Source organism: Somniosus microcephalus, chromosome 11 (assembly GCF_052327205.1).
Source record: "Somniosus microcephalus isolate GS21.2 chromosome 11, FLI_Smic_1.0, whole genome shotgun sequence".
NCBI lineage: Eukaryota > Metazoa > Chordata > Chondrichthyes > Squaliformes > Somniosidae > Somniosus > Somniosus microcephalus.
In genome coordinates, this window is record NC_140997.1 from 22,409,329 (window position 1) to 22,481,417 (window position 72,089).

A 72,089-nucleotide genomic window follows, 5' to 3' on the forward strand; every position below is an offset into this window, starting at 1 on the left:
AAATCAAGGCGTTGCTCAACCGGGAGCTAATATAAGTCAGCGAGCACAGGGGTGATGGTGAAGAGGACATGGTGTGAGTTAGGATACGGGCAGCAGGGTTTTGGATCAACTCAAGTTTATGAAGGGTGGACGATGGGAGGCCGGCCAGGAGTGTGTTGGAATAGTCAAGTCTCGAGGCAACAAAGGCATGGATGAGTGTTTCAGCAGCAGATGAGCTGAGGAAGGGGTGGAGTTGGGCAAGTAGGTGGTCTTTGTGGAGGTGTGGATGTGGTCAGAAGCTCACCTTGGAGTCAACTATGACACCAAGCAAACATTCTGATTCAGCCTCAGATGGTTGCCTAGGCGAGGGATGGAGTTTGTGGTGGGGAATGAAGACACTGGCTTTAGCCTTGCCAATATTACATTTCTGCTCATTCAGTACTGGATGTCGGACAAGCAGTCTCCTCGCTAGCGACAAAAGGAGGCTCACGTTTCAGAACATTGCAGACAAAGATCAAAAACAAACTGAAATTAAAGAGATTATACTGCACCTGCAGCAATGAAAAATACAGGAAAGCAAGCATTGAAAGGATAAGGAAAGCAAGGAAGAGCTATGAAGAGAATCTCAAACATTAAAAACTAAAGTATTTCACAAATTGAATACTAAAAAGAAAATTCAAGAGGTGGAATCCCTTGGAGGAGAGGATAGTGAGTTAGAGAATGATATTGGGAAGGAGGTAAATCTGAATTGGTTCAAATTAAGACAGAGAAGTTAATTAAGCTAAAAGGAAAAATGCCAGAACCTTGTTGGATACACCGATGGATCCAGAGTTAAAAAAACTAATTTCAGGATTCTATTGAACAGACGTGTGTCAGAACAAGAATGGCCACCAATACCCATTTTCAAAGGGAAATGGAGCTACCCTGGGTAATTAAAGTCCACTTTGTTAAATATCTGGTGGGGAAAATTGGAATTGAAAGATTAAATTGCTAAACATTTAAATGTAGAAAAAAAAATTAGAAGCAGCCAATACAGACATGAGAAAGGATGATGGTGCTTGACAAACTGGATAAGAATTCTTGAAGCAGCTGACAGATGGGAAGAATGTAGTGAACATGGACCTTCTTAAAAAAAAAAACCTTTGACAAGGTACCACACAGGAAACTATTGGAGAAGATTAAGGGGTATGGAATTAGGTAGAGAGGGTAACCAGTTGGATTCAAAACAAGTTAGGAGCAGAGGAAAGACAGTAGGAGCGAAGGACAGTTTCTCCGTGGCTAGCAGTATTCGTGTTCTGTTGCGGGACTGCTTCTGTTCTCAATGATTTAGAATGCAGGGTTAGAATACAGCAGTGTCCAAATTTGCAGACAATACTGAACTAAGAGGCAATGAATACAGAGGACCAAAAGGAAGCTGGAATGAGATGGAGGATAGTGGAATGGGCACAAAAAGGTTCATTTTTTTTATATAAAGAATAAATTATACGGTGGGGGAGGAGGGAGACAGCCAAGTGAGGTGGTGGAGCAGAAGGGATTTGAGAGGTCAAGTTCACAAGACATCAAATGGATAAGGCTTTAAAAAAAGTTTTATGGCAAAAGGTGTAGAATATAAAATAAATCCAAATAGAAACAATGATGGGAAATAGATACAAGAGATTTAAGACAGAGCGACATTAAACCAAGCCCCATCAGGTGGACGTAAAAGACCCCATACCACTATCTGAAAGAGCAGGGGAGTTCTCCCCAGTGTCCAGGCCAATATTTATCTCAACCAACATCACAAACAAAATAATGGCCTGATCCGAGAGCTTGCTGTGCAAAAATTGGCTGCAGCGTTTCCTAGGTTACAACAGGGACAACTTTTCAAAAGTACTTAATTGGCTGTAAAAGGCTATGGGATGTCCTGAGGTTGTGAAAGACACCATAGAATTGAATGTTTATTTTTTCCACTTTAAATTGCTGGAATGAGGTATTACACAGGAAGGAGGAGGTGGGGGGCAGAATTGTCTGATTTGGCTACAATGTCAATGCTCTCCCACCTTCATAAATTTATGCTCATGCTTTTTTCAACTGTGACCAACACCCCTTAGAACTGAGCCCAGCATGGTCAGCAGCTTGAAGGAAAAGGCGAGAAATGGAAAGATTACACATGGTCAGAAGCCAGAAGCAAATTAAAACAGCATGCCAAGAGCTGTTGGGAGTACATGGTTGGACTAAATGGGGTAAAAATTGTAAAGTAAAGCACCTTCTCCATCACTGACTAAAAAGAGTATCTTGTGCTTCAGACTCTTGCATCAAGCTTTACTCCCAGCAATGCCAGTCAGTTCTGTTCACTGGCTTACAGGTAGCCAAGGAAAATAAAGTGCCTGCATCCATGGAGCCATTTTAAAATCAATAGATTTTAGTTGCAGTAATGAGGTTTGACCTTTTAAATATCACAAGAACTATTGAAACTAGTCTTGCACATAATTAAACTCAGGTATAATGGTGGATAGATCAGTTCAGCTGTAGCCAGTTGTGACATCAGATTTATTGATAGCTTTCCCCCCCCCCAGGTAGTACAAATAACAGGCCAGTAAACAAAAAGGAAGTTCTGCAAAAAAGTGTTTATTTCTGATAGATCAATTAAGTGTTGACTATAAATTATTGCACAGACAAGGAGACATTTAACAATTTTTCTGCACATTTGTTCAAAAGCTAAATTTCTCTCAGTAGAATGGACTTTAAATACAAGGTCTCCATTTGCTGCCTCGGAGCATGCTTGGAACTTCCTCCTGGAAATGAGAAGAACATGCTTCAGATGTTAATGGCTTGGTACATCTCCCTTTCACCACCCACTGCGCCCCCCCCCCCCCCCCCCCCGCAAACCCTAATCAAAATGAGCAGAAAAGCAGACCAGCCTCAAGATAGAGTGGACCACTCACCTCAAATTTTGTTCAAACAAAGTAGTGAAGTTTATTTACAAAAATGCTGGTAACAACCATTTTTCTCCCATTTACACCAAAAAAAAAACAAATCGATCCCCAATGAGCTGCACAAGCAACAGCAGTTGAAAGTATTGAGGATAAAGAAGACCTTAATTTACAGAAAAGACCTTAATTTAAAGTACTGGTCTTCCTTTACCAGCAGCTTTAGCAGGAATCTCACACTGGACCACAGGACCTCAATTTGTCAAACTACCATCACAAAAGTATATTTTGGTCTTTGAGTAAGAGTGAAACAGACAGCAGTCCCATCCCACTTCCAGTGGAAGTGTAAAAGGATGGTCATAGATACAAGTGTCATTATTCCTCAGAGCATTCATGGTTAACAGGCAAACACAGAAACCAGTGCAAGTTGGAAAATAAAAAAGCAAAACAGTAAGAATTTGGTAGCAACACAGCTTACTGCTAGAATATTCAGTCCAGTTACCTTATTATCTGTGCGTACCTTATCAAGGAAGTACTTCTCAATTAGCTTTAATGCTGCTCTGTACACCATGTTGTTTGAATGGAATTGAAGAGCCTCAATTTTCTCCAAGCCATTGAATTCCTCTATTATTAGACATAGTTTATCCGTCTCACCCAACTGTTCTGCAGCCTTTTATACACAAAAAAATTGATATGCAATTAGTTAATGGTTTGTCAAGTCAAGCAGAAAGTTGCTGCGAGCAATGAAAAGCATGTGTTTGAATCATAGGACCCCTTGTTTGGACTGATATCACAACTAACTTCTGAAGGAAGGCCAGAATTCAAACCTACTGTGACATTTACACCAACAAAAAGTAGGTAATTTGCAGAATACTTGGTATGCAGTGTTCATGACCAAGTTGCTCAGTGAATCCTTTACTAAATATATGAAATATGCATGTTGGTTTGTATTGGGGGTACTTGATCCAATAATGGAAGAATATTAAGTAATTAGAAGTTGGTTTCAAAAGCATGCAACAGTGCATGGTTTCACAGTTCTTGTCCCTGCTGAAACAATACTTTGTTGACAAAGTTGGTAGGCAAATTGCTGTCTGCCAAACAGAGGACACAGATTAGAAGTGTTAAGATGCAAGCCCTACATTAGCACATTTGTAGTGTTGTTTCTATAAAAAGAGCAATCCCTAACTCATGGTGGCCATTTGGCCCATTGTGCCTGCTCTTTCGTCGAGCTAGCCAATTTAGTGAACTTAGTGTTTCATCTGGGAATTTGAAGAGGGGGGGGGGGGAAGGAGTGGTTGCTCTTTACAGGGACTTGACAAACCACATTTGCAGTAATAGTGTGGAGGACAAATTCATGCAAGATAGTTTTCTAGATCAGTATGTTGAAGAATCAACTAGGGAACAGGCTATTTTAGATCTAGTACTGTGCAATGAGAAAGGGTTAATTAATAACCTTGCAGTGAAGGGGCCTTTAGGAAAGAGTGACCATGTGATAGAATTTTCTGTAGTTTGAAAGTGATTTAGTCAAATCCAAAACTAGGGTCATAAATCTAAAAGCAAACTACATAGTATGAGGGGCGAGTTGGCCAAAGTAGATTGGGAAACTACATTAAGATGTATGACAGTAGAGAAGCAATGCTAGCATTTAAAGAATTAATACATAATTTACAACAAACATCCATTCCTTTAAGGCACAAAAACCCCACAGGAAAAGTGGTCCAACTGTGGCTAAGAAAAGTTAGATAGTAATAGATCAAAGCAAGAGGCTTTTTATGTTACCAAAGATAGTAAAGCTCAAGGACTGGGAAGATTTTAGAATTCAGCAAAGGCAGAGCAAGAAATTGATAAAGAAAGGGAAAATAGAATAGGAGCATAAACTAGCAAGAGACAAAAACAGACTGAAAAGCTTCTATAGGTATGTAAAAAAATTAGCAAAAGTGTGGGTCCCTTACAGACCGAGACATGAGAAATTGAGGGGAAAAGGAAATTGCAGAGAAATTACACAAATACTATGTTTTCACGGAAGAGAACGCAAAAAAACTTCAGAAATAGTGGAGAACCAAGGGTCTAGTGAGAATGAGTAACTGAAAGATTAGTTTAAAAAAAAAAAGTTCTGCAGAAAGTAATGGGAGTGAAAGCCAATAAATCCCTTGGACCCGATTGCCTACATCCTAGGGTTTTAAAAGGAGGTGGCTAGAGATAGTGGATGCATTGGTTGTCATTTTCCAAAACTCCTTAGATTCTACAACAGTTCCCACAGATTGGAAGGTAGCAAATTTAACCAGTCAGTGCTGGGACCCCAACTCTTTACAATCTATATTAACGATTTGGAGGAAGGGACCGAGTGCAATGTATCCAAGTTTGCTGACGATACAAAGATGGGAGGGAAAGCAGTGAGTGAGGAGGACATAAACCTGCAAAAGGACATACAGGCTAAGTGAGTGGGCAGAGATTTGGCAGATGCAATATAATGTTGGAAAGTGTGAGGTTATGCACTTTGGCAGAAAAAAATCAAAGAGCAAGTTATTATCTAAATGGAGAGAAACTGCAAAGTGTTACAGTACAAAGGGATCTGGGGGTCCTGGTGCATGAAACACAAAAAGTTAGTATGCAGGTGATCAGGAAGGCCAATGGAATCTTGGCTTTTATTGCAAGGGGGATGGAGTCTAAAAACAGGGAAGTCTTGCTTCAGTTATACAGGGTATTGGTGAGGCCACACCTGGAATACTGCATGCAGTTTTGGTTTCCATATTTAAGATATACTTGCTCTCAAGGCGGTTCAGAGAAGGTTCACTCGGTTGATTCCAGAGATGAGGGGGTTGACGTATGAGGAAAGGTTGAGTAGGTTGGGCCTCTACTCATTGGAGTTCAGAAGAATGAGAGGCGATCTTATTGAAACATATAAGATTGTGAGGGGGCTTGATCGGGTGGATGCGGTGAGGATGTTTCCACTGATGGGTGAGACTAGAACTAGGGGGCATAATCTTAGAATAAGGGGCTGCCCTTTCAAAACTGAGATGAGGAGAAACTTCTTCACTCAGAGGGTAGTAAATCTATGGAATTTGCTACTCCAGAGAGCTGTGGAAGCTGCAACATTAACTAGATTTAAAACAGATAGACAGTTTCCTAGCAGATAAGGGAATTAGGGGTTACGGGGAGAAGGCCGGGAAGTGGACATGAGTCTAGATTCGGATCAGCCATGATCCTATTGAATGGCGGAGCAGGCCCAAGGGGCCTTATGGCCTACTCCTGCTTCTTATGTTCTTATTTGAGAAAGGAGGGAGAGAGAAAATAGGGAACAATAGACCAGTTAGCCAGACATCAGTAGTTGGGAAAATGCTAGAATCTATTAAGGGTGTAACAGGGCACTTGGAAAAATAATAGGATTAGGCAGAGTCAACAGATTTATGAAAGGGAAATCATGTTAGATGAATCAGTTAAGTGTTGAGGTTGTAACTAGCAGAATAGACAAGGGAAACCAGTGGATGTGGTCTATTTAGATTTTCAGAAGGCATTTGATGAGGTGCAACACAAGAGGTTATTAAACAAAATGAGGGCTCATGGGACAGAGGTAATATACTAGCATAGATTGAGGATTGGTTAACTGACAAAAAACAGTAGGAATAAACGAGTCATGGTAGGCTGCAACTAGTAGAGTACCGCAAGGATCAGTGCTTGGGCCTCAGCTAGTCACAATCTATCAATGATTTGGATGAGGGGACCAAATGTAATATTCAAGTTTGCTGATGATACAAAGCTGGGTGGGAATTTAAGTAATGAGGAGGATGCAAAGAGGCTTCACGGGGATATAGGCAGGCCAAGAAAATGGCAAATGGAATGTGGAGAAATGTGAAGTTATCCACTTTGGTAGGAAAAATAGAAAAGCAGAGTATTTTTTAAATGGCAAGAGATTGGGAAATGTTGGTGTTCAGAGGGACTTGGCTGCCCTTGTACACAAATCAGAGTTAACATACAGGTACAGCAAGTAATTAGGAAAGCAAATGGTATGTTGGCCTTTATTACAAGAGGATTTGAGTATAAGAGTAAAGACATCTTACTGCAATTATATAGGGCCCTGGTGAGACCACACCTGGAGTATTGTGTACAGTTTTGGTCTCCTTACCCAAGGAAGGATATACTTGAGAGAGAGAGAGAGAGAGAGAAAGAAAAGCCTACATTCTCTGGAGTTTAGAAGAATGAGAAGTGACCTCACTGAAACATACACAATTCTTACAGGACTTGACAGGGTAGATGCAGGGAGCACATTTCCCCTGGTTGGAGTCTAGAACCTGGAGGCATAAACTCAGAATAAGGGGTCGGCCATTTAGGACTGAAATGGAAATATTTTGTCACCGAGGGTGGTGAATCTTTGGAATTCTCTGCCCCAGAGGGCTGTGGAGGCTCAGTCAGTCAGTCATTGAGTATATTCAAGACAGAGCTCAAAAGATTTTTGGATACTAAGGGAATCAAGGGATATGGGGGATAGTGCAGGAGTGGAGTTAGATCAGCCATGATCTTATTGAATGGCAGAGCAGGCTCAAGGGGCTGTATGGCCTTCTGCTTCTTACGTTCTAGTCCTACTGCCCTCCTCTTTCCCCATAGCTCTGCAACTTCCCCCACCCCCCTGCATCCAAAAACACAGCGACAGTTTCCACATGTACACTGATGACTCAGCTCTAAGTCACCACCACTTCTGACCCCTCCACGCTCTCTAAATTGAGACACTGCTTGGCCAACATCCAGTTCTGAAGGATCAGAAATTTTCCCCAATTAAAATATTGGGAAGACTGAAGCCATTATTTTGTCCCTGCCACAAACTCCATCCCTTTCCCAAACATCTGTCTGAGGCTTGACCACACTGTACAACCTTGGTGTCATTTGACCCTGAAATGAGCTTTTGACCACAACTGCAGCATAACCAAGACCACCTATTTCCACCTCCATAACATCAGTAGTCTCCACCCTCGCTTCAGCTCATCTGCTGTTGAAACCCACATCCATGCCTTTGTTATCTCGACTTGACTATTCCACTGCACTCTTGGCTGGCCTCCCACATTCCACCCTACATAAACTTGGTCATCCAAAAACTCAGTTGCCCACATCCCAACTCACGTTCACCCATTACACCCCCCCATGCTTGCTGACCTACACTGGCTCTCAGTTAAGCAACGCCACAATTTCAAAGTTCACATCCTTGTTTTCAAATCCCTCCATGATGTTCCCCCCTGTGCTGTTGCCTAGGCCCCAAGCTCTGGACTTCCTCCCTAAACCTCTACAATTCTATCTTCCTTTAAGACACTCCTTAAAACCCACCTCTGGCTAAGCTTTTGCTCACCTGCCCCAATTTCTCCATGTGGCTTGTTGTCAAATGTGTCCAATACTCCTGTGAAGCAGCTTGGGAAGTTTTACGATGTTAAAAAGGTGCTATATAAAATACTAGAAATATTTATCCAATTCCCTTTTGAAAGGGACGCTTGAATCTGCTTCCACTACCCTCAGAGTGCATTGCAGATCAGAACACGCTCTGTAAAAATTCTCATTTCACCTCTGGTTCTTTTGCAACTAATCTTAAATCTGTATCCTCCTGCCACTGCAAACACTTTCTCTGGTTTTGATAGAGTAAATACATTCATAATTTTGAACAGCTTCTGTAGTGTCCGTGTGTAGATAAAGACACTGAAGACAGGAGTTGGTTCATAGGTATTTAATAAGCAAGTCTTTGTGGGGGGGGGGGGGGTTTCTAAAGGATATACACAATACACAGGCTTATATAGCCCAAGTGGCAATTACCGGCATTACGCACACCTGGGGCTCCTAAAGGCACATACACCACAATTCCTCCCCTTCTAGCTAACTAGTACATCATATTTTAAGTAATTATTAATTACATGTTATGCAAAATAATATGCATTGCTGTATTAATTAATTATAAGTTAGTCTCAGGAGGCTTCCTGACTCGGTCCGGATAACGCCTCGGGGGTGTAGTAGTTTCTGGTGGTGTAGTAGGTTCTTCTGGCAAGGCTGATTCGGCATGAAGGCCAGTGTCGGGTTCATCGGGCTCCAGTATCACCGGATCGGAGGTAGATATGGGTATCTCTACTTCATCGTTAGATGTATAGAGTGGTGGTGTAGGTTGTCCCTTTTCGGATGACTTGATGATTTGGTCAGCATGGCGCCTTATTATGCTGTCTCCGATGTCCACGGTATATATCAGTGGTCCTAATCGTGTGCAGATAGTTCCAGGCTGCCATTTCTCGGTAGTAGTCCTGGGCCAAAACCGGTTGGCCTTTCATTCATGCCCTGAAACTGCCGGTTCTCCACGTCCCTTCGGATGTTGGGCTTGACCAAATCCAGCCGGCATCTTAGGTTTCTATTGTAGAACATCATGGCGGGAGTTTGGTTAGTAACCATATGCGTTGCATTCCTATATGCAAATAAGAAGTTATCCACCTTGTGCTGAAGTTTTATGTCTTCATTACCCATGGCCTTGATGGCCTTCTTGAAGGTCTGGACAAACCTTTCAGCCAATCCATTGGTGGCGGGATGGTATGGGGCGGACGTGTAGTGCTTTACCCCATTGTTCTTTAAGAACTTTCTGAATTCTTCGGACACAAATTGCGGTCCATTATCAGAACATATCTGTTCCGGCAGCCCATTCCTAGCAAATATGGTCCTTAATACTGTAATGGTTTTTTCCGTGGTGGTGGAGGACATCTTTATTACCTCCGGCCACTTGGAGTGTGCATCAACTGCGATTAAGAACATGGAGTCCATAAATGGACCAGCAAAGTCGATGTGCACCCTTTGCCAGGGAGATGAGGGCCACTCCCATGGATGTAGAGGGGCCTGTGGCGGAGCATTTTGGACCTTCTGGCATCCTAGGCAGCTCTTGGTCATGTCTTCGATGTCTCCATCGATACCTGGCCACCATACAAACGCCCTAGCTAGGTTCTTCATTTTCACTCCACCCAGATGCCCCTCGTGAAGCTCCTTTAGCACTTTATCCTGGCGTTTGGGTGGAATCACCACTCTGGATCCACACATCAAGGTTCCTCGGCACACTGACAGCGGTTCTCTTCTTTGCGAGAATGCTGGCAACAGTGGTTCGCCATGTGCTGGCCATCCCTTCACTGTTAAATCGTAGACCCGTGAGAGAGTAGGGTCATTTCTTGTCTCCCTTTCAATGGCAGAATTTGTCACCGGTAGACATTCCACTATGGTAGAGTGGAATATCTCTACTGGGTCTACTGTAGGTGCCTCTTCTATCGTTGGCAACGGTAGGCGTGATAAACCGTCAGCATTCCCATGCTGTTTTGACCCTTTGTATTCAATGTTGTATTGGTGTGCCCCTAGAAAAAGGGACCACCTCTGTAGTCTTTGTGCCGTCATAATGGGGACACCTTTTTTAGGGTTGAATATGGAGATGAGGGGTTGATGGTCAGTCAGCAAGGTAAATTTTTGTCCGTGTAGGTAATGGTTGAATTTCTTCACTCCCCATACCAGGCTGAGTGCTTCCCTGTCTATCTGGGCATAGTTACGCTCAGCTGAGTTCAATGAGCGTGACGCAAAAGCTATCGGCCGTTCCGAGCCATCAGGGAATCTATGGGACAATACCGCTCCTATGCCGTAAGGGGACGCATCGCACGCCAGTCTGATTGGTAGTGATGGGTTGTAATGAGCCAAAATTTTCTCGGATGTGATTAAGTCTTTACATTTATGGAAGGCACGTTTACAGTCTTCGTTCCATTTCCAAATCACTCCTGTCTGTAGAAGATTAAGAGGGTGTAGAATAGTTGATAAGTTCGGTAAAAATTTATGATAGTAATTTATTAATCCCAGGAATGACCTTAATTGTGAAACACAGGTGCTGGGGCTTTTATAACTGCTTCAATTTTCTCAGGTGACTTATGCAACCCTTCCTTATTAATTACGTGGCCACAATAGGATATCTGATTTTGGAAAAATTCGCACTTGGGGCGATTTGCTCGTAGGCCCCGTTCTTTCAGCCTAGTGAGCACCTGCTCCAAATTGGCAAGGTGCTCGTTGTCGTTTTCTCCTGTTATAAGGATGTCGTCTAGGTAGCATTGAGTCCCCGGAATCCCTTGCAGGACTTGCTCCATAGCTCTTTGCCAGATAGCTGGAGCTGATGCTATTCCAAAAACCAGTCGATTGTACTGGTACAGGCCTTTGTGTGTGTTTATTGTGAGATACTTTTTAGAGGTCTCCTCAACCTCCATCTGTAGATATGCCTGTGCCAAGTCAATTTTTGTGAAACGTTTCCCTCTGGATAGTGAGGCAAAAATATCTATCCTCGGAAGAGGATACTGTACCGTGTGAAGGACTGGGTTTACAGTCACCTTAAAGTCTCCACAGATGCGAATTTTTTTCTGTTCCTCAGTTATTTTTCAATTTTTTTTTCATGACTGGGACGATGGGTGTTGCACATTCGCTCCAATCTATTTTGGATAATACCTGCCTTTTCCAAATTCTTCAGCTCTGCCTTGACTGCCGGACGTATTGCACCGGTCTTTCCTTAAAATTTTGGAATTGCTGTATCTTCCACTTTTATTGAGGCGGTGATGCCTTTCAAGGTTCCTAGTTTCTCTTGAAACACTTCTTTGGCGTTGGCCAAGATGTCTTTTAATCGTTCAGTTATGATGTCATCATTGTTTTTTTCCTTACTGGTCACCGTCAGTGCCTGAATGGAGTGCCAGTCTAAACGTATCTTCCTTATCCATTCACGTCCCAACAACGGTGGACCACCATCTTGTAGAATGTATAAATACAACTTTTGTATTTCTTTGCCGTTGTATACCACAGGCACCCTTATTTTTCCTTTGGGGTAGACTTTCTGCCCCGTATATGTTTTTAAGATAATGGATGTGTCTTTTAGAGGTATATGCGAAAATAGCCTCTCGTAATCTCGTCGATTTATTACGGTTAGAGCTGATCCTGTATCTAGCTCCATTTTAACTGGGGACCCTGCTATTGGGAGGGTAACCCAAATGGTTTGGTAATCCTCTTTGGCAAGTACATTATGTAATTTGAGACAGCTTAGTCTCTTGTTTCCGGAGTCGCTATCGCTATTCTGGTCTTCGGAGCTATTGTCAGTCATCATTTGTACCTTCCTGTACTTTTCCTTATTGATTTTTTGTTTTCTGTCAGTGGATTTATTTTGTCCAGATTGGCATACCCGTGCAATGTGTCCAATCTTACCACATTGCCTGCATGCTTTGCCCTTGAACCAGCAGTCCCTCTGGTTATGGGTGAATCTGCCGCAGCGATAACATCTGCCGAACTCGTGTCTCTTGTTGTATCTCTGCAGCTCCTTTTGCTGCTGCTTCGTATGATATAGCCATACTGAAAGCTTTGTCCAATGTTAAATCTTTTTCAGAAAGCAGTCTTTTTTGTGTTCCTTCACTTAAGAGACCGCAAACAAATTTGTCTCGAAGATAATCCGATAGTCCTGCTCCGAATTGGCAGTACTTCGATAGCTTTCTTAATTCGGTTAGGTAATCAGCGTTACTTTCATTCTTGTGTTGATTTCTCTTGAAGAGCTTGAATCGTTCCGCTATCAGCAGCGGTGTTGGGTTTAAATGCTCCTGCAGGGTATCAACAATTTCTTTAAAAGTCTTGTCCTTTGGTTTGGCTGGAGTGATTAAATTTCGTAACAGCCCGTATGTCTTCGCGCCCATTAAGTTCAGAAGTACTGAAGCTTTTTTTTTCATCTGTTATTCCATTTGCAGTGCAATAAACCTCTACTCTTTCCACGTATGTGGTCCAATCTTCTATTTCGCCATCAAAAGCCTCAATATTACCAGATTTAGGCATTTCAGAAAAGATATGGCGCTTCCCGCGCTTTTTTTTTCTCTCTGTAGCAACGATATGGCGCTTCCCGCGCTTTCCCACCGCTGCTACCGATAACGCTGTTTTACTGTGGTTTCCGTTTATTCACTGTTGGAGATTCGTTCCAGACGGAGGTCTGAACGCTGACCTGCTTGCCGCGCCGGCCGTCTCTCGAGTGCACCCTCCCAGTCCGTTATTGCGTGCCTCCGATTTCGCTGCCTGTCTCAGCTGTAGAGCCCTGGAGCTCCAGCCTGACGCCCAGGAAGGATTAGCGCAGTACCTGTCACCAGCTTGGCCAGCTGGTGAAACCACAGTTTCTCTTACTTCCTTGAGTCTTCTGGACGCTGGAGGAATCGATGTCCTTGAGGTGCTGCCGAATTGCAGGTAAGTCAGTTTCCACTTCATCGCCACTGTAGTGTCCGTGTAGATAAAGACACTGAAGACAGGAGTTGGTTCATAGGTATTTACTAAGCAAGTCTTTGGGGGGGGGGGGGGGGGGGGGGGGGGTTCTAAAGGATATACACAATACACAGGCTTATATAGCCCAAGTGGCAATTACCAGCATTACGCACACCTGGGGCTCTTAAAGGCACATACACCACAGCTTTATGATGAAGTCTCCCCTTAACCTTCTCTGCTTTCAGGAGAGCAACCCCAGCTTTTCTAGTCTCACATCCCTGGTACATTTCTAGTAAATCTCCTCTGCACCATCTCCAAGGCCATAACATTCTTCCTAGAGAGGTGCACAGAACTGGACACATACTTCAGATGGGCCTGACCAGTGATTTATAAAAGCTTCAGCAGTTTTTGTACTCATGCCTCTTCATAAAGCCAAGGATCCTGTATGCTTTAAACAGCCTACTCGATTTGTCCTGCCACCTTCAAGAGATTAGTGCGCGTACACCTAGATCTCGGTTCCTGCATCTCCTTTAAAATTGGACCATTTGGTTTATATTGCCTCGCCCTCATTTTTCCCACCAAAATGCATCACTTCATTAGGTCTCTGCATTAATGATCATCTGCCACATGGCTGCACATTTCACCAGTCTGCCTACATCCTTCTGAAGTCTGTTACTATCATTGTCCTGGGTTACTACATTTGAGCTCTTATCTGCAAACCTTGAAAATATGCTCTGTATATACAGTCTGAAAAAAGCCACTCACTACTACTCTGCTTTCAGTCCCTTAGTCAATTCCATATCCATGCTGCCCCTGCTCCTTTAAACCTTGAATTTTGCCAATAAGCCTACTCTATTAAATGCCTTTTGAAAGTTCACATACACATCAACTGCACGACCATCAATCCTGTGTTACTACTTCAAAGAAATCAAACACATTAGTCAAACACAATTTGCCTTTAACAAATCTGTACTAGCTTTCAGTTAGTAACCCATATTATTCCAAGTGCCAATTCGGTCAGCTTCTAATCTCACATTTACCCACTGATGTTCGGCTGACTGGCCTTCAGTTGCTGGGTTCATCCCTCTTCCCCTTTCTTGAACAGGGGTTTAACATCTGCAATCCTCTAGCAAGGCTACAAAAACCAAGTGGATTGGAAGGTTGTGGGCAGAACCTCTGCAATTCCCACCCTTGCTTCTTTCAGCAATCTAAGATGCTTCCCATCCAGCCTGGGCAACTTATCCACTTGGAGTGCCGCCAACATTAAATGCAGCCTCTTCATCTATTTTTATCCTATCAAATATCCCCTCCTTTACTATGACATTGCATCGGTTGTTGGAGGATTCTGCCAAAGTATTCATTTAGTACCTCAGCCATACCCTCTGCCTTCACAAGATATCCTTTCTGGTCCCTAATCAGCCCCACCCTTTCATTGATAGCTGAAACTTTGATTTTTAAAAGCCATTTAACTTACTAGGAAGATATTGGACAGGGAATCCAGGATCACAAGAAGAATTTTGGCATCTTGGATATTGAATAGATGGAGGAGAGGTTCCAGCACCCCACACTGCACCAGGTGAAGAACCTGGTCAACTGTACCACCATTAGTGTAATTAGTCACAGCCCAAACAGCTTCTTTCTGGGCTTGAAATTCACCCTGCAAGACAAAAATATTGTACCAATCTCAAAATGCTGATAGTTAATAGAACCCCATGTAGATCTTGCAGAGGCATTTCATTAATGAAATGCCAATATCAAGTGTGATCCTATTGTCTGTTCAACTGGGTCAGTCTCCAATGAATATGTTCATAGCTTTAAAAAAAGCACAATGTATACTAGGGGAAAAAAGGGAGGTTATTTTGATTAATAAAGCAGTCACTTGCGATGGTTAATTCCACTCAGTTTCTCAGATACTGAAGCAGTCCATGCCCACATGCAGCACGATCGACAACATCCAAGTTTGGACCAATAGTGGCAAGTAACATTGACACCACGCAACTGCCAGGCAATGATCATCGCAACCTAGAGTCTAATCACCTCCATGACATTCAATAGCATTACCACCTTCCAATCCCCCACCATCAACATCCTGGGGTAGGGGGGGGGGGTGGTGTCACCATTGACTAAAAAAACAACCAGCCACATAAGGCAGTCAGAGACTGGGTATTCAGTGGCAAAAAGCTCACCCAACTCCCCAAAGCCTTTCCACCACCTACTACAAAAGGCACAAGTAAGTGTGATGGAATACTCTCCACTTGCCTGGATAAGTGCAGCTCCAACACTCGTAAGCTTGACACCATCCAGGACAAAGCAGCCCACTTGGCACCCCATCCACCATCTTAAACAGTCACCCCCTCCACCACTGATGCACTGTGGCTGCACCATCTACAAGATGCACTGCAGCAACTCGCCAAGGCTTCTTCGACAGCACCTCCCAAACCCGCGACCTCTACCATCTAACAGGGACATGGGCAGCAGGCACATTGGAACACCTCCTCCAAGGTCACACATGAGCCAGACGATGAAGTAACAGCAATATCTTTCACTAGTTGCTGGGTCAACATCCTGGAACTCCCTACCACATAGCACTGGGAGCACCGTCACCACAGACTGCAGCGGTTCAAGGTGACAGCTCAAGGGCAATTAGGGATGGGCAATAAATGCTGGCCTTGCTAGTAATGCCCACATCCAGAGAACAATTAAATTAATTATATTGCTGATGTTCCACTTTAACCAAGTGAGTGGTTCAAAAAACCCCAAGACTGCAGTTCCTGGACTGATCACAAAAAAAAGTTACACCCTCTGAAGATGTACATTTTCCTGTTGTGTATAAATCCATTAAATTTTACAAGAGGGCAGCATTATTTACAGAAATCAGACTAGACTATTTAAAGTAGCTTGAATCTTTAACCCAAGTTATTCAAGGGATTAAGTACTTACTTTTTCCATAAGTTCAATAAGTGGAGATATAATACCACAAGTAATCAACTGTTGAATCTGCATTGAAGGTCCAGCAGCAATATTGGAAATGGCCCAAGCAGCCTCCTTCTGTATACAAGTCTTGGAATGTTTCAACAGCCTTGGTAGAACAGAGAGAACTCCAGCTTCAATGGCAGCCTCTGTTTGCTCATCAGTTCCAGTCACAATGTTCCCAATAGTACGGAGGGCAGGGGTCTAAAATAAATTGGATACCCAAAAATAAGTTCATATTAAATTGCAATTGTTCACTTGTTGCAAGACTATGCAGCAAAATTGGTCAGATCATTAGCTATAAAAGCAAAAAAAAGTCAGAGCCTCCAGGGAATAAATACACCTGATGTCTTTTCTGTGACTGACTCAGTACCACAAGTTCCAAGGTTGATTGCTGGGCTAAGTGTTCTGACGAAAGGTCTTCGACCTGAAACATTAACTTTCTCTCCACGGATGCTGCCTGGCCTGCTGAGTTTTTCCAGTGTTTTCTGCTGTTTTTTTCCCAGATTTCCAGCATCTGCACTATTTTACTGTTACAATGGACTTAACTGCTGCAGTTAGGGAGGGGGGGGGGGGGGGGGAGAAAAAAAGAGTGGAGGCCAACCTTCTACGACATCAAAAATACACAATGTAGGATGGTGTGGCTACAATATCCATTTCTCCACCCCCATTTGGTACACAGTCACCAATTTATGGGTATTGGTGCAGAGCAATCAACTAAGTTCGTACTTTCATTAAAGTGGTCAGGCAGAAAGAATTTCCATCTATGTGGATTCCAGATCCCCAATGTCCACTGCCCTTGCATGTGGCAGGCTTTGAGAGAATGAAGTCAGATATTGGCACCACAACTAGTGAGCAGGCCATATGTGAAACCTTTGGGGTCAGGCAGAACCATGCCCAACACAATCACTTTTCCAGTAGAGTGTTATACATGTAAAAAATTCTCAAATCAACAATTCAGACCACAAAGGCTAAACTTAATATTTACAACAGAACATCTGCATTTAGTAGAGAAGCATTTCTCAACACATTCAGTTTATTAAGACACGATCTGGGCTTTTCTTACACCCTGGACAACTGGTGGGCATCCTGCAGATGTTCAGTGAGCCTTTGACTTCTGCAGGCTGCTCAAATGGTTTACAAACAACAAGTACAACCTCTGACAGTATGCAATTCACACAAAACTCTTCTGGCAGCTAATTCTAGGATACCTTCACTCAACAGCATCAACATTTGCTCAAGCCGATTGGCTTCTGTTGAAACTCTGGGGCTCTCACAGCAAGATGGTTTCCAGACAACATTCAATGCAACTATGACCATCAGTCTAAAGCATCTTGCAAATCTACATGCCACATCTTCCCACTGGATTGCAACAGCCAGACAGTTGTGCTTTACAGCTCCTTTCGAATGGAAACACATGCTGGGGGAAGGTGGTCAGGTCTGGTCAGCCTGGTTGGTCACATAGCTGAACACTTAACACATCAGGTACTTGCAGCAATTTTTTATATAAAAATAGTCTAAAGTAGGGTGAATATATTTTCAAAGCCAAACCTGGGGACAGGCAATGTTTTTTGGGTGCGCAGCCCAAGTTTCACAGGACCATCAGACAGCAGCCCAGCTTAGATGCACTGAAACACAAATCTTGTGTGTTCTGGCAATGGTGCTGTACCATCTACTTGTCCCTGAATATGCTGAGTTTTTTTAATTTCTCAAATTTTTAATCTGTTCCAACAGACAGATTTTCCATGAAAACCCCCCGTCTCAGAAGGTTCCACATTCACAAACCTGGGAGGAGAATTTGAAAACCACAATGCACCACAGGTAAACTGGTAAAGTCAGTCCAATCCACTCCCTTAGCTTCTCCTGCACATTTGAAGGCCTGACACCATTGGATGAAACAGATCAGGTGACTCAGTTCCCCTACAGTGCATTGCAGCTAGAGATACACACATGGGGTAGTTTCTCAGCTGCACTGCATTGTGGGAAGGTGGGGCCACCATTTATGCCTCCATTCATCCTGCTCCAGGAATTTGTTCCTGAACTCAAAACAGGCAGAGAATCTGAGAAATGGATTTCTGTGTATTAGCATTGAAAAAAAAAAAGCCCAACGACTCAGTATCAGGGACATGGTTTGCCTGGGGACATTCCCAAATTCAGAAATGGTCCCCAGAAAAGAGAGAGAGAGATATCTGGTCAGCCTAGTCTAAAGTCAATTAAAAAATTAAAGTATCAGGCCATTGAGCTTCTGAGTATTAGGTGGTTTTTCCCTTTTGCTCCATGCTTTGTTTTACATTACAAAGTTGAATTCGGTGTCTCAACTGAGCCTGTGTACATGGTGATAAAACAGATCCTTGCTTTTTATGCAACTCTGCCAGCAGACTTAGAACCAGGTGGCATTTGAGGCCTCTTGCTTGAGTCAAGTTAACAGCCTTGATGACCAGATCCATGTCTGCCTGCAGATGGCCACTGTCCAGAGCTTCAATAGTCAATAAGCTGGTCAGTAAACCTGCAAAACAAGTGGCAATGTATAAAATGTTGTCTCCACTTCAGTGGATGAAGGTAGCATAGAAAACAGCAAGTGATCACATTTACCTTTAGCATCTTCTTGCCAAGTGCATCAACTCCATGCTACAGTAGGAAGTTTCAAACGCATGATCATCCCATCCAGATACATGGAGGTCAAATCCTGTTGCCAAGCAATTCACATTACTAGAAATGCAATGGATGCTTTTCCTGCCCCCCCCCCCCAAATGAAAAGTCTGCAAGACTCTGGCTGCTCTCTGAAGCAGAACTTTAATTTTTAAATTAATTAAAGAGAGGTCCTCTCAAAGCAGCTAGGTAGTATCCACAGACTTTATCTTCAGCAAAGTTGTACCACACAAAAGCCCAGACCTCAGTAGTTGCAACATCCTCGGCTGGACAGAGTTTGAGAAACTGATGCTTACAAATTTGGGTCTGCCATAGACACCTTCTCAGGCTCAGCAAGGTCAATCCCCAAGCATTCTGGGCATCCAATTTGTAGAAGCTCCCACATACCACCCTAGATCTACTGCTGAGGTGTAATGGCCCAGAGGTGTAATGGCCCAGAGGTGTAATAATAGTATCCTCACCACCCAAATGGGTATGCATCTTTCATGTGGGTGACCGAGTCAATCTCTGAAGATGGGAAAAAACACAGCAAGACTCAATACAAATAGTTAAGCTGCTTTATTGCAAAGCAAGTGAAACTAGAGCTACAGTTGTGATCAGATTCACTTAGTTCAATCAGTACAACTTCTCTTCACACAACAATGCACTATAAAAAGCTTCCCCTAGATCAGTGGGTTGTTTAGAGCTCTTCCAGCTATTCAGCATTTCTGACTGAGCATCGCCAAAGCTTTTGCAGTTTGGTGTTTTTTTTTTAAAAAAAGCCTGATTACCCTACTAGTCCAAGAAACCTTTTACCCACATTGCTATCTCTACCCTCTTCTTCAGAGACAGGGATCGAAGAACTTTCCAACAGAATTAGGTGTGAAGCATTTTTTCCCTATTATTATCTAGACAAACTAAAGAATTGACGTGTAGTATTTGGGGAAACTCCTTCCATTTATCAGTGACCTTCGCACTGGTCAAAATTCACTTAACGCCAAACATTTTGGATTTGTAATGCAGTCACATTTTGCATCAGTTTGTAAGGAGATCTTGTTCCACCAAAAAGCTGCCCATCTGTCCACCAGCCTGGACGAGGTTATCTAACTGTTCCTTTTTTTCTTGGGAGCCCTTACCTCAGCAGAAAAGATAACTAAAAAAATCCAGTGGCTTTAGTAATCTAGATTACCAAATCTCCTCCATATTGTCTGTTAATCAAACAACTAATAAATAGGCAACAATTGAAGCACACACTGAATGACATTCTTTGACTTGCATAACCACCACTTGCAATTCAGTAATTTAAAAAAAAATTAATGATCAACATGTAGGAGCAGCATTTAAACATGTGCACTCCATTTTTAAACAAATTACAAAATCATGTGATTAATAAGTATGGGCATCATAAATACAATAGGGTAACGTAAGCTTGTGGGCCAGATTTGGATAATGGATACATCTCCAGCATACAGCACCAAGTTCCATGGGCTTGGATGCCATCTGTTAGTTTGTATAACAGTGCTGTAAATCTCAATGGTTTTATTGTACCAGCAATTTCTTTCCTAAATGTCCTGCTTCTCCTGAAGGTAATGACTCATGATGGGGTATGGTTTCACTGTAACCAATGACTCACCAAAGCAAAGCAGAGATTCATGGCATGGGAGGTGATAGAGTGGAGCAGCATAGAGTTTAATCCAGTCTTCACATGCACACTTGCCATCAAGAATCACTGTATAACCATCTGGATCAGCAATTTTCCCTCTGGACCCCAGGTGCTTTTGAGGCCAATTGTAAAAACCTCACCAGCATAGGGTCATAGAATAGTACAGCACAGAAGGAGGCCATTTGGCCCATTGAGTCTATGCTGGCTCTTTCAGAACAACCTTGTTTTCCTGGCTCTTTCCATAATCCTGCAATACTTTCTCCTTCAAGTATTTATCCAATTCCCTTTTGAAAGCTACTATTGAAACTGTTTCCACCATCCGATCAGGTCGAGCATTTCAAATCCTAACCACTTGTTGAGTTAAGAGTGAGATCATCTTGTTCTCTTGCTAATCACCTTAAAATCTGTGCCCTCTTATCAATCCTTCAGCCATTGAAAATTTTATTTACTCTAAAACCTTCATGATTTGTAACACATCAAGTCTCCTTAGACTTTCCTGCTCCAGGGAGAACAGCCTCAGCTTCTCCAGTCTATCCACACAACTGTAATCCCTCATCTCAGGAACCAGTCTTGTAAATCTTTTCTGCACCCTCTTCAAAGCCTGCTCATCCTTCCTAAAGTGTGGTGCCCAGATTTGGGCACAATACTCCAACTGGGGCCAAATTAGTGTTACAGGTTTAGCATAACTTCCTGGCTTTTGTACTCTATGGCTCTACCTAAAGCCCAGGGTCCCAAATGCTTTGTTAACCAACTTGTCCTGCCAGCTTCAAAGATTTGTGCACAAACACCCCCAGGTTTCTTTTGCACCCACTTTAAAATTGTACCTTTTAGTGCATATGGACACCTCATTCTTCCTACCAAAATGCATCACCTCACTTTTCTGCGTGGACTTTTATCTACCACGTGTCTGCCCATTCCATCGACCTGTATGTCCGCTTGAAATCTCTCATCTTCCTCACTGTTCACCACTTGTGTACTGCACCCCCTAGTCCAAGCCACCACTGCACATCAAACACAGCAGTGGTCCCAGCAGTTGAATGAGATCTTGTGGTTTGTACTACATCATGCAGGGTGTTTCACCACTGATCGCCAAGCACAATTTCAACAAACTTAAATAAATAAAGGCCGCATACAATGACCCCACTATTACTGGCCAGAAGGGAGATGATTGGGTAATTTCCCCGTCAATCATGCCTGGAAACCATACTGCTAAAAGTGACTATTATGCAACTATCCCCCACACTCTATTTTGCTGGCAAAAATAACTTTTTTTTTTTTAAATCAAGAAACTTTGCTGTAGTATGTAGAGACTCTTAAATAGACTCTCTAGACTGTTTGGTCCTGCCACAAGTCCAGCTCCATCTCCCTGCGACAGTGGTGTCAAGACTCACTTCATTAAACATTTGAGGGGAAACAATCTGCACAGTATACACTAATGAGGTGCTAGACTGAATCAACTTAACCCGAGAATTGGGAGTAGGCCACACAACCCTTTAAGCCTGCTCCACCATTCAAAATAATGGCTGATTTTAGACCTCAACTACTTTCCCACCCGATCCCCATAAACCTCAATCCCCTAGAGTCCAAAAATCTCTCAGCCATGAATATACTCAACTCAGCAGCCACAGCACTCTGGGGTAGAGAATTCCAAAGATTCACAACCCTCTGAGTGAAAAAATTCCTCCTCAGTCTTAAATGGCCTACCCCTTATCCTAGGTTATGCCCCCTAGTTCTAGACTCTCCAGCCAGGGGACACAATCTCTCAGCATCTACCCAGTCAATCCTCTTCAGAATCTTGTATGTTTCAATGAGATCACCTCATTCTTCTAAACTCAAGGCCCATTCTACACAATCTAAATCACAGGACAGCTCTCATCCTAGGGATCAATCTAGTGATCCTTCATTGCACTGCCTAAGGCAAGTATATCCTTCCTTAAATAAGACCAAAACTCTGCACAGTACTCCAGGTGTGAGCTCACCAGAGCCCTGTACAATTGCAGTAAGACTTCCTTACTCCAACCCCCTTGCAATAAAGGCCAACATGCCATTTGCCTTCCTCATTGCTTGCTGTACCTGCATGCTAACTGTTTCCTGTATGAGGACCCATTAATGTTGTGCGCTTTTTCAACTCCTAGAAATTACAGAAAAGCAACTTGCATAGCAAGCCACATCTTCACCCAGGAACTTGCATCTTTTGTAAATACCATTAATAAGCAGCACACCACAGGGTTAGCATTACTCCGCCACATAACTGCCACCTCCCACAACACAGTGTAACAAACAATGCTACTAGACCATATCAGTAAGGCAAAGGCTAAAACCAAATCAATGAATTTACTTACACAAAATTTAAAACTCAAAAGTATATAGAATACAGCAGAATCAATACAAGTATCTAACTTACATTTCTTCAAATCACATTGAAGGGTACTCAATTTTTTTTAAAGTCCTTTGCAACATCTTAGTTGATTGCACTTAGTATTTCTTTGCTCTAGTGTCTAGCCTCATCAGCAATATTGACCATAACAAAAAACCTGAATATATCCCACACCAAGAGACCCCTGAACAAACAGCTGTTGCAGATTCAAAAACCAGCGCAATATCTTTAGTAGGCATTTGTCAAACAAAGATTCACACTTCTAGGCCTCACAGCCATTAGTGCTTCAACTGAACTCCCCTCCCCACAAGCCCTCCATTTTGTGACCAGCAGGGCAAGACGTTAAAAAAACACTTCTTTAAAGTTATTACAAAACTTCAGTGATGGAGTTCTACTTCAATCAGCTTACTCACCAACACAGCCAGCTGAGTCAACGACAGCAATTGCACAAGCCGTGGCAAAATACCAGTGCGAACCACCACCTCAATCCGATCATTAGGGCCGTCTGTCAAGTATGATGTCGCCCAACAAGCATCAGAGAGAAGGGCATCATCATGGTGATGAAGCAGTTGAACAAGCGTGGGGAGGATCTGTTGAACTGTCGCGAGAGGCGGATGTGGGTTTTTGTTGCGACACAAGTTTGACAAAGTCCACATGATATTGCGCAAGAAGCCAACCTAGAACACAAGTAGCATGAATTGTCAGTACTGAGGTGGCAGGGTGGGGTAGTAATAAGTGAAAGCTTCAATCAAAATGTTTAACAAAGCCAGCAACAAGATTGGATGTCAATAGTAGAATTACACTTGGAGTAACTATTGGCAAGGAGAGCAGGAGTAACTTTTGTCAAGGAGAGCATCAGAACCATTCTAAAGCACTTCATAACCAAATTACTTACTTTTGAAATATATATAGTCACCCACTTTGTAGTTAAATATGGCAGCCAATTTGCACAAGTCTCAACTGCTAATGAAATAATGACTAGTTACTCAGCTTTGGTGGTGCTAGTTGAGCAATGACCGTCAAGCAGGACACTCCCTGCTCTTCTTCAAATGTTCCAAGGGATCTTTTCAATCGACCTCATGGCAGCCTCAGTTTAATGCATCATCAAAAGATGGCACCGATGACAATGTAGCACTCACTCAATGCTGCACTGAGGTGTGCCAGGTGCTGCGGCCCTGGAGCAGGGTTTGAACCTACAGGAAACTCAACCGGCACCTAAATAACCAGAAATCTGTTACCTGAACCTACTCCTGAATTTTGCCAGTTAAGTTTTACTTCATATTAGTGGCAGTTCCTGGATCTGTGGCTGTGTAACTGGGGTTTGTGCACTTGTTGCTAAGCAACAGGGACGCTTGGTCTGTGGCCAGAGTTCCTGCACATGTTGCTAAGCAACAGGGAAGCCTGGATTTGTTGCTGTGTACGGCGCTCTCGTACTTTTTAAACTATACTTCTCTCTAATCCGGACTTTGATAAACCGGCACCATGCTGGTCCTGGATAATAGAGTTTCCTGTACAACCTTCTGACTCCTGTGAATACTGTTGGAATGACAATCTGATGATTTCTCCCCCTGCCCCCCAGCCATTTGTAAGCCCAATGAGGCCTTTGGATTTGTGGTCCAGGCCAGTTGAAGCAGCAGGGGAGAGGAGAGAAGCCGAGAAAGGCACAGGAGCAGACCTTATGAATAAAACTCTTACTAGTTATTCTTATTCAGTTAATTCAAATAGTAATTTGAAACACCTTAATTCAGCTTGTTAAAGCACATCATTCTGAACAGCAGCACAAATTGAGGCTAATCCCATCAGACTACTAGCTACCCTCTGAACTTACAGCAATGCCAGGTTGTACCAATCCCAGAAGTGGGGGGACAGCAGAGCATTGAATTACTGCATCACGAAAGAGAGGGCCATCACCTGCAAGAGATTTTTAAAATTAGTTACTAGTTCCATTTCTGGTTTAGTAGAGTCTTGTTAAATCTTACACAAACACACCACAAAATAAACCATCACATACCTGCAATGTTACCCAAGGCCCACACAGCTTGCTCACTGATGTGCATGTGTGGAGAGGACAGGAGATCCACAAATGCTGGAATAGCACCTCCTTCCACCACAGCCCTGGTCTGGGTCGACGTGCCAGATGCAATGTTAGTCAGTGCCCAGGCAGCCTCAAACTGAAGTGCAGAGTCATCATTGCGACCAAGGAACTCCACAAACTTGTTCATTAGACCCGCTTCAATAAGCTCATCCAGTGGAGGTCGCCATGCCCGTGACAGAGCTTTCCTATCGAGAGGGGGAAAAAAGATACAAAAATCAATTGTGTGTGTTTTCCTCTATTTGTCATGCCTCACATCCAAAAGGGAAATTGCCAAGACTGGATTAGGCAATAGAATTTCTTCAACACTTGGGTTTGAATGCTGGGGAGACTAATGTGACCAAAACCTGTGTTGGATGCAATGGTTGTGTGAAATGTGCTTGGACAGTTGCTAGTGAGTCGGTCAATAGCATAAAATGCCAATTGAGAAGTCTCACCAAGTCTACAGAATGGTCAATGAGAAGTGGAAAAGGTCACATGGTATGCAAAAGATGCAGAGATTGATGTCCAGGCACAATAGAAGAGACTTCTATCATACATCAGAGTACAACACAAAAACAGCTGAATGCTTATTCTGTTTCTCCCCCAAGAATCTGGAGGCTTGATTTGCTTTCAGTTTAAGTGCAGCTGTATAGATTGATTTTTTTTTTTTTTTTTTAAACCATGAAACTTTAAAGCCTTTGCAGTGCAGTGTTGGTGGGGTGGTGGTGGTGGTGGTGGTTGGGGGGGGGGGGGGGGGGGGGGGGAGAGGAGGGGGAGTGGAGAGAGAAAGGACAGAGGAGCACCACAGTCAGCAACCCTAACACACCTAGTCAAGTATTAACACTAAAGCTGCAAGTACCTTCGTCACTGTAGGTATTAGTCCAAGATAGTACACAGTCATTTTTACTGGTGATCTGAAATTCAAACATGTACTTTACAGACCTAGAGTTGCAATGGAAATAGGATTTGTATGCATTGTGTCGATTGACTGGTTTGATTTGAACATTGCACAATGTTTTCCCTCTAATCTTCTAGCCGAGAAAGTGAGAGCACTTTTCTGATGAAGCAGCAAAATTTATACCTAGCTCCATATGTAGCTTGCAGCTGCAGTGGTGGGTCATGGCTGTTCATTCCCATCACAATCTCTTCTATGGTCATCTCACGGTCCTGAAGGGAGGGAAATAGCAGCCTTAAGGTTTAACCAAAGGATAAAATTACAAAGCAATTTTTGACATTGAAAGGTAACTGTCATTTGGTACTTGGAATCCTTCTCAATTGGTAAGAAATGGCTCAATTTTAAGATTAGATGTGCTAATCAACATCCAAAAATGGTACCAATCACCTATGTTCACATGACCTGGTACCTTACAAATAGGAAAACCAATCCACCAGTGTATGTTGTTAACCCATGTGGCAGATCATAAACTTGTATCTAAAAAGGTGGGCCAACAGCTCATTGTATCTATACCAGAGCACCACATCATAGAATGTCAAGTTGAAGCACATGCCACAGTTTTGTCTCAGCCTGGCTAGCCCATGGTGCTGAGCAAGGCCACACCCACTACCTGGGAAGAGATTGAAGAATCAGAATTGGCAAAGGATATAATAGGACACCCTGCCAGGTCACCTTAAATGTTGCAAAATTAAGACAAGATCTTACCAAAAGAAAATCTAGACAAAAAAATGATAGCAAGATAATAGTTTCAACTGGTATATTGTTGCCAGAGAAAGTTTGTCAATGTGAATGTCATACATACAATAACCCCAGCAGGTTTATGTGAAGAAAGGTCACCATCTGGGAACATGCTTATATTTCGTCTCTTCAGGATCTGTTCATCCCTTTTGGCTTTTCGCAATTCAATACAAAATTCAGCTCGCCGTCTCCTCAGTTCCTGGTTGAAGCAAAAACCAAGCATCAAGATTGGAGAACAGTAATTATAAAAAAAAAAGAGGAATTACAAAAAATTATTTCTACATTTTAAAACCCCATTTCAAGCAACTGGAACATTTTGCTGATCACTTCTGTAATTCCATGCACTGAACACTGCCAGGAACAATCATTTTAACATTCTGTTGGTCAAGAGCAGACGCCCCAAGTCAAGACTCACCATTACTGTCAGTCAAATGCAAGAGAGGGCAAGAGGTTAGTAGCAACTCCAGAGTTTATACAACTACTGAATGAGGTACTAATATACCTCTGAAAAACAGAGCATTGACATACTTATAGAATCAAATCAGATATCATGCATGATTATTCTTTAAAGTCTGTATAGGGAGGAAATTTAAAAAAAAGTGCAGGTGGTGAGGGAAGTGGTCAGAGGACAAGGATAGGGATGCAATTTCTGTGGAGGGAAAGGTTCAGGGGACAGGGGTGGGGTGGCAGGAAAGGGGAACCAAGATGGAGATTGAAATCAGATGATGAGACACTGCTTAATGCACAAGGTGGGTCTTAAGGTCATAGTGGACAACAAGGTTTTAATAAACAAAACGAGATGGAACAGGGTGAGGTGCTCAAAGAGACAAAAAGGTGCCAGAGGGAGGAGGTGAAAAAAAGCCAAATTGTGACTCGATAAGTGCTGTACTGCCACCATGGTGGTTTGGGCAGGGCAGGTGGTGCAAAGCATAGCCAGACAGAGCTTCAGTAAGGGGACGGTGTTGCCACCCAAGGCAAGGTTAAAGTCAATACAATCATCCACAATAAGGTCATAGATGGCAATGGCCTTGTTCATGAGTGAACAGACAGTCTGAAGGGAAATGCAGAGTGCACACCTTTAAGGTAGACTTTCCTGCTGCACCCTATTGAGTTTGCCAACTGGACAAAACCACACCTGGGTGGCATATCCAGCCAGTTACTTATTATATTGGAGAGTCTTCCTACTTCCAGGTCTAATTTGAAGATAACTAAAATCCAAAAGAAGAGTAGGAAATTCAAAATCATTGTTCAACCATCCAACCCAAGTACCTCTGCATTTTTGCCTTTATACTTGAAAGTTTTCATCCTCTCCTGCTCAGTTTCACAAGGGTTTAGCATCTTGACTGCCTGAATTAAGAAAAGCATAATTTGAAATCAATTACTTACAGCAAACTTCTGTTCCATCAACAGTTATACTATGCAAGAACCAGCCCAAGTACCTCTGCATTTTTGCCTTTATTCTTGAATGTTTTCATCCTCTCCTGCTCAGTTTCACAAGGGTTTAGCATCTTGACTGCCTGAATTTTAAAAAAATTGTATAATTGAAGATCAATTATGTACAGCAAACTTGTGGTTCTGTTGGCAACTTTAACACGACCCCCACCCCAAGATATCTGTGCTCCTGTAGAGCATCCGGGTTATAAAAATCGCTCAACCACTGGCAGCCGTGCCTCCTGTTGCACAGGCCCCAAGCTCTGGAATTCCCTGCCTAAACCTCTCCACTTCTTTCCTCCTTTTCGATGCTCCTTAAAACCCACCTCTGACCAAGCTTTTGGTCACTTGTCTTAATTTCTCCTTGTGGCTCTGTCAAATTTTTGTCTAATACTCCTATAAACACATTGGGACATTTTACTATGTTAAAGGCACTATATAAATACAAGTTGTTGTAGTACTGGTATTTTAAACAAGCAGTAAACACTTAGCCAAGCAACATCTTTTGAAGGAGCAGCAGATTGCATTAATAGCAATGCACTGAGCCATTAATGCAAAGTGAAATGAGAATTGAGCTAAGGAATCACAACCCAGGAAAGGCAAGCTATTGCAACATGAACTTTCTCACCACCCAATATGAAGTAATAAGCCCCAATATGTTCTATTCTTTAGCATATTACTCATTTATTGCTTCCTCCTTCCTTTAGTACTTTTAATTGTGGGAAATGAAGAAATTGAACTGCACATTTGTTAGAAGGTAGAATAATATCCAATTGAGATACAAAAGATTTCTTGGCATGCAAAACACCCCCATTTTACAGGTCCATTTTTAATAATGCAGCCATGTTTTACCTCATGGCCCAAGTGTAGATTTAATATATCTACATTTATAAATTCTGATTAAGCACAAAAATTAAATTTGAATTATCTGGATTTAGCCACATTGGCACATTTCCCCCCACCCCTACAATTCAGGATTTACATTTGACGTTACATTTCTTCACATTTTATAAAATCGTTGTACGAGTAAGGCTACCGTCAGAAATTTGAGATATACAATCACATTTGAGATTGCACATTCATACACAGCTTATGAAGTCACGGTCATGGGCAGGGGGGGGGAGAAATGGGGGTCTATGTATTGCAATGCCAGACTGCTTACGTGGGGAGCACTACAAGTCAGGGTGCCAAGTTAGGTAATTTGGCCATGGGTTTGGTTGTTGGGTCAGTGCCCTTCATGGGCAGTAGGTGGTTTGCTGAGCTCAGCGGCTAGTTTGTATCAAGTGGGTTTTCTGCTCCCGATTAATAGGATCTACCTACTACTGTGAAACAATTTCATTTTTAGTTCTGAAGGGTTATAACTGAAGCATTTCTTCCCCTCTACAGATGACCTGCTGAGCATTTCCAGCATCTTCTGTTTTTGTTCCAGAATCTGCAGTTTTTTTGCTGCAATTGAGAGAGACTTTTCCTTTGCAGAACTTGGTATTGAGGGCTGGGAATCAAGCAACATCATCAGCTTCCAGGACTGCCATGGCAATAAGGGCTAATATGCTCTGGAATTAAAAAAAGTCAGCTTCCTACTTGCAAGAGTTATTTTTTTGTTTTGCAAAACAGAAATTTCTGCTGATAAACAGTTAGAGAACATAGGAAGGGAGAGCCAGTACAAGTACACAATCAACCAGCATACAGAAAAGCTACAGTCACTGGAAATCATGCTTCCAACACTCCTACTGTACATCAGCTTTCAGCAATCAAAGTTCTCAGCAATAGGATTCAACAGACATCTCCAAACAAGTAAACGTTAAGCCTATATAAAATATTACAGAAGGATACATGAACTACTTCTCCCTCAGCTGCTAAATCAGCCATGATCATATTGAATGGCAGAGCAGGCTCGAAGGGCCGAATGGCCTACTCCTGCTCTTATTTTTCTATGTTTCGAAGTCAGTTATACATAATGTTTCACTTAGTCTAATGCCCTTATGGTGCATTCAAATACTTCATAGTATCATTGACTTGCCATGGTGAGTCAGTAACCATGCCCAAGTCTGTACTTGGCAAGGTTCATTAGCTTAGACTTATCTACACCAAAAGCCATCTGCCATTCTTTTACCTATTTAATTAGATCAATGTCCTTCAGCGTAATTCTCACTACTTACACATCTCATTTCAAATCAGGTCCTTTATACGGTCAGGAAGTAAATCCTTAAAAGCCAACGTCACTAGTGATTAGATCACTCAATTGTGTAGTGTAAGGCTACAATTATAATGATGTTCTGGAAAATTTTAAAAAGGTGGTAGAGTGAAAACAGAGAATTATAGACTGGTAAGCTTGACATTGGTAGTGGGGAAAATGCTAGAGTCCATTATAAAAGATGCAATAGCAGAGCACTTGGAAAACAGTGACAGGATCGGACAAAGTCAACATGGATTTACAAAAGGTAAATCATGCTTGACTAATCTACTGGAATTTTGAGAATGTGACTGGTAGAATAGATAAGGGAGAACCAGTGGATGTGGTGTATTTGGACTTTCAGAAGGCTTTCGATAAAGGTCCTGCATAAGAGATTGGCATGCAAAGTTAAAGCACATGGGATTGGGGGTAAGGTACTGACTTGGATAGAGAACTGGTTGGCAGACAGAAAGCAAAGAGTTGGAATAAACAGGGTCTTTTTCCTGAGTGGCAGGCAGTGACTCGCGGGGTACCGCAGGGATCGGTGCTAGGACCCCAGCTATTCACAATATATATTAATGATTGAGATGAGGCAACTAGATGTAATATCTCCAAGTTTGCAGACGACACAAAGCTGGGTGGGCATGTGCGCTGTGAGGAGGATGCAGAGAAACTCCAGTATGATTTGGACAGGTTGGGTGACTGGGCAGATGCAGTATAATGTGGATAAATGAGAGGTTATCCACTTCAGTGGCAAAAACAGGAAGACAGATTATCTGAACGGCAATAGATTGGGAAAAGGGGAAGCGCAACAAGACCTGGGTGTCCTTGTGCACCAGTCGCTGAAGGTAAGCATGCAGGTGCAGCAGGCAGTTAAGGCAGCAAATGGTATGTTGGCCTTCATAGCAAGAAGATTCGAGTACAGGAGCAAGGATGTCTTGCTGCAGTTTGTCAGGGCCTTGGTGAGACCACACCTTGAGTGTTGCGTGCAGTTTTGGTCACCTGATCTGAGGAAGGATGTTCTTGCCATGGAGAGAGAGTGCAGCAAAGATTCACCAGACTGGTACCTGGGATGGCAAGAATGATGCATGGAGAGATTGGGTCAATTAGGCTTATATTTGCTAGAGTTTAGACGAATGAGGGAATCTCATTGAAATTTATAAAATTCTAACAGGTAGACATTCGACTATGGTCACATGGAATATCTCAACAGGGTCCACTGCAGGTGCTTCCTCTACCGTAGGCAATGGTAGGCGCGACAGCCCATCAGCGTTTCCATGCTGTTTCGTACCCTTGTACTAGATGAAGGATGTTCCCAATGGCAGGGGAGTCCAGAACCAGGGGTCACAGTCTAAGGATAAGGGGTAAGCCATTTAGGACTGAGATGAGGAGGAATTTCTTCACCCAGAGAGTGATGAACCTGTGGAATTCTCTACCACACAAGGCAGTTGAGGCTAATTCATTAAATATATTCAAAAAGGAGTTAGATATATTTAAGGCTAAAAGGGATCAAGGGATTATAGGGAGAAAGCAGGGATAGGGTACTGAATTTGGATGATCAGCCATGATCTCATTGAATGGCGGAGCAGGCTCGAGGGGCCGTATGGCCTACTCCTATCTGTTACTATGTAAATAAATTTCACTTCACAGCAATGGCAGGGCACGCTCGAGGCCTTCCATGGCCAGAGGGAAGTGCATCATCACCCCAGTAACCAAACTAGTTTCATTTAAGGTTTTTTGTTAATTACAATCCATTTGCTTATGGTCTATACCAAAAAAGAGTACACCAAAGCTAGTGTAAATAGGGCTTAAATCTACAAAGGGGCCAACTCCAGTTTTAAGCTGTTTCAGTTGGTGCCTCGGAGGTTGGGCCAGAGTGGAGAGAAAGTGCCTAAAAAGGAAAGAGCATCATTCTCCAGCACCCTTCATTTTGATAAACACAAAAAGCAGCTAGCACCCATAACCTGACACAAGCCACCTTTACTAAAGGAAGATAGGGTAATCAAAAATCATTGGCACTCGAGAAGTTATGTACAGATAGTCTAATCACCCAATATAAACAAACCTTGAATCATACACCATCCTTTACAAGAACTGAAATTACTAGAAGCACTCCGCAAGTCCATCAACCATACAAAAAACAGGCAAGTTAACGTTTCAAGTATAACCCCTCCTTCTTTGAATATTATGAATACTTAATAGTCGGTTTTTCCTTCCGTAAACCAACGCAATAAAAAGGAGCTAGTTAATAAAAACCAACAACAAAATTCGGGAAATACTCAGCAGGTCAAACAGCATCTGGAGAGAGAAACAGAATTAACGTTTCAGGACGATGACATTTCGTCAGAACTGGTCAAAAAGGACCTCGTTACTTTGTCAGAAGAGAAGTGCATGGAACATTCACTGTGAACTTTCGGGTTATAAATACAAGTAAACCGATACATTTTAAATAAGTCACGCTTCTAGGCATTTTACACTCGATATCTACAACTATAGGAATTTACTTCAATGCAACAAATAACACAATGCCGCCATATCAAGAATGACCTGCTGCAAATGAAAACCTACCAAAAGCCATTCACTCACCAACCTCCAACACCAGCACTCACAGTGTAAGATTAGCCTAACTTTCCCTCCGGTTTAAATTTCCCGGGCCAGCCAAATGTTGCCAGCAATGTCACGTTCCACTCTACGCTGATTGGACAGTCCCTAACAAGCACCGCCCAGAACGCGCGGAATGTGACCATTCGCGGCGGCCTGGGACGGACCTGCCTGAATGGCTGCAGTGAAAAAGTAGAGCTTGTGGAAATTTTAGCATTGCTGTCTATAAATATATATTTCTCATTATATAATAATAAATTGACCTAATCTCTTAAACGACTATGCTGGGAGTTTAATACTGTTAAGTTCCCTTCTCCCTCATATGTTTGTTCAGCCTCCCCTTAAATGTATCTATACTATTTGCTTCAACCACTCCCTGTGGCAGCGAGTTCCACATTCTCACCACTCTCTGGGGAAAGAAGCTCCAGTACCAGCCTGTGGAAGTTAAAGAAACTTCTTTACCCAGAGAGTGGTGAGAATGTGGAACTCGCTGCCACAGGGAGTGGTTGAAGCAAATAGTATAGATACATTTAAGGGGAGGCTGGACAAGCATATGAGGGGGAAGGGAATAGAGGGTTATGCTGATAGATTTAGATGAGGAAAGACGGGAGGAGGCTCGAGTGCAGCATAGCCGAACTGGTTGGGCCGAATGGCCTATTTCTGTGCCGTATATCCTATGTCATCCTATGTAAGTTTCACAATATCAGTAACTGATACTTTTATTTTACACGAAGCCTCATTCTGTATTAGAAGAAACATAGTAATTAAAAAGAACAGATTTACAGCCAGTGTACCTATTTTAAAAATACACTGTTTCCAATAATCTGGCCAATCTATTGTGTTTTTAGTGTTTAATCAGCTGGCCTCTTAATGTCACAAATGGGGGTGGGGGGGTGATGTTAAACATAGAGCAAGGGGGAGAGGGCAATTCTCAATTGCCAACCGCCTGTTTCTTGCCAGCCATTGAAAATCGGGAGGGGGAGGGGGGCACCTCGGCCATCCCATTGACACCTAAGGATCGCCTAATGCAGTTTTTAGGTTGGAGGGTCCCATTGCACTTTTCATTTGATCACATGACATCCAATCATGTGACATTTGAACACATGCCCACCTCCAGCACCAGCCTGTGGAAGCTAAAGGTTTAATTAAACTGCCCTAAACTCAGTGCAGGGGCGATCAGCGTAATTATGCAATCAAACTGAGCCCGACAGTCCACGAAGATCAAAAATCTCCCTGTGCCCCTTTAGTCTTGACAAAGGGTTTTGACCCGAAACGTTGACTCTCCACGGATGTTGCCTGGCCTGCTGAGTTTTTCCAGCTTTTTCTGTTGTTATATCAAAAATGTCATCCCTATTCTGAGCTGAGCTAGCTCATCTCAGTCAGGGTGTCTAAAACCGCATAAACGTACAAGCAGTACACAGGATACAAAATAAAAACCTTCGGGAGAGACATCTATTTTCAGCAACTCTTCTTTTATTAATTTACTCAAAGCCCCAAAGTGCTTCAATAATGAATTTGAAATGTTGAAATAGAAAAGAAAAGCCCTGTCTCAGCTGGATGTAAAAGTTCCAGCGGCACTAAGTGAAGATGAGCAGGTGTACTCTCCTGGTGTGCTGGCTTGTATTTGTCCCTCAATCAGCATCACTAAAACAAATTATATGGTCACTAATCTCATTGGTGTTTCTGGCACCTTGCGTGCAAATTGACTGCCATGTTTTCTCTCCACTGCAACACTGACTATGATTCATTGCCGGTGTAGTGCTTTGGGACATCCTCAAGACCAGCATTTGCCGATGTCTGGGAGCCGATAATTGATCTGCCCTCTCAGATGCGGAATTGTGTATTGTACAGAGATGACTTCAAAGTGAGGTGGAAAATGATTTCAAATAGACCTTTTTTTTCCCAAATGCAAAATATTACAAATAAAACTTAGAGGGACAGATTTATAGAGCATCTATTATACGTCCGAATCACTTTAATCATTTTGTTGGGTAAGTTATTTTTGTATTTTTCCCTATTTCACTTTTCAAGTGAATGATTCACTTAGTGAGAGGGGAGGTAACTGACCTGATCTGGGAAACCCACTTTAATGAATTAGAACTAGGAGGCATAGCCTCAGGATAAGGGGTCGGCAATTTAAGACTGAGATGAGGGGGAATTTCTTCACTCAAGAGAGTTGTGAATCTTTGGAATTCTCTGCCCAAGGGGTTGTGGATGCTGAATCGTTGAGTATATCCGAGGCTGAGGTCGATAGATTTTTAGACTCTAAGGGAATCAAGGGGATGTGGCGATCGAGCGGGAAAGTGGAGTTGAGGTCGAAGATCAGCCGTGATCTTATTGAATGGTGGAGCAGGCGCGAGGGGCCGTATGGCCGACGCCTGCTCCTAATTCTTATGTTTATAATTGGTCTACCCAGGAATGGCACCAATAGTCTATCCTGCCATTATTTCCTTTCTTCCTGTGAGCTTGGGTTACTCACTGCATGGGAAATCACAGATGCGACCATTATCATATCCCTGTGTGGCACTGCATTGCAACACTACTGTGGCGCTATGACTCCCTTGTTGTAGTTCTCATTTTACATTGGCAGCAAAGCCTCAGATCTTAACAGAAATATTCAGTTGTTATCTTTTAAGTGGTGCCTATTAAGGGCTATGAAAGCAAGAGCAAGTTCTAAAGCTTCAGCACATTATGAATAATGTTAACTTATTTTGCTCTCTCAGTGTCAATGTTTCCATTTAAGAGGTTGTCATTTTGATGAAGAGTATCCTGGTAAGGGCAAAGGACTAGATTTATTTATACACATTAACATCATTAATTAGGACTGAAAGGATTCAAACGCAAGTGGGTGATGTTTCTAAAAATACAGTTGAAATGCACTTTAGAAGCAGACTAATGGCTCTCCAAGGATTTGTCTGTACCTCAAGAAGGCCTACTAGAGAAGTAAGTGGGAGTACTGCATCTGTTTGTGCACTCCAAGTGCTGAAAGATATCTGTGAACCTGACAGCAGGAAATGAACAATAATGGAGATCAAACCACTTTCCTTTACAGTGTTTTTTTTTGCTTTAATGGTATTTTTATGAAGCTAGGGATAGCAATGCTGACAAAACACAACACTTTAATTGTGTTTACACCAAGTCACCATCAAGCACTCCTCAGTTAAGCACAGTATGTGTAGAATGCCATACTGGAGCTCAACTTACATTTGAAATTGCTGCTAACGGAACACTGTCAGCTGTCAAATTTCTGTCAAGTCTTGTCCAAAGAATATTTTGTTTCCATGATTGCCCACTGCTATATTATCAAGTTTACAGAGAACATGACAGATATTGCATGTTCTGCACCATGTTCTACAAGACGACTAAATAAAGTGCATTTGAACTAATGTCGGAACAGCGCCTAATGATAATAAGGTGATAATATCTTTTCTGTGAAGGTGTCATTTGTAACTTAAAATGCACTTTAAAAAAATTATAGATGATAAATACTGATAACTGAATATACTTGATCAGTTGATTGTATTTTTGGAACTAAAGGTTATTTATTTACATGGGGCTAAATATATTTTATATCCATCACAAACATTAACTGGAGGTCCTGGTGGAGGAGATCCAGAGGAGGAGGAATGTCCTATACCCACAGAGAGGAAGGGGGCCACAGAGGCAACTAATGCGGCGCATGTGGGAGGAGATCGCCCAGGAGGTGACAGCCAGGAGCCCTGGCCCCAGGTTATGGCTCCAGTTCTGCAAGAAATTTTACGACTTGACATGACTGGTCAAGATAAGATCCCATCTGACAAACACACTTCTCAATAACTGCACCACCAGCAGCATCACAACCTCAACACATTCCATCCACTCCACACTGACAATTCACACACCCCACATTATTGCATTCTTCACAGGCACTACTCACACCTCAAACACATCTCACAACTCTTCAACCATATGAAGCATCACACACACACACACACACCTGTCAATACATTCATTCACAATCACTACTCATTCTCTTCCAGGACAAGATAGCACATAACAGGTGGCAGCAGGACCTGACCAAGGGAGGGGAAACATGCGTGCATGAGATCACTCCCCTTGAAGAGGCAGTGCTGGCCATGATCGGGAGGCGAGTGGCAGGTGCCATGGCCAGAGGCAGAGCAGGGGACATGTTGCCTCGAGGTATGTGACCACTCCAGCTTCCTAACAGATCCACAACTATTCTTGATCCCTAATTGCCAAAACCTATCCTCACTCCCAAGCTCCATATGGTCTTATCACATACATCCTACTATAGTGGCCACATGCACTTCACCACTCATGTGAGGTCATTAAACTTCTTCCTGCACTGCGTCCACATCCTCGGGGCTACACTGCTGCAATTCACCACAGCCTCCTGGCCCCCGTGTGGAAACAGCACCTCTCTCCTCAAGTTGACCTCCTCCACCAAGGCCTCCAGTGCTGCATCGGAGAACCTTGGCACACGCTCTCTCCCCTGTTGTGAGACAATTGTTGCTTTTTCCTCCTCTCACTCTCTTCCCCAGCCAGTTCAATGAGCTACTGCAGACAGAATGCACCACCCCTTTAAGAGGTGCAGACTGCCTTTAAGAAGTGCAGGCTAGCTTTAATTGGTGTTAGCCTCAGTCGAACTTGGGCCCCCTGCTGATCGTTCAGCCACTCTGCAGCGCATTCAGTGCTGGGCTGAATGCCGCAATCATGTTAATCTTCAGGTGGCACAAAGTTCGTGTACTGTCTGCATTCATTTGTACAGGTGCTGGGGGATCGCGCATCACAATCCCTGTGCCTGTTTTCGGGGGGCAAACAAATTTCTAGGCCATATTGTGTAATAGCAGGATATCGTGTGTAATAGCAGGACATAGTGTGTAATAGCATGACATCGTGTGTAATAGCAGGACATAGTGTGTAATAGCAGGACATAGTGTGTAATAGCAGGACATAGTGTGTAATAGCAGGACATAGTGTGTAATAGCAGGACAGAGTTAGTAATAGCAGGGTATAGTGTGTAATAGCAGGACAGAGTGTGTAGTAGCAGGACATAGTGTGTAATAGCAGGACAGAGTGTGTAGTAGCAGGACATAGTGTGTAATAGCAGGACAGAGTGTGTAATAGCAGGACATAGTGTGTAATAGCATGACATCGTGTGTAATAGCAGGACATAGTGTGTAATAGCAGGACATAGTGTGTAATAGCAGGACATAGTGTGTAATAGCAGGACATAGTGTGTAATAGCAGGACAGAGTTAGTAATAGCAGGGTATAGTGTGTAATAGCAGGACAGAGTGTGTAGTAGCAGGACATAGTGTGTAATAGCAGGACAGAGTGTGTAATAGCAGGACAGAGTGTGTAATAGCAGGGTATAGTGTGTAATAGCAGGACATAGTGTGTAATAGCAGGACATTTTGTGTAATAGCAGGACAGAGTGTGTAATAGCAGGACAGAGTGTGTAATAGCAGGACAGAGTGTGTAATAGCAAGACATTGTGTGTAATATCAGGGTACAGAGTGATACCAGTTCCACCATTGTTGTTGAGTGGAGTTGCTGTGTGTGGGCCATGAACCTCCCATGCAAAAGAAAAAAGGAAGTGGAGGGAAAGTCACCCCAAGGTGATCTTGTGCACCTCCAGGCAGCCAATGGTACAGTAACATAGGCAGAGTCTAGGGAGCTTATTGCCTGCCTGCTGTCCTGGCCAGGGTTAGTGGGCAATACCAGAGAATCATAAGGGAGATAATAATAAATACATTTGTACTAAAAATGTTTAAATGAGTTTTTCTGATGCATGAACGAGTTAATCTAGTAACTACCTGAGATGTACCGGATAGGTCTTCAGCTTGATCCGCAGTCTGTGCTGAAGTAGTGGATCTAGGAACCTAGGGACAGGAGTAGGCCCATTCAGCCCCTCGAGCCTGTTCCGCCATTCAATTAGATCATAGCTGATCTGTACCTCAAGCCCCATGTGCCCACCTTTGCTCCATGTCCCTTGATCTGAGCCAGGGTAGGGGGCGCTACAACTGACGTCAACACCCTGGGTTAGGGAGGGAAAATGTGGCTGGGGTTCCCACTCCTGATTGCTCCTCTGCTGTAAGAGTATGTCTGTCTGAGCACGGGCTTGGGCTCCTCTGCCCTGCACATTCAAATGGCCTGTTGGCACTGTCAAAGTTCACACATACATAATGGCCACTCGGGCAAGGTACTGGAAGACAGCCAGTGCCGTGGATCCAATGCCAGCAAGGAATTGGCGTCTTCAAGTGAAGAGGGGAGAAAAGAAATTTGATGAGGAAAATGAATTTAAAGGGCAGGGAAAAAATGAACGTACTTCACTGCCTTCGTACAGTACACACCAAAATGTGTGAGAGTACAAAACTCCTTCGGGATTCACAGACAGACTAATTATAAAAATCAGCCTGTTCTCTGAGGACAAGATGGCCACTACAGCTTTCAAAATCTGCATTTTTCTCCATGAGATTGGTAAAGATTACTTCCTTGATGTTTTTAAAGGCTCGGCATATTTTAATTTAATGTTGATGGCATAATTAATCACATTGTGCTTCCACCACTAACCATCTGTCCTGTTTAACTAAACAGTATATGTTTGCATGCAATTTTAAATCCCCTACCCTTTTGATGAAAAATGTAATGAAAAGAGGACTCTCAGGGATTACCATTTTCAGTAATGCAGGGCTGATGGAATTGCTGCTATATATTTCTGCCTACCTGCAGCCTGACCTCATTTTCTAGGTAGTGCACAGTACAGGGTACTATGTGTGATAACCACACTAACAGCGGTACGGACCCCAGCAATTTTGAAGAAGTAAATATACAATCCACTACAGAAAGCTGCTTCTACTTCATCACTACTTGAAGTCCTATTTAAACTGATTTAAAGTGTATGTGCATCATTTTGGATTTTTAAATGATTTATTTAAGCCTTATATATACCCTTACACTGGTGAAAGCAGGCCCTAAGCCTGCTTTTACCAGCCCTAAGAGGTGCATGGGCAATTGCTGGGTAGTTGTTGGGCAAATACCAGCAATACTCATTTTTCAGGCGGTTCGGATGATCTGTCAACGCGTACCTTGAAAGATCGCAAGGTCCAGATTCCACACGGAAATCCGGTCACCGAGACTGCAATTTCTGCTCTATTTTCTGTTTGTGTCCCTCCAGAATTGATTTCTTGAATGCCCTTCGGATGAATGCCCTCCTCAACTCTTCACATGTGGCCAAACTTGGTGGCTCAAGATCCCGTACTTTCATCATCCCTGTTTTCCACCTAGCTCCACTAGCTCCCTGCACCCCCCCAGGACATCAATTTTAAAATCTTTGGCCTCACTTCAAGTCCCTCGGTAGTCTCACCTCTTATCTGAGTGATCTTCTCGCCTAACTCTGGCTTACTGCCACTCCCTCTGCTCCATCATCGCAGGCTGTTGTTCCTGTCACTTCTGTTTGCACCTCTCTCCGTAAACCACATGCTCTGCTCTCTCTGGCTCTTTCTCCAAAAGCAACGGCTGTGCATTTGATTCCCCGTTAATCCCTTTCACCTGCTGCTTAGCATCCTTTTTCTCCCCTTTGTCAAGGGCCCTGATGTGATTTCCTATGTGATAGGCATTGCAAAAATACAAATGGTTGCTTCTTTTGTACTGTGAAATTTAGGCGTTCAGTGAAGGGAAGCAGCAGAAATTACCGACTACATTAGTGCAAAATATTGCACAGTATCTGGCTTGGTTTTCCATGTCCATGTTTGGTTATGATGTTCGCGGCAAGGTGTCTGGTCTCATTCATCCTGGAAGAACACACCGATCCTTCGAGAAAGGCTGACAACAGCTGAGCAATATAAGCAGAGCAGCACAAACATTGCAACTACTCTCTGCTGTCTGTACATTATCAAATGATAATGTATCTGCTTTCCTTTCACGGGGTTGTCTCAGTTTCAGCTTATAGAACCGAGCACTTAGAGCAGAATTTAATGGCTGCTGTCTTTTCTTTCATGATCAGTTTTTCATTCTTGTCATTAATACAATTTTCCCCCCAACACCAGTAGGGCATGCAATATCGAACATTTGTACAAAACCCAGGTGGTGTTCTAGATACTGTCAAAATTATATCGATTCTGAGATAAGGGAGCACTATTTTTATGAAATTGCATTTGACAGTTACAAAAATGATGTCAAAATGTATAATTACACCAGAAAAAACATCATTGTGTAACTTGTGCTTGATGGCATCCAGCCTCGGGCTGAGAAGTGGCATTTGCGCCATCTAAGTTTAGGTGTGTGATAGAATACTCACCACTTGCCCTGGGTGGGTGCAGTCGCAACACACTTGTGAAGCTGCAATTATACAGGGCCCTGGTGAGATCACACCTGGAGTATTGTGGACAGTTTTGGTCTCCTTAACTAAGGAAGGTTATACCTGCCATAGAGGGAGTGCAACGAAGGTTCACCAGACTGGTTCCTGGGATGGGGGGATTGTCCTATGAGGAGAGATTGAGTAGACTAGGCCTATATTCTCTAGAGTTTAGAAGAATGAGAGGTGATCTCATTGAAACATACAAAATTCTTACTGGGCTTGACAGGGTAGATGCAGGGAGGATGTTTCCCCTGGCTGGGGAGTCTAGAACCAGGGGTCACAGTCTCAGAATAAGGGGTCGGCCATTTAGGACTGAGATGAGGAGAAATCTCTTCACTCAGAGGGCGGTGAATCTTTGGAATTCTCTACCCCAGAGGGCTGTGGAGGCTCAGTCATTGGGTATATTCAAGACAGAGATCGACAGATTTTTGAATATTAAGGGAATCAAGGGATATGGGGATAGTGCAGGAAAGTGGAGATGAGATAGAAGATCAGCCATGATCTTATTGAATGACAGAGCAGGCTCGAAGGGCCAAATGGCCGACTCCTGCTCCTATTTCTTATGTTCTTATGTTCTTAGGCTCTGCACCATCCAGGACAGTGCAGTTTGTTTGATTGGTACCCTTGCCGGTGGACTCAGTATTCACCCCCTCCACCACTGCCACACTGCTGCAGTATGTACAGGATAAGAACATAAGAAATAGGAGCAGGATTAGGCCACTTGGCCTCTCGAGCCTGCTCCGCCATTCAATAAGATCATGGCTGATCTTGGGCTCAAAGCCACTTCCCCGCCCGCTCCCCATAACCCTTCACTCCCTTATCTTGCAAAAATCTGTCTATCACCACCTTAAATGTATTTAATGACCCAGCCTCCACAGCTCTCTGGGGCAGAGAATTCCACAGATTTACGACCCTCTGAGAGAAGTTCCTCCTCATCTCAGTTCTAAAAGGGCGACCTATTATTCTGAGACTGTGCCCCCGAGTTCTAGATTTCCCCTCGAGGGGAAACATCCTCTCTGCATCTACCTTGTCGAGCCCCCTCAGTATCTTATATGTTTCAATAAGATCACCTCTCATTCTTCTAAACTCCAATGAGTATAGGCCCAGCCTGCTCAACCTTTCTTCATAAGTCAACTCCCTCATCTCAGGAATTAACCTCGTGGATCATCTCTGAACTGCCTCCAATGCAAGTATATCCTTCCTTAAATAAGGAGACCAAAACTGTACGCAGTACTCAAGGTGTGGTCTCACCAATACCTTGTACAGTTGTAGCAGGACTTTCCTGCTTTTATACTCCAACCCCCTGCAATAAAGGCCAACATTCCCTTTGCCTTTTTGATTACTTGCAGTTCCTGCATGCTAACTTTTTGTGTTTCTTGCACAAGGACCCCCAGGTCCCTCTGAACTGTAGCATTTTGTAATCTCTCTCCATTGAAATAATAATTTGCTTTTTTTATTTTTCCTGCCAAAGTGTATAACCTCGCACTTTCCCACATTATACTCCATCTGCCAAATGTTTGCCCACTCACTTAGCCTGTCTATATCCCTTTGCTGATTCTTTGAGTCCTCTGCACAACTTGCTTTCCCACCCATCTTTGTATCATCCGCAAACTTGGCTACATTACACTCGGTCCCTTCATCCAAGTCATTAATATAGATTGTAAATAGTTGAGGCCCCAGCACCGATCACTGTGGCACCCCACTGGTTACCATTTGCCAACCGGAAAATGGCCCATTTATCCCGATTCTCTGATTTCTGTTAGTTTCTGTAGGATGCATTACAGCAGATCACCAAGGTTACATTGACAGCACCTCCCTCCCTTGTGACTCCTACACTGAGAACAACAAGGGCAGCAATGTCATGGGAACTCCATTACCAACAAGTTTGCTTCCATATAACTCACCATCCTGACTTGGACATATGTCACGGTTCCTTCATTGTTACTGGGTCAATGTCCTGGAATTCCTTACCTAACACCATTGTAGAAGTAGCATCACCATAGGTACTAAAGTGATTCAAGGAGAAGGCCCACCGCCTTCGCTGGGAAACTAGGGATGTGCATAAAATACAGCCTTCGCAGTGCCACCCACCTCCTGAGATCAAATTTTTAAAATCCTCTTCAGGAAATTTTGCACCCTAGACCCTGATTCTGTGCCACTCCCCAACTGCTCAGCCAGTCTGAATTTCACAGTGTGCAACCTCAGTGTTCTGTTTCATACTGAGTTGTGCTTCAAACCCCGTATCTTATCCATCACCAAGACTTCCTATTCTTGCCCTGTAACATTGCCCACCTCTGTCTTTACTTCATCCCCATTGCTGCTGAAACCCCCTTCCACACCTTCATCATCTCCAGGCTCAATGGGCTGGATTTTGTCAATGGGGACGTGATGGGAGGTGGGACTCCCACTTTTTGGCTTGTAGTCCCGCCTCCATCGATTTGTGGCCAACCCGCACGATTTTCCCTTGATTGGCCTTGTTGAGCCCACCCAGCGGACTCAGCAGGCCAATTAAGGGACACTCAGTTACAGGTGACGTCAGGGATTGACATTTCATCTGTCAAGAGCTTTTGACAGATGAAATATCAGCATTTGACAGCTCTGTGAAGCTGTCAAACACTGACAATCTGACTTCTAACTTGAGTCCTTCTCCACAGGCTCAGTTAGAAATCTCTCCAGAACAGAAAGCTGAAGGCTGCAGCTTTTGACAGCTCGCGGCCATTCTGCTTTCTGTGCCGGTGAGATGAGGGACTCCCAAGACCTGAAGGAAGGAAGCCTGCATTAGTAAGTAAAGGTAAGTAAAACTTATTTAAACACTTTACACACACCAAACACACTTACCTCTGCACACATGCACCCATCACTCACCTGAACACCGGACATCTCGAATCCTCCAAGCCCTTCAGCCCGACGGTCCGCCTCGCTAACTTAGCGTGGTTTGGAGCCGTCGGGCAGCCCACACTTCAGGGCTAAAAATAGGGATTAGGCCAAAAACTGCCTGTTAACTACCTGTTAACAGGCAGTTAATTGGCACTAATTCCCTTCCCGCCTCGGGGAGGTGGCTCCCAGCACAGGTCGGGTACCCGCCTCCTGGGAAACGGGCATGGAGGCGGGTTGGGGGCGGGAAGGGTTTGTGCCTCCCGATTCTGCAATTTTCCCCCCACTCCCGCCTCCAAACCCGCCTCCACGGGGCTTGGAAATTCGAGCCCAATGCCCCTGAGTTTCATTACTGGCCTCCCAAACTCCACACAGCATAAACTTCAATTCATACAAAACTCCGCCACCTCCATCCTAATCTGCACTAAACACCACGTGCCGATCACCCATATCCTTGCCAACCTTCAATGGCTCTCCATCCCAAATACAAAATTGGCAAAATTGATCTTTGCCAGCAACACAAAATGTGTTCAGAGCAAATCGGCAGCCAGTTTTTGCACCACGCTTGATTTTCTCTTGATTTGATTGGGCGTGGTGTGAAATGGGCTGCCAATTCGCTATGAGCACATTTCGTATTAATGGCAAAGATCAATTTCATCCCCAGAATCCTCATTTACAAATCTGTCTATGGGCTGGCTCAACCCCATCTTCACAACCACTTCCAGCTCCATGTCCAAGCTCACACCCTCTGCACTTACTGTTCAATCGCCTTCCTTCAATTCCAGGGACTTCCGACTGCACTCCTGAGCTCTCTCCCTGAACCAGTCTGCCTTGCTGATCTCTCCTCACTTCAAAAAGCCTCTTCAAAGTCTACTCTTCAACCATGCCTTCATTCACCTTCCCTAGCTCTTCCACTGCTGGTCAGTGTCCAATCCTCTGTAAAGAAAACATATAGCAACAACAACAACAACTTGCACTTATATAGCACCTTTAACGTAGTAAACTGTCCCAAAGCGCTTCACGGGAGCTTTACCAAAAACAAATTGGCACTCTGGGCTGGATTTTGTGAATGGAGGTGAGTTGGAGGCGGGACAGCTGCTTGTCGTGTCAATGTCCCGCCTCCATCCTCGCCTGACCAACCAGAGAGATTTTCCCCTGATTGAGCTTGTTAAGCCCGCCCTGTGGGCTCAGCAGGCCAATTAGGGAGGAAGTTACTGACAGATCACGTCAAGATCAGATGTGCCATCTGTCAAGACTTCTTCAAAGAAGAAATGTCAGCGTTTGACAGCTCTGTGAAGCTGTCAAACACTGACATTCTCTTTAGTTTGATGATTCCTTGGCCTAGAAATTGGCCTGAGGCGCCCAAGCGGCGCAAAGTTCGCCTGGGCGCTGGAATTTGCACCGCGATCGCCGCATTAGCGATCGCCGCAAATTCAGTTGAAGTGCCCCTAGAGGGAGACGGGGCGCGACTCGAGGTGCTCCGCGTCCCTTTTAGGGCGCTGAAAGTGAATTTCGCAGCGCTACGTGCCGCAGCGTGTGGCACTGCGGCACGGCACACTGCGATACTGCAGGCCTTCCTCCCACTGTTAAGGGGGAGGGGCCTGCAGCAGCGCGAGCCCCGATCGCGAGTGCCGGCAAAAGAGCCCGGCACCAAGGAGAAGTGCCGGGCTCTCGGGAAACAGCCGGCAATGCTGCGGGGCGGGGGGTCAGGAGGCCGGGGACAGAGGTGCTGGCAGGCGGCTGCCAAAAAAGCGGCCGCCCCGCACCTCCACCGACGCAGCAAGGCCCCGTGAACCGGGCGCAGGTAGCGAACGGTGCTACAGCGGCGTTCGCTACCAAATATCACGATCGGGGCGCTGCGCACACCGATGACGTCATCGGTGGCGGCGCAGCGCAAAAGGCTAACGCCACCATTAGCGCCCCTGCTGAATATCGCGGGAGGCGCAGCCAGTGGCGCTACAGCCACTAACTGCCTCTTTAGGCGCTAACAGGTGGCGCTACTCACCCAATTTCTCCCGCCTTGTGTTCAAGACTCATCATACCTTTCAAATTTGTGAATTTCACATGGTGAGGTTCCAACAGCCAGTCTGTGAAATTGACAAGCAGGATGTCAGCTCTCCCGATCCACCGTGGCTAAAGGCTGTAGAAAGAAAACAAGGTAAGTGAACACATTTTTAAACTTATCACTCACCTTGCACACTTACCACTCCACACTTGCACCCATTATGCTTGTTAACAAGCAGTTAAAAGGATTAAATGCCTTTCCCGCCTCCAGGAGACGGGACCCGAAGCGGCACATCTTCCCGCCTCCTGGCAAAAGGGCACGGAGGCGGGATGGGGGCGGCTTTGCCATCCGCCCCCACTTTCTCCGAATTTACTGGCTGTCCCGCCTCCATGCCCACCTCCTCGGGGCTTGGAAAATCCAGCCCCATGCCTTCTGAGGAGATATCATGGCAGGTGGGCAAGAGGTTGGTCAAAGAGGTAGGTTTTAAGGCGCGATCTTAAAGGAGGAGAGAGAGGTAGAGAGGCGGAGACGTTTAGGGAGGGAATTTCAGAGCTTAGGGCCCAGGCAGCTGAAGGCACGGCCGCCAATGGTGGAGCGATTATAATCGGGGATACATCAAAAGCACAGGAAAAGTGTGAATTAATTCTTGTTGTATTGTCTGCTATCTTTTGTCAACAAGAAATAAATCTCGGTGCCCAAAAAACGTGATGAGGGACGGAGGAAATAGGAAATCGTTCAGGCTGGCCACCGTGCTCAGTGATATAAGTGAGCACAATCTTTAGCATATGCCACAGGACTTTTCTCCCCATGGAAAACCAAAAAAGACAATTGAAAAGTGAAGTACAAATTTCTCTGATGGTTAAGCTGTTAGCAAATTCCCTATCATGAGTGATAGGGACAATATCTAGGAATTACATCAGATGAAGTAACCTTCAAGGATAGTTTCACATTCTTGCCAGAAATTGCAACACAGTTGCCATAGTAACTAACTGGATTACAGTAAGGCCATATAGATTTATTTAAAAGGGAATATCTGCCAATTTTTCTTCGAGAAGGAGGGAGAGAGAAACAGTGGGAGCAACAGACAGAGACAGAGATGCGAATGAAAGTGTGTGTGAGAACTAGATAAAGAGAAAGAGGGAAAGCAAACGGAATGATCAAGAGAGACAAGGGAGTAGGAGACAAGCAGAGAGGTTGTTACTGGATCGAGTTGCCAACTCTGGTTGGAAGTATTCTGGGAGATCTCATCATATGACCCCCCCAACCGCCCCGCCCCCACACTCCCGCCATTGGTCGCCCGGCACATCCAACCTCGCGGTGCCCCACCCTCCCACGCCAATTGGACAGTGAACAGACTCTTGGCTATTGGATGATTCTTGACTGCCAATCAAACAGCCCTCCCTTCCTCCCCACCTAATTGGCAATATTTTTTGTAACTGATCAACAAAACCGTTCAAAGAAAATGAAAAAAAAATCACATTAGATCTATTTAATGCCCCCATGATTTTTCTCCCGGGTTGCTTACAGGGATTTTCCTGGAGATTAATCTTCAAATACTGGAGACTCCTGGTCAATCCTGGAGGGTTGGCAGCCCGATGAGTGGATGACACAGGCACATTTTAAAACTTTTATTCATGGACAATGCCGTAGAGTTTACATTAAATTTCATTAAATGTTCAGGGGGATCTGGGCATGAGGCCTAACATTGTGGGTTCTGATGAAGTCCGAATTTAATCCACCCAAACCAAACCAATCCAAGTAGCCCCCACTGCCAAATAAATTGTGCTCACATTCTGATCCTAGCCGACTATAAACAGAAAGAGCGGGGTGAACGAGGCTGTACTGAATATTTAGTCGCGCAGTTCAGAAAATATTTGAAGCAATCTTCAACAGCCTGGGATTAAGGCTGGGTTTTTCTCTTTCCTTGCAGCCTCTGACTTTTTACCATTTTGAATTTTACGTGCTGTGTCACCCTTTGCTCCCGCTGTTAATTCTTTCTTTGTCTAAAGCCGTTAGCTTCTCACGATTCTCCTACTTGTCTCCACCATGAGATTCCCTCAGCCTTCGCTGATTGTGTTCCAGATTACTGGCCAATATTTATCCCTCAACCAACATCACTAAAAACAGATTATCTGGTCATTATCACATTGCTGTTTGTGGGAGCTTGCTGTGCGCAAATTGGCTGCCGCGTTTCCCACATTACAACAGTGGCTCCACTTCCAAAGTACTTCATTGGCTGCAAAGCGCTTTGGGACGTCCGGTGGTCATGAAAGGCGCTATAGAAATGCAAGTCTTTCTTTTCTTTCTAGACATGTTGAAAATCAGCTGAACCGGCTGAAGGGTTTCCTGACTAATGAGGCTCAGAAGACACCCCTCCCTCCCCCTCCCCACAGTAGTTCTGTTAGCAAATGGGAGCTTTTTTATTCTCAATCTAACCTTCTTTAGAAGCCTTAGTAAAGTGTCTACAGCATGGGCCAGAGACTAGGCTACAACACTGCAATGCCAATCCACCAACATTCATTCCCTTCTAATGTGGGTTTGGTGAATTTTTCCTTATTTGCGTCAGCTGTGGCTCAGTGGATAGCACCCTCTCCTCTGAGTCAGAAGGTTGTGGGTTCAAGTCCCACTCCAGAGACTTGAGCACATAAAGCAAGGCTCACACTCCAGCGCAGTGCTGAGGGAGTGCTACACTGTCGGAGGTGCCGTATTTCAGATGAGATGTTAAATTGAGGCCCCGTCTGCTCTCTCAGGCGGACTTAAAATATCCCCTGGCACTATTTTGAAGAAGTGCAGGAGAGTTATACCCGGTGTCCTGGCCAATATTTATCCCTCAATCAACATAACAAAAACAGATTATCTGATCATTATCACATTGCTGTTTGTGGGAGTTTGCTGTGCGCAAATTGGCTGCCGCGTTTCCCACATTACAACAGTAACTACACTCCAAAAAAAGTACTTAATTGGCTGTAAGGCGTTTTGAGACATCCGGTGGTCGTGAAAGGCGCTATATTAATGCAGGTCTTTCTTTCCCTCAGTCTTCTGCATAGACACTTTTTGTAGCATATGGTTCAATACAAATCCATTTAATTTATATTTACCCTGTCTTTTACTTCACAACTTCATCTCTGCTGTCTCCCTGTGACACGCACAGCTCCCCGGCCATGAGTCTGGGCAAGCAATGTGCTTCCTAAGCAGCTTCCAATGTCTAGGAGGTACACAGGAACTCCATGGTTGATTGTTCCTACAATGTTTTCCTTCCCTTCTCCCAAAGATCTTTAGACTGTATATGCCAGAGGATTATTGTATGAATTGTAATTTTGGATTGTTAAGTAACATTCTATTTACTGAAAAGCATTTATAATTGTTATTGTTCAGTACTCATTTATTTATCACTGCATGTCACTGGTAACGTTATGTGACATGTAGTGGCAAATAAATTAGTACTGAAAACAAGAATTTCCTCAGAGCCGCTCCATCTTGGCCACCATAACTTCACCAGAAGTGCGATGGAAATGCGTGTAACCCTTCATAGTTTTGAACACCTCCATTAAATCTCACCTTAGCCTTCTCTGCACTAAGGAGAACAATCTCTAGTCTCTCCACAAAACTGAATTGACTCCACCATTCTAGTAAATCTCCTCTGCCCCCTCTCCAAGGTCTTGGCCATCCTTCCCAAAGTGCGGTGCTCAGAATTGGACACAATACTCCAGCTGAGGCCTATCCAGTGATTTACAAAGGTTTAGCACAACTTCCTTGCTTTTGTACTCTGCACCTCTATTTATGAAGCCCAGGATCCAGTATGCTTTTTAACCGCCTTATCAACTTGTCCTGCCACCATCAAAGGTGGGTAACAGGCAGACTCTTAGGGGGTGATTTTGCCAATGGGGGCGCATTGGAGGCGGGACTGCTGCTTGTCGGGTTTTAGTCCCGCCTCCATCGACATCTGGCCAACCCACACTATTTTCACTTGATTGACCTTGTTAAGCCCGCCCAGCGGGCTTAGCAGGCCAATTAAGGGAAAGCCGATGACAGAGAACGTCAACGTATGAAGTTTCATGTCAAAAATTTTTGACAGATGAATTGTCATCGTTTGACAGCTTTGAGAAGCTGTCAAACACTGACATTTTCTGTTGTTTGGTGAGCTCTTGTACTCAAGGCTCACCAAACCTATTTCCTGAGCAGAAATCAGATGGCTGTTGCATCAGAGAATCCAGCAGCCATTCTGTCATCTCTGCCGTGGAGATGCTGAAGCCTCCAGATCCCAACGATTGAATCCTGCAGGAAGAAACAAAGGTAAGGAAACTTTTTCTAAGACTTTTCACTCACCTCTCATACTTACCTCTCCACACTTGCACCCATCACTCACCTCCACAGTGCACTTTTGGACCTCTCCGACCCCCGCAGACCCACTGCTCACCTCACTGACCCTGGCGGGGTTTCCCAACGTCGGGAAGCCCGCGCCTATGATGGAAAAATGGGGATAATCCTCTTAACTGCCTGTTAACTACCTGTGAACAGGCAGCTAAGTGGCTGTAATCCCCTTCCCGCCTCAGGGAGGCGGCTACCAGCGCGGGTCGGGTACCCGCTGACGTAAGAAAACTACTAGGCACTTGGTCTAAGCGTTAAACAAAGCTTTAATCAACTGTTTTACAACATGGAGGTCCAGTTGTTTTCTTCACTAGTTCCTGTTAAGAATGTCCTGCGCAAGCTGGGCCTGTGCCCGAGTATTTATACTCTCCCTGGACAGCGCCACCCGTAGGCCGCTCAGTATTATTTCATAAGTCTTTCTTTCATGAATGACTGATTCGTGTCACCCGCCTCCTGGGAAGATGGCATAGAGGCGGGTCGGGGGCGGGCTAGGCGCCTGCCCCCAGATTCTGCCATTTTCTCGGCAGTCCCGCCTCCCCAGGGCTGGCAAAATCACCCCCTTCGACTCAATCCACAAACACGTGACACACTATCAAGACAACTTTGAACAGTTTTATTGCATATTTGACATACACCCAGCACTTCGAATCTCACTAATCCAGCAGAAAGTTCCTTTGAGATGCAGTCAGATTATGGAGCTGCCACTGATGCTACAAACTGTTAGCATACTCTGGCGGGGGGTGTGGGGGGGAAGCTCTAAACAAATGCAGAAACCGCTACCAAATTACTCACTGAAGCCTCGCTACCCATCAGAGCGTGAAACATGTGCTGCTGTCTGTAGTCCCTTTTTATACATTACCCATCCTCATGGGCAGGCAGCAACTGTTGAAAAAAAAGTTGTGGTAAACAACTTCAGAAGTCATTATTAGCTCAACTCTGGGTTGTGTTCAAACCCTATGGGGGGATCAATTAACAGCGTGTTTCTTGGGAATTCTGTGGTCCAGCAAATGTCCTTGTAGGGGGTGGCAAACAGACCAATGAGCATGCTTGGCTAATGCTTAATATGATTTTAGTCTTGCAAAGCACCACGCGAGCCTTTCAATTACAGTATGAAGTGCGTGTGTGTTTTTGAAGTTATTTCTGGAAGCCTTGCAGTGTCTGCTTTTTCTGTACATGTGTTTGATTGGAAGAAGAATCTGTGAAAACGTAGAAAACTGCCAGTTAACAGAAATAAATAGCATGTCAGAACATAATGTTAAATTAAAACGTCATTTTTTAGATTTACAAGTACAGACGCAGAAGCTATCCCAATATTCTAATTGCAATTCTTTGGTTACATTACAATTATACGTCACATTGTTTCAATTATAGTGGTACAGTGATCCAGGATGCCGTGTAGTTGGTAGCAAATGAGCCTGGAGACTGATGGCAGTGTTAGGTTGCACTTCTGCACTGGCCTATATATTTTTCTAAAGATATCCAATTGCAGATTGGAATTTCAGTTTTTTCAGGTTAATTGTCAGGTCATTCCACGTTGCAGCCAATGGTCTATGATGGTTTGTAGATAGTCATCCATGCAGACAAGCAGAGTTATCAGGAAAGGACATCTCATGTATGGTTTTCTCATAGACTTTGGGATTTGATTGGCGTCTTCTTAAATTGAAAGGTTTGCCATCAGTTCAAATATGGCGGCAAAAAAATATTGAATAGGACTGGGAGACGAAGTCAACCTTTTTCCCCGATTTGATATTGGAAGTAGTTTAGACATTTCTCCATCTGTAGCCACCCTGACCATAATGCTGCCATGCAATTGATGACCTTTATTTGGACAACCAGCCCTTTCCGAGTCCATCTCTGCTGACTGTATCAAAGATGATTGTCAAGTCAACGGAGACAATGGGCTGGATTTTCATTGAGGAGGCGGGTAGGAGGCGGGACCACAACTTTCGGGGTTGTAGTCCCGCCTCCATCGAGTTCTAGCCAACCCACGCGATTTTGACTTGATTGACCTTGTTGAGCCCGCCCAGCGGGCTTAACAGGCCAATTAAGGGCCACCCGGCAACAAGTGACGTCACAGATTGAAATTTCATCTGTCAAGACCTTTTGACAGATGAAATATCAGCGTTCGACAGCTGTTTGAAGCTGTCAAACACTGACAATCTGTACTCCAGGTTAATTCCTTCCTCTCAGGATGATTTAGAGATCTCCCTAGAACAGAACGCAGAGGCTGCAGATTTAGACAGCTGGCGGCCATTCTGCTTTCTGTGCCGGTGAGATGAGGGACTCCTGAGACCTGAAGGAAAGAAGGCTGTAAAGGTAAGTAAAGGTTAGTAGAACTTCTTTAAACACTTTACACAGACCAAACATACTTACCTCTGCACTCATGCACCCATCACTCACCTGAACACCGGACATCTCGACCCCTCCAAGCCCTTCATCCCGACGGCCCGCCTCGCTAACTTGGCGCGGTTTGGAGCCGTCGGGAATCCCACATTTCAACAATGAAAATAAGGATTAGGCTAAAAACTGCCTGTTAACTACCTGTTAACAGGCAGTTAATTGGCACTAATCCCCTTCCCGCCTCGGGGAGGCGGGTCCCAGTGCGGGGCGGGTACCCACCTCCTTTGAAACTGGCATGGAGGCAGGTTGGGGTCGGGACCCCCGATTTCGGGATTTTAAACACCCACACGCCTCCAATCCCGACTCCATGGCCCAATGAAAATCCAGCCCATTGCAATGTATAAATCCATGTTTTGCTCATGGCTCTTCGCTTCTTTATGTTGTACTACAAATATCATATCAATGATATTGTGACCAGGACTAATTCCAATTGGGTTTCAAGCAGAATCACAATGACTAGTCCATTAGCCTTCACCTTGCAAAAAAGAGATCACATTTTTAAAAATAGTTCCGACAGAACATTCTAAAGAATTGACCTTGAGTTGTTTCATTATAAAAGCTTATTACTCTTTCATACCTCCCTTTATGATCAAATACTCTTTCCTCTATTTCTGATTCATAGTCTTCAGGGATTTGGCACAGACTGTAAATTCACTGCTGGTTACATTTCATTACATTATATTTTTATTTTATTAGCTTTTCAATGGGAGGCCTCACAATTGCATATCCTTATCTTCAGGTGTTTTGATGCACTATCCACAGGCAAATCTCCTGAACTGAGACTCCTTCAAGGCTGATCATGGTGAATGCAGACATTTACTAACTCTCATGACCTTAAATGCATTCACTGCTATAAACTCACATTTACCATTTGGGGAAAAGAGTTCCTTTTAAGAGCACATGGATTTGTTTCGTTCATTGCATTAGTTTGGGAGGTAAATTATTAGAAAATTCAGCTTGAGTTTTCCAAAACCAGAAGATTATTGGCAAGGTTCAAATCTGTTGACTTCTATAATATCAGCAATGACTTCCTTTAAAAACATTTTATATTTGGCTAAAGGTATCCTTTCACTAAGTGATGTACCTCCTCCTTCTTCTGGGACTCCGACGTATCTACATCATGGACCTTTCCTTGGATGACCTCTACTGATTGGCTGAAGAGATGACTCAAGCTGCCCAACATCCTTCTCTGAAAAGGCGTCACATTTGGGCTGCTGCTTTCTCCAGCAGCTCTAATGTGGCTTGGTAGAACTGAACCAACTGAGGCAAAATAGAATAACAGGCAGCCCTGTAACACCCACAACAAAACTTCAAGCATTTCCCCACTGTGTTTGTGAGCCATCCTTTTCAGGAAAGGTTTTTCTATTTTAATATCTGATATTTGTATTGACAGAGTTTTGCTTCTAGATCAAAATTGGATAATTATATAAGGAAGACTTGCATTTATCTGGCGCTTTTCACAACCACTGGACGTCCCAAAGCTTTACAGCCAATAAAGTACTTTTGAAGGGCAGTCACTGTTGTAATGTAGGAATACAGCAGCTAATTTGCACTCAGCAAACTCTCACTAACAGCAATGTGATAATGACCAGATAATTTGTTTTTGTTATGTTGATTGAGGGATAAATATTGGCCAGGACACCGGGGAGAACTCCCCTGCTCTTCTTCGAAATAGTGCCATAGGATCATTTACGTTCACCTGAGAGAGCAGACGAGGACTCAGTTTAACATCTCATCTGAAAGACGGCACCTCCGACAGTGCAGCACTCCCTCAGTACTGCACTGGAGTGTCAGCCTGGATATTTGTGCTCAAGTCTCTGGGTGGGACTTAAACCCACAACCTCCTGACTCAGAGGCAAGGGTGCTACCAACTGAGCCACTGGCTGACAACCAGTAATTAGTAATGCAATGGGTCAAACAGGCTGTAACATAAGCACATAAGAACATAATAAATAAGAGCAGGAGTAGGCCATATGGCCCCTCGAGCCTGCTCCGCCATTCAATAAGATCATCCACTTTCCAGCCTGATCTCCATATCCCTTGATTCCCCTAGAGTCCAAAAATCTATCGATCTCAGCCTTGAATATACTCAAAGACTCGGCATTCACAGCCCTCTGGGGCAGAGAATTCCAAAGATTCACAGCCCTCTGAGTGAAGAAATTCCTCCTCATCTCAGTCTTAAATGGCCGACCCCTTATCCTGAGACTGTGCCTCCTAGTTCTAGACACTCCAGCCAGGGGAAACAACCTCTCAGCATCTACCCTGTCAAACCCCTTCAGAATCTTGTATGTTTCAATGAGATCACCTCTCATTCTTCTAAACTCCAGAGAGTATCGGCCCATTCTACTCAATCTCTCATCATAGGACAACCCTCTCATCCCAGGAATCAATCTAGTGAACCTTTGTTGCACCGCCTCCAAGGCAAGTATATCCTTCCTTAGATAAGGAGACCAAAACTGTGCACAGTACTCCAGGTGTGGTCTCACCAAGGCCCTGTACAATTGTAGCAAGACTTCCTTACTCTTATAGTTCAACCCCCTTGCAATAAAGGCCAACATGCCATTTGCCTTCCTTACTGCTTGCTGTTCCTGCCATGCTAGCTTTCTGTGTTTCTTGCACGGGGACACCCAAATCTCTCTGAACACCAACATTTGAAAGTTTCTCACCATTTAAAAAATATTGTTTTTCTACTCTTCCTACCAAACTGAATAACCTCACATTTCCCTACATTATACTCCATCTGCCACCTTACTGCCCACTCACTGAGTCTATCGATATCCCTTTGCAGACTCTCTGGGGGAAAAATTCAGTTGGTAGCGTCACCCGTTAGCACCTTAAGAGGGCGCTAAGTGGGGCGCAAACCAACTAGCGCCCGGGCGCGGCGATATCTGCGCCTCTCGCGAAATTGACCGGACATTTTGCGGCGGCGCTAAACAATACCGCCCGATCTCATGCGCACGCAGATCTTGACGTCATTCGAGAGTGCAACGCCCTTGGGGCGCCCCGGACCGGAAATTCAGTGGCACCCCCCTCCTTTCCGCCTGGCGCGACCAACGACAGGTTGACTGGAACGCTTCCCAGTTGCTGTGGGGCTGGGAGGGCGCTATTTAAAGGGGGCCTCTTCCTGGCTTTTGTGTGGTAGCCATTTTTGCACCACTCGTTCTGAGAGAGAGAGAGCGATTTGGAGAGAGGCAAAGAGAGAAAGAGAGAGACTTTTGCATTGAGTCAAAGCTGTCTGAGGTAGTTTTGGCTTCTGACCATAACTTTGCAGGTACTTTGCTTTTTGACCGTCATAACTTTGATTGCCCAGATATTATGGGGGCTGCAATGGATGGGAACGTCGTCCTTCTCCATCACATTCAGAGGGCACAGAGACGCAGAGAGACAGTGGCAATCATGGCCAGACAGAGGAGGGCCAACAGGTGTCGGTACAGGAGACCTTACCCTCCTAGGGTTTTTCGCCAACAGTTCTCATACATTAACATGTCTGAGGAGCAGTGTTTGCGAAGGCTGCGATTCAGCAAGGAGGTGGTCACTGAGCTCTGCCACCTGCTTCAGCCAGATCTGCAGCCTCAACTGAGGAGCAGGACGTCTCTGTCGGTGGCAGTGAAGATCACAGTGGCTCTCAGCTTTTATGCCACCAGCTCCTTTCAATCCGCTACTGGGGACATCGCCAATATCTCCCAATTTGCGGTGCATTGCTGCATCCGTCAGGTCACAAATGCGCTCTTTAAAAGGAGAGGAGAGTACATCTCTTTCCCCATGACCCCGGACAAGCAGCAAGAACGTGCAACGGGCTTTGCTAGGATAGCGGGCTTCCCCATGGTGCAGGGCGCCATTGACTGCACCCATGTGGCTTTGCGGGCGCCGCAAGAGAATGCCGAGGATTTCCGCAACCGAAAGGGCTTCCATTCCTTAAACGTTCAGTTGGTCTGTGACCACAGACAGCTGATACTCACTGTCAATGCCCACTTTCCAGGCAGCAGCCATGATGCCTTCATCCTGCGCCAGACTTCTGTGGCAGACCTTTTCGAGGCACTGCTTCACCCAGGAGGTTGGCTTCTCGGGGACAAGGGATATCCTCTGTGCACCTGGCTGATGACCCCGCTCCGTTCGCCCAGTACCCCTGCTGAGCTACGATACAACGAGAGCCATCAAGCTACCAAGAACATCGTTGAGCACACAATCGGTGTGCTCAAGCAATGGTTCCGCTGTCTGGACCATTCTGGAGGAGCCCTGCAGTACTCGCCTGAGCAAGTCTCCCACTTCGTTGTTGTGTGCTGCATGCTGCATAACCTGGCAATCCTCAGGACCCAGCCAATGCCACCAGACATTGGAGCAGCAGCAGAGGAGGAGGAGGAGGAGGAGGATGAACATCAGCAGTACCAAGGCGGGAGGGAGGCACAAAGTGGAAGGGCCGTCCATCAAAGGCTCATAGCAAGTCGCTTCTAGGCCCCCTCTGAGGGAATGGCTTCTGCCATTCAAACAACCTGAATGAAACCATCCCGCAACCCCTAAGCTGGTCAAGGCAACAATGAGTGCAAAGACCAAACATGAACATTTTGAATACAGACTCTTCTTTATTTCCCAAACTGTGTCTCATTTCTGCATGACAAAGTAATAGAAAGAAACACCAAAAAAAACAGTCATTCACATAACTGGCTCTCACAACCTGGAGACAATGTCCAAAACAGTAACAAAAATTTGACCATGACCCTCGGCCTTCAATAAAACAATGAAATACATTTTGCCACACCTCCTACTTTTTGCCCTTCGAGGGTGGTCTGCCTCCCTTGCGAAATTGCCCCCTTCCCACCCTGCAGCTCCTCCGTAATGGGACCCCAGTGGCTGCAGAGCAAGATCGACCCGCCCCTTTAAGAACTGACCGGCGCCAGTGTGTCTGTGTTCAATCGCTAACTGACAGCACCTGCGCTGCGCCCGCCCTCTGAGGTAGCGCCTCGCTCCTCGGGCTTAGCACCTTAAGAGAGTTGTGTAGCGCCTGATTTAGCGCTCCAATCACCTCCAGGGGCGAGAGAGGCGAATTTTGCAGTCGGCGGCGATAATTTGCGCCAGGCGCTAAACTTTGCGCCCGGCCGATATTCGCGCCTCAAAATGGGCGATACCGAATTTCTCCCCCTTTGGGGCTCGATTTTCATCGGGCCGTTGAGGCGGGATTGGAGGCATGTGGGGAGTTAAAATGGCAAAAACTGGCAGGCGGGCCCAACCCCGCCTCCATCCCGCCTCCAAGCAATTTTCATTAAATCGTGTCTACTGGTCCCGTCTCTGTCCCGCCTCCGAGAGGCGGGATAGGCTGTTAAGGCCCTTAACAAGCACTAAGTTGCCTCTATAATGCCATTTTGATAGGCCTTGGTGATTTTAACCCTTTTTGACGTGAAGCACGCCTGCTCTGAAACACGACGGTGAAACCTGGCGGTAGCACAATTGGATTGCTGACTATTAGCTGCAGCTCCACCATTATTAGGATATATGATCAGTCATCATTTGCAGGTAGCAGAACTTTGTTGTTTCAGGTCTGGGGGAACTCTTAGAAGGCATAACCACAGCTGTGAAAGTTTGGAGCCTGACACCCATCTCCAGTGTGACCTCCTGGGAAACCCCTCTCGCCACCTTCACTGAGCGCTTCCTCAACTGAGGCATATACCAAGTAATCCTAAGCCCTCACTGTGGAAATCCCATTCGTGAAATGGCACATGCCACAACTACAGCAGTAGCCATCAGATTTTTTATTTACAGTAATCATCTGATGGCTTTTTAACATAAAACATCAAATTTCACCCAAGTGACTACCCTTGTGACTATTTGTGCAGTATCTTTCTCTTACGTGTGCTCCTACGTGGTGCTTTCCCTGTGGCTTCAGCAGATGTGGAGGCCCCTTGCTCACTTTCTTGCTGCTCCTGTCTCGACACCTTTGGCAGTGTCCTCTGGGGTTGCGAACCTGTGAGGGCTCATCAACAGTCTGCTGCTCCTGCGGCTGTGCAGGGGTTGAGACGCCGATCTCAGATGGGTGTGGACTCTGGTGGGGCTCTGACCGAGGGCTCTGCAGTGGCATGGAAGTGTGAGCGCTTGGAGAGGAGCCCCCACTTCCTTGATGTCTGCCACCAACTTCCCTCTCATGGGTCAGGTCCCCCTCAGCGCTTGCAAGTGGCTTGAGAGCACCTTGCTGCACATCAAGGGGGACATGGGGACCCGTATCTGCACTGGCAGTCCTACTCAGAAGGACTTCCATGAAGGTCTGGTTTCTCTGTTCAATAGATGACCATCGCTCCTCCAGAGATGTCATTCTATTCAGAACACTCACCATGTTTTCTGCACTCTGGCGACTTATCACCTCCATGCAGGTTGCCATCCTTTCCATGGTGATGCGTTCATGCGCCAATGACTCCACAACGTCTCTGCTCATGTTCGCTATGGACTCCTCTATTCACTCCACACTCGCAGTGACCCTGGAGACAAAACCTGCCAGAGACTCCTGCATCTGTTCCTGGAGTTCCAGCACTGCTGATCTTATGGATGGACCCAGAGGCAGAGGGTCGACATGCAGCTGAGCCGAGCTGGCAGAGTCCTGCGCCCTCCGACTAGGACTCTCCACTGCTGTCACTGTCTCCACAATCTGCTGATGCTCACTTGTGAGCTGTGATACACCAGGTGACAACACTACTCTATGTCCCGAAGGTACCACCAAGGTGTGAGTGTCTGCGCTGGTGCTGGGTGTGCTGAATTCTGCTGACGCTGCGCCCTCAGAGGTTGCAGCTTCCTCTGAGGAGTCTGGATGCTCAGCCTGTTCCTCCTGGCTAGTGGGGACGGGTGCTTGCGATGATCCTGTAGGGGAGTAAAGGAAAGAGTCAGAGATATGATGCCAAGGTTACATGCATATTGCATATTGCAGATGATCATAAGTCCATCTGTTAGAGCTTCAGAATCATTATCAGCGACTCATGCAATGTCATTGAGAGAGATGGAAAACTATTCTGTCACCAGCTTGCTGTGATGCACCCGTCTGTCCATCCCCCACTTGCGCATCGTCCTCCACTCCTACGATCTCCAGGACCGCCTCCTCCCAGGGGGTGAGGTGGGCTACTGAGGGTGGCCTTCCTCCTGTCCTCGCTCTTTCTCTCTTATTGTGAGCTCTCTTTTCCTGCAATGAGGGAGACAAGTGGAGGTTGAATGAGAATGAAGGACTGAGTGTAGAGAATCCATAGCATAGAAGGAGACAAAGATGGAGTGAGGTGGCAAGACCAAGGGCCCGCCCTGTGTGTTGTCAGTTGTTTTCATAGCATCACAGTGATAGGGAGTGTGCGGGCTGCATAGTCGAATAGTTAGGTGAATAGAGAGGGAATGGGTAAGGGTGCATGGATGTCAGTGTCAAGTGGGATGTGGAGGAAGAGATTGCTAAAGCTGAGTGCTGGTGAGGAGAGGCAATGGGGATCAGATTGAGGGTGATGGGAAATTCATACTCACTTTTCCAGTGCGCAGAAGGTCATGAAATCTCTTCCTGCACTGAAGCCAGGTTCTGTGGGTTACTGACAACGAGTTCACCTCCTGGGCCACCTGGACCCACACAGCCTTGGTTTGTTGGGGAGGCTTCTTCCTCCCTGAAGAAGGGAAGAGCACCTCTTTATGTGCTCTTGCTCCCTCCACTAAAGCCTGCAGGGCAACGTCATCGAAGCGGGGTGCAGACCTAGGTCTCTGGCTGGCCATTCTTCCTGCAGGTGCCTCTCACTGCAAAGGCCAAAAGGTTGGCAGTCTGCAGAAGAAGCAAGGCTTGTTGCAGACCTTAAATGCAGCAGCAATGATGATGTCACCGGAGGCGACTTTCAGACTGGAAAAACTCATTGGCCATGGGTTCCCACACGTTGGAACTCAATTGGCCAATTAAGGTAAAATCACATCATTCTCCCACATCGATTTAGAATCGGGTGGCTAACACAAAATGCGGATTACACGACCCCAGCCCGCCACAGTATCAAAATCCAGCCCTTTGTGTTCTCCACACAGCTTACTGTCCCACCTAGCTTTGTATCGTCAGCAAACTTGGATACATTGCACTTGGACCCTTCATTTAGGTCATTAATATAGATTGTAAATAGCTGAGGCCCACATCGTGCAGATGCAACAGGTAGCAGGTTTGCCTTTTAAAGAGTCACACATGAGTCAATTAGGGTGATTGGAATTATCCTATCCTCAATACACAACCTCTAAGTTTCAGATTCCAACAATGGGGCACTACTGGAGTTACAGTGCTCGCTCTCATACACACATCAGTACAACCAATAACCCCACAGTAGTACACTTAAGGAGGCCTGGACACAGATAACTTGATGTAAGAAAGAAGAGTTGGGTAGTCAAGGCTGACTAATGACAGCAAGCTGCAACTATGTTAATTATATTCCTTCCACCCGTTCCGAAAGCAAGTCTGGTCTCTCCACCCTCTCTTCCCCCAGAGGTTCGAAACTGGAGCAAACCCCTACAGTTTCAGAATTGAAATACCTTACACTGTGACGCAAAAGGGGACACAGAGAAAGTTGAAATAGGTTCCACATACCCTTCATGCAAGAATCTATCATTTCTTTTTGTGTGTACATTACAATTTCCTTTCCTTTTAACTTCAGTGTGAATAAAAGATATGTGAAATACAGAACTCAACCTGGAGTCTGGTCAAACTAAGCAAAAACAAGAGTGACTTGCCTCCTAAACATATAGTAAGAAAAACTATTGATTTCACAAAAGCTTTTTCTTCTTACACAAACAGCTCATGAATTGAACTAATGTTTTAATTTTTTTTAAACAGAAATTTTATTAATGTCTCCCTTAAGCAATGTTGCAACTCTATCTCCTATATATTGCGTATAATACAATCTTCAAGTTACAATGTAGCACCTGTTCCCCGTCCCTTATACGGACATGAGTTGGACTCCAGAATTCCCAAGAAACAGGCTATTAACTGCGCCATACACTGGGGATAAGGACTAGCCAATGAGTGCCCAATAAAGGATATCTAATGATCCTTTTCTGTAAATACTTTTTAATGTTTTTTGCTTGCTCAGGAGGTTATGTGAAGTATAAAAAGCAAATTCCAATAAGACTGCACAGCAGCTTCTGCCTCTGTCTCTGGTAAGTGATTTGGTAATGAAAAATTTCTGGTAGTCGGTTAACATGCCCATTAAATTTACTGAAAAATCTTAGCATGGCGTGAAATTGTGATTATTGTGAAGTTATATTTTCCATTCAGGTTACTTTGCTAGACAGCAAGGGTTTTAAAAAAAAAGAAATTGGTTATAAATTCTTAGATAGCAAAAGAGCCAGAGGTCAAAGGAGGAGATTTGTTTTTTAACACAGCGAGTTGTTATGATCTGGAATGCGCTGCCTGAAAGGGCGGTGGAAGCAGATTCAATAGTAACTTTCAAAAGGGAATTGGATAAATACTTGAAGGGGAAATATTTGCAAGGCTATGGGAAAAACGCAAGGGAGTGGGACTGATTGGACAGCTCATTCAGAGAGCCGGCACAGGCACGATGGGCCGAATGGCCTCCTTCTGTGCTGTAAGATTCTATGATTCTATGGTAAAGGACATATGTGGCAGATTGCACATATATGAACCCATTTCATACCAAAAGCAAACACTGCAAACCTAAATAGAAGTTAAGGCCTTTCTTGAAGTATTTGTTTTAATCTTTTAAGGAATTGTCAAAAATATCTTCCTGTAAGAACGTCAATTACTTGATTTGTGCTTTACTTTGTAATTTCAGCATAAAAAGTCTTTTTAAATAAATTTTTATATAGCTAGTTTTTTCTCTTGCTGAACAGCCAAGATTTTTTAATCACCTCCTGCGTTATTGACTATTTTAAAGTATTTTTAAATGTCAGTTGATTTTGAATGATGTGTTATTTATATTTATTTTGTGGGTGAATTTGGAGCTATTTTTGCACAGTTGAAAAATCAGCTGACATTTCTAGAGCAGTCTTCACACACAGAAAGGTATCTCAGGACACTTGTCAGGACGGAGAAAAAGCTGAGGAAAAACTAAAGGAAAAGAGAAAGTTGGAAGGGTGGGCAAAAGCAGGGCTGAATGAGGGGGTTTTAGGGGCGTTCTTAATGGGCCGTGGGAGTTGGCAAATTGGGGAGAATTAGAGAGGAGACGACAGGGAGTAAAGACGGGACACTGGTGGTGGGACAGATTGAGCAAGGAAAGAACACTAAAGCAGGCGTGTGTGCAGATGTGTTGCTGGATGAGATGACTGAGGTACGATGAGGCAAGGTCTTTATGTATTTATAAAACATCTTTGGGTTTTCCATGATTTTACTTTCCAATATTTTTTCATATCCTCTCTTTGCTTTCCTAATTTCCTTTTCAATTTCACCCCTGCACTTTCTATACTCCTCTAGGCTTTCTGTAGTATTGAGCTCTCGGTATCTGACAAAAGCTTCCCTTTTTTGCCTTATCCTACCCTTTATGCTCCTTGACATCCAGGGAGCTCTAGATTTGGAAGTCTCACCCTTTTACTTTGTGGGAATATATTTGCGCTGAATCCTCACTATCTCCTCCTTGAGTGTCTCCCACTGCTCTGACACTGATTTACCTTCAAGTAACTGTCTCCAGTTCACTTTTGCTAAATCACATTTTACAATTAGTAAAATTGGCCTTTCCCCAATTGAGAACTTTTATTCCTGTTCTATCTATGTCCTTTTCCATAACTACGCTAAATCTAACTGAATTACGATCACTACCACCAGAATGCTCTCCCACTGACACTCCTTCCACCTGCCCAGCTTCATTCCATAAAATTAAGTCCAGAACTGCCCCCTCTCTAGTTGGACTTGCTACGTACTGGCTAACAAAGTTCTCCTGAATGCATTTAAGAATTCTGCACCCTGTAAAGCCCTCCCCCTGCACCATCTTTTCAGCCATGCATTCATCTGCGCTATCCTCCTATTTCTGTACTCACTAGCGCGTGGCACCGGGAGTAATCCAGAGATTGCTACCTTTGAGGTCCTACTTATTAATCTATATCCTAGCTCCCTGAAATCTTCCTGCAGAACCTCATCCATCTTTCTACCTATGTCGTTGGTACCGATATGGACCACGACCTCTGGCTGTTCACCCTCCCCACTCAGAATGTTCGTCAGTCGTTCAGTGACATCCTTGACCCTGGCACCAGGGAGGCAACACACCATCCTGGAGTCACGTCTGCAACCGCAACAGCGCCTGTCTATTCTCCTAACTATTGAATCCTCTATCACTATTGCTTTCCTGACCTTCGTCCTCCCGCCCCCCCCGCCGCCACCCCCTCAGTACAGCTGAACCACCCATGGTGCCGTGGACTTGGCTCTGGCTGTACTCCCCAGAGGAACCATCACCCTCAATGGTTAGCGAGCAAGATGCGAGATTTAAAAGGATGATACCAGAACTGCAAGGTTATACCTATCAGGAAAAGATGAACAGACTGGGTCTCTTTTCTCTTGACAAGAGAAGATTGAGGGGGTGACCTAATAGAGGCCTTTAAAATTGTGAAAGGTTTTGATAGAGTAGACACACAGAGAATGTTTCCACTTGTGGGGAAGAGCAAAACTGAAGGCCATCAATATGAGGTAGTCACCAAGAAATCAAATAGAAAATTCAGAAGAAACTTCTTTACCCAGAGGGTGGTGAGAATGTGGAACTCGCTACCACAGGGAGTGGTTCAGGTGACTAGCATAAATGCATCTAAGGGGAGGCTAGATAAGCATGTGAGGGAGAAAGGAATAGAGGGTTATGCTGATAGAGTTAGTTGAGGAAGGATGGAAGGAGGCTCGAGTGGACCATAAACGCCGGCATGGACTGGTTGGGCCGAATGGTCTGTTTCTGTGCTGTATATTCTATGTAATTCTATGTAATTTAGGTGTGATCATACTCGATGTTATCTTCCAGCTTTTATTTAGGCCCAGAATTCTCAGGGCTCCACCGAGGTGGGGGAAAAGTACCTGCACCTGCAATAGGAGGGGGCATTCCCATCATCTCACTTCAGTTTCCTGTGGTTCCACCAACCCATTTGGAGGGGTGTCCAGAAAAAATTGGCCTTGGTCCCTGACCCTCTCTAATCAGAGGATGGGACCAATGGCCCTGCAGACAGGTCTCTTCTTTTGCTTCAGGGACATCCGGCCAGGAATCGGCAGGAGGTCCTCTGCCTGTTTTTGCACACTGCTGCCAGAAGTCCCAAAGCACCGCAGCCATTGCCATCGCGGCAAGCCTCTCAGTCGTGGCCAACCTTGCTGCCCCCATTTTCAGGCACTGGGCCCTACCAGGAGGTAGGCCCACCCCAAATATTGCCATTGGTGTAAGAGAGGCATGGCCGAGGACAGGGATTCCAAGATTCCTGTATCGCGGGCCTGGCAGAAGAACATAAGAAATAGGAGCAGGAGTAGGCCATTCGGCTCCTCGAGTCTGCCCCGCCATTCAATAAGACCATGGCTGATCTGATCTTGGCTTCAATGCCACTTTCCCGCCCGCTCCCCATAACCCTTGACTTCCCTGTAGCTCAAATATATGTCTATCTCCGCCTTGAATATGTTCAATGACCCGGCCTCCACAGCTCTCTGGGGTAGAGAATTCCAAAGATTCACGACCCTCTGAGAGAAGGAATTCCTCCTCATCTCCGTTTTAAATGGGCGACCCCTTATCCTGAAACTGTGTCCCCTAGTTCTAGATTCCCCCATGAGGGGAAACATCCTCCCTGCATCTACCCTGTCAAGCCCCCTCAGAATCTTATATGTTTCGATAAGATCACCTCTCATTCTTCTAATCTCCAATGAGTATAGGCCCAACCTGCTCAACCTTTCCTCATAAGACAGCAGGGTGGTACGCCAAGTGGGGCCAGACACACCAGGCCATCCGAATGCAGTGTAGAGGTTACTTGTGTGTCTTTTCCAGGGGTACCCCTCTGGGACCTGGCACCTGATTGCTGTATTTTGCAGCCTCTTGGGGCAGGTAGGCACCTGAGCTACACCCCTAGTGGTACGGTTGGCTGCCTGGGTTATTGAAACTGAGTGATCTCCCCCAAGCCCTCTGAATTTGGTAGGGCCAGCAACAGAGGTCATGGGTGGATGTATCCCAGCAACAACAGCAGGGTGTCAGGCTGGTGAGTTTTAGCACCCTTTAAGTAGGCTTGCTGAACTGAAAATCACCTAGTTTTCCATTTCTAGATTACTTTTTCTCTTGTTTTGCATCAGTGGGAGTTCTCTGTTCTCCTCGAGTTAGTTCTCTGCAATCAATTCGAATTCAAAATGGCAAGAAAAGGAGAGTGTGGAGATGATGTCGATCCCATGCCCTTTCTGGCTCCTACTGGAAAAGGAGAAACTGGAATTCATGAAGAGGCCCTACGACATTAAGAAGTCCTGCTGGGTCACGGATGAGAAACATGGTTTTGTTGAAGCAGAAATCCAGTCTGAGAAAGATGGTGTAGTCACCTTGAAGACTATGAAGAATGTAGTAAGTAAAACTTATCTTACAAGTTGCAGTTAGGGAAACAAAGAACAGCACCTATTTGTAATGTTTTTACTACATTAATGCATATTTTGCTAAAAGGTGCTCACTTCACTTACTTTGGTAACTGAAGGTTGGAATAGTCATAACATCCACCTGAATATGACTTTCAGCAGCCAGTGTCAACACCATGAATTCTATGCTTGGAACCAGCTTCAACTTGTCAGGATCAGTGTAGGAGTCAGGGTAAATGTTTAGCAGAATTTCCATCACATCATCTCTGCTCCACATGTTATGTGACCTTCATTCAACCAGCCATATAAATAAGTTATGCAAGGAAAAAGTGGACTCATCAGCCTTGAAAGGAGGTGAATGAGAGGGGACCGTCTAGAGGTACATTAAGCACTAATCGGAATAGTAAAGGTTAATCTGGAGCACTGTTTTAAGTTAGGTTTTAACTGTAAGACAAGGGGGACATAGGCACAAACTAGTAAAGGGGACATTCAGGACAGATCTCAGGAGTCACTTCTTCATACAGAGTGGGCAATGCCAGGAACGGCCTTGTGGGTAGTGTAATGGAGGCAAAAACTCTGGAATCATCCAGGAGATAGTTCGATGCTATGTTGGGGGGGTGAGAGAACCATAGGTTCCTATGGGAGTGGGCCTACGTGGAGTTACGTGGGCCAAATGACCTCACCCATCTGTTCTTATCCATGTCATCTTTATGATGAATATCAGGTGATGTGCGCACCCACATACACCACGGCAATGTGCTCATTTCACAAAGTGAGGTACAGCCATGGACAGGCCTGCTGACAGACATCAGTATTAATGGAACCAGCTTCACTCAATCCACACCACAGATTCCACATCTGAGCTCAGATTAATGTAGTGGGACTCAGTATAAGCAACATGCAGGAATAATTTGGGGAAGCATTAGTCAAAATACTCAAATTTCTAAATTTTTAAACATTACACTCTGAAATGGTAATATACAGCTTATTAAATGCCATAAACTACATCATACATCTCAATTGGTCCCAATAATTTATGAATGGTGTTGTGCTTTATAATAATCTAAACAAAAAAGTGCAAGAACATATTCAGTGGTGGTAGACTTTCCATGTTTGGATGTTATTTTTGTGAAAATGGTTAACTTTGTCACATCTCTGTTGTCCGAATAAGATTAAGATACCTTTCTAATTTCAACGTTATCATTGGCTGGAAGACCAATCTTCAAAGTTGGTTTCAGCCAATGGAAATGGTTTTTTTTTAATGGATGGAGAGAAGGAGGCCAAAAAAAAGCAAGATGAGTTAAACATTGAACATTTCAAAAAAGTAGGGAACATACACTGACTTCGCTGGAAGCCAAATAATGAAAGACAGAGCTTCGAGCTGATTATTGCAATTTTGAATTGTGGTTGTTCCACTGTTACATGGTGTTATACATTTGAGGGAGGCGGGGGGAGTGTGAGGGAGAGGGAGAGGGGGGGGGAGTGAGAGGGAGAGGGGGGGGAGTGTGAGGGAGAGGGGGGGAGTGTGAGGGAGAGGGGGGGAGTGTGGGAGAGGGGGGGGGAGTGTGAGGGAGTCTTCCCCCCCCCGCTCTCTCTCTTCCCCCCCCGCTCTCTCTCTTCCCCCCCCCGCTCTCTCTCTCTCTTTCCCCCCCCCCACTCGCTCTTTCTCTTTCCCCCCGCCCCCCACTCGCTCTCTCTCTCTCTTCCAACAACAACATGCCCTCGAAGAAGCCTCGGCACCGCCGGGCACTTCAGCTAGTTTAAAATAAATCTCCTGGTGACCATGACACATTATGCAATTTACAGTTGTTGTGTCATTTTCACTTAGTAAGCCTCAATGGTTGTGAAATCCCCATCATTTAATTGATGGCCATGTGTTATTCTGTTGTAAAATAATATAAATGACACATTATATTTAAATTCTGTACAATCTATGATGTGTTTTTCAGACTGTGACGATGAAGAAGGACGACCTTCAGCCAATGAACCCGCCGAAGTTTCACCAAGCTACGGACATGGCCAACCTGACCTTTTTAAATGAGGCCAGCGTCCTCGCGAATCTGCGTGATCGCTACGTCAACATGCGGATCTATGTATGTCTCACAGACGTATTAATCTATACCTTTCTATTTTTTAATTAAAATTGTAAGAAACCAGTGTGAAGGGACAAGGTGCTCAGCACAACAGTTAGAAAAAAGAAGCAGGGAGTCAAGAAAGAAAACACTTCCATTTATATCTCATTGAAACGTATAAAATTCTGACAGGGTTAGACAGACTGGATGCAGGGAGGATGTTTCCCCTGGCTGGGGAGTCTAGAACCAGGGGTCACAGTCTCAGAATAAGGGGTCGGCCATTTAGGACTGAGATGAGGAGAAATTTCTTCACCCAGAGGGTGGTGAATCTTTGGAATTCTCTACCCCAGAGGGCTGTGGAGGCTCAGTCATTGAGTGTATTCAAAACAGAGATCGATAGATTTTTGGATATTAAGGGAATAAAGGGATATGGGGATAGTGCAGGAAAGTGGAGATGAGGTAAAAGATCAGCCATGATCTCATTGAATGGTGGAGCAGGCTCGAGGGGCCAAATGGCCAGCTCCTGCTCCGATTTCTTATGTCCTTGTGCTCTTATGTTTACAGCCAACTCCTGTCAATCTGCGGGCAGCAAGGTCCCACAAACATCAAGTGAGATAAATGCCCAGTTAGTCTGTTTTGGTGGTCTTAATTGAGGGATGAATGTTGTCCAGAACACTAGAAAAACTCCCTGCTCCCTGTGCTATTTGTAAATTTTATATGAAAGATGGCACCTCTGGCAAAGCAGCAATCCCTCGGTAGTACACTGAAGTGTCGGTCTAGATTGTGTTCTCATGTCCTGGACTTATCCCATGACCTATTGACTCAAAGGCAAGAGTGCTACCACTGAGCCCAGGCTGACACTTCAGTGCAGGGAACAGTGATCAGGTGAAACTGAGCTAATATTTTAAAATCCTGAGTACTGTAGCTGAAAAAAAGAGAGACTAAGTTAGGTAAGGAGTTTCACAATTTTCAAGGACTGGGAAAGGATGAGTTGAAGTCGAAGACTGTGTAGAGTCTTGATTCCAATAGAGTAGTAGAGCGGAGGGATAATATGTCAGAAGGCATATTTAGAGCTTAGAAGGAACAAGGGAAATCCTGGGGGGGGGCACTAACCATAATAGCATCGAGAAAGGTTGCAATGGAGGGAGAGAGGTGAGAGGTTTACTTATGTCCTATTCAAAGGTGTAAGAGAAGAGCTAAAAGAACCTCGTCAGATATAGCAGCAGTATTCTAGCCTTGGAATAACTTGAACTTCATTGAGATTTAAGAGTTTTAGAGGGGAGTAAGAGTGTTCGGATGTAAAGGGAAACACAGGCTGCAAAATTTGGTATGTTAGCGCCTCCTGTTAGCGCCCGGGCGCGGCGAATGCAGCAACACCCACGAACTTCAGTGCCGGTTTAGTGTTGGCGCTAACTCTTAGCGAGTGGTCCTCTAGCGCCTCGCGGATCGTGACATCATAAAGGGCACAGCGCCCCATTATCGGCCCGGATAGAAAATGGACTCTCGCCCCCCCCCCCCCCGCCGCTTCATCGCCTCGCGCCGACAACGCCAGCGTTGTGAACTCGGCTGGCCACTTTGGGAGCGGTAATTAAAGGGAATGCTTTTCAGCTCGCGCAATCTTTATTATTTGGACCAGTCTGGTGCCTGCGCAAAGTTTCTAATGTTTCATTGGTGCGAGATGTCCAAGCCCCCCAACTTTGTGAGAGTGTTTGGGGCTGTAATGGCAGTCGCCCAGGTCGCCTTGCAAAACAGAACTGATGACAACTGGCTTGTGCAGCATCACCGGCCCTCCCCTTTAAGCGAGGGAAGCAGCCTCTGTGATGAAAGAGTGCCGTTTACAATGTGTGCAAAGTTGTTTAGCGCTCTGCCACTACCGTCCCGCTCTCGGACAAGCAAGTTGTTGTCAGTTCTCTTTTGCAAAGCGACCTGGGCGACTGCCATTACAGCCATTGAAACTTATAATATTCTAACAGGACTAGACAGACTAGATGCAGGAAGGATGTTCCCAATGGCGGGGAGTCCAGAACCAGGGGTCACAGTCTAAGGATAAGGGGTAAGCCATTTAGGACTGAGGTGAGGAGGAATTTCTTCACCCAGAGAGTGGTGAACCTGTGGAATTCTCTACCACACAGGGCAGTGGAGGCCAATTCATTAAATATATTCAAGAAGGAGTTAGATATATTTCTTGAGGCTAAAGGGATCAAGGGATACGGGGAGAAAGCAGGGACAGGGTACTGAATTTGGATGATCAGCCATGATCTCATTGAATGGCGGAGCAGGCTCGAGGGGCCGAATGGCCTACTCCTGCTCCTATCTTCTATGTTTCTCTGGACCTTAGTGCCCTAAGAGAAGTGGTTAGCGCTTGATTTAGCGCTCCACTTCCCTCCTGGAGCGCTAAAACTGAATTTTGCGGGAGTCAAGAATGATTAGCGCCTGGCTCTAATTTTTCAACTTTGAAAGTTTTAGTGCCCCAAACGGGGCGATACCGAATTCCTCCCCCAAAGCTTCTTGGAACGATGGAGGAGCTGTGAAAGTTCATTTGCGGTTGGAGGAGATACTAAAGCGAGGAATGTTGCTACGTGAAGGGCTATTATCATTATGAGAAGTGGTGGCTGTTGGTTAGGTTTTAAGAAACATGCAGAAATCGTACCTTTGAAGAATTGAAACGTGCAAGGTTACTGCCCGCAATACCAAGCCTATATCAGAGCTGGAAGCAGGGGTATTCGCACTCTCCGCCGGACATTTTCCAGAGCAGATGCCCCAGATCCACAGAACAGGTTAAGTGTAAGTGTACAGCCACAGAGGGCAGTGTGGGAGTGAAAGGAGCAGAAGAAAGCACAAACCAGGTGTCAGCCATGGCTCAGTGGGTAGCACTCTTGTCTGTGAGGCAGAAGGTTGTGTGGTTCACATCCCACTCCAGAAACTTGAACACAAAATCTAGGCTGGACACTCCAGTGCAGTGCTCCGCTGCACTGTCGGAGGTGCTGTTTTTTGGTTAAAACATTAAACCGAGGCCCCGTCTGCTTTCTCAGGTGGACGTAAAAGATCTCATGGCACTATTTCGATGAACAGCAGGAGAGTTATCCCTGGTGTCCTGGCCAATATTTATCCCTCAACCAACATCACTTAAAAAAAACCCAGATTATCTGGTCATTATTTCAGTGCTGTTTGAGGGACCTGGCTGTGCGCGAATTGGCTGCATTACAACAGTGACTATACTTCAAAGGCATTTAATTGGCTGTAAAGCGCTTTGGGATGTCTTGAGGTCATAAAAGGAACTATATAAATGCAGATCTTTCTTTCTTGCACTGTAGTAGGCAAGTAACTTTAGTTCAGTGGTGGATCTTTACCAGACATGTTGTTAAGTCACTCGTGAAATTAATAACACAATTATTTTATCAAAATTGTAAATACTCTCATGCCATTCTGCTTATGTTTCATTCTTTGTAGACCTATTCTGGTTTGTTCTGTGTAACTGTGAACCCATACAAGTGGCTTCCCATCTATGGTACCAAAGTGGCTAATATGTACAAGGGCAGGAAACGTAATGAGATGCCCCCTCATCTTTTCTCGATCTCAGACAACGCATACCATGACATGCTTGTAGGTAAGAGACTGGTAGACAAGACAAGGTTCCATGTTGAGTATTCATGCCCTTTGCTGAATCAATGAATATCCAGATTTTCGCATATTCATTTTAAGATTAAGTAAAGTTTCACACTTACATTGAAAGGGCGGGGAGGCTTTTGACAGAACGTCTATTTACACCACTGT

At 44.6% G+C, this 72,089-nt stretch overlaps 2 protein-coding genes across 2 annotated transcripts in view; one reads left to right on the forward strand and one right to left on the reverse strand.

Moving 5' to 3' along the window:
- Positions 1-2,570: 2,570 nt before the first annotated feature.
- On the reverse strand, positions 2,571-32,814 carry LOC147110375 (importin subunit alpha-5-like). The gene is made up of 12 exons (XM_086000323.1): positions 32,711-32,814; positions 27,978-28,055; positions 27,808-27,885; positions 26,603-26,737; positions 25,927-26,012; positions 24,783-25,051; positions 24,600-24,682; positions 23,185-23,448; positions 16,074-16,307; positions 14,608-14,790; positions 3,409-3,558; positions 2,571-2,753 (listed from the first exon to the last, which is right to left on the reverse strand). Exons 2-12 carry the CDS (start codon positions 28,044-28,046, stop codon positions 2,703-2,705), a joined length of 1,602 nt encoding a protein of 533 aa, XP_085856449.1. The 5' UTR covers positions 28,047-28,055; positions 32,711-32,814; the 3' UTR covers positions 2,571-2,702.
- A 33,244-nt stretch (positions 32,815-66,058) lies between these two features.
- Positions 66,059-72,089, forward strand: part of LOC147110376 (myosin-16-like) — a 28,154-nt gene continuing 22,123 nt past the window's right edge. Inside the window, exons 1-4 of the mRNA XM_086002225.1 lie at positions 66,059-66,235; positions 66,332-66,475; positions 68,193-68,336; positions 71,766-71,922. Coding sequence (XP_085858351.1) covers positions 66,059-66,235; positions 66,332-66,475; positions 68,193-68,336; positions 71,766-71,922 — 622 coding nt within the window. The remainder of the gene's footprint in view (positions 66,236-66,331; positions 66,476-68,192; positions 68,337-71,765; positions 71,923-72,089) is intronic.

Coding starts and splice junctions, on each gene's coding strand:
- LOC147110375 (XM_086000323.1), bottom strand. CDS start 28,046: ATGCTAAACCCTTGTGAAACTGAGCAGGAGAGGATGAAAACATTCAAG. Junction 23,449..24,599: donor TGGTACAACCTGGCATTGCT/GTAAGTTCAGAG, acceptor CTTGTGTTCTAG/GTTGGCTTCTTGCGCAATAT. Junction 3,559..14,607: donor CCCTGTCCAATATCTTCCTA/GTAAGTTAAATG, acceptor TGTGTATAAAAG/GCTGCAGAACAGTTGGGTGA.